The following is a 70673-nucleotide window of genomic DNA, read 5'->3' on the forward strand; positions in this document are numbered from 1 at the left end:
CAGTGCCTCAAGATAGGTACAGACACATCAAAATAATACAAAATAATGGAGAGTAACATTATGTCCTTGCTGATTTATTGCATTCCAATGGATGCTTTAAAGATGCTGCTGCATTTGTTTGGAATATCAATATGCAAAGGGATCTTGCACCTTAGAAACAAGCTGAGGAAATGAAGTTGGGTCCTGTTACTCTGCAGAAGCAACTGGCTTTATTCCCACTCACCTAGGAATGTATTTGGATCCCAATGTCAGCCTTTTTCATTAAGTGCATCTGGATCTCCACATTGCATCCTCATTTACACAGCTGCAGATATTTACCTGACTCACCTGAGCTGGAAATATGAAGTTGGGGCTGAACATTTAACCTACTCTAAAGGATTCAGAAGTGAGTTCTCCCAGAGTTTGCCCTGGAAGAGCCATGGATGGAGATTTCTCCCTAGAGAACTACTTAGACCAGTGCACAAACCAGGTAAAGAGAAAGTATCCTGAACATGGTTTTAGGGCAAATCCCTTCAACTTATTTCCCATTTTATCTATTTGCTTTCTCATTTACTTTCTTTCTTACTGTTGCTACTTGGTCCTTATACAGATTCCTCAGGAAAGAGATAAGGTGGCTTGGTATGCCCAGACCCCCCAAGAACTTGCCACACTTTATCATGATTCACACAGTCAAAGGCTTTAGAATAGACAATCAAAACAGAAATAGGTGTTTTTCTGAAACTCCCTGCCTTTCTCCATTATCCAGCGGACATTGGCAATTTGGTCTCTCATTCCTCTGCCTTTTCTAAACCTAGCAACTCTGGCAACTCTCTCCATGTATTGCTGGAGTCTTCCTTGCAGGATCTTGAGCATTACCTTACTGGCATGAGAAATAAGGGCCACTGTAAGATATTTGAGCAGTCTTTAGCATTTCCCTTTTTTGGTATGGTTCAAGATTGGGAAAGGCGTATGGCAGGGTTGTATACTCTGCCCCAACCTATTCAACTTGTATACAGAACACATCATGCAATGTGCAGGGCTTGACAAATGCAAGACTGGGGTGGAAATTGCTGGAAGAAACATTAACAACCTTAGATATGCAGATGACACCACTTTGATGGCCGAAAGCGAGGAGGAGCTGAGGAGCCTTCTAATCAAGGTGAAAGAAGAAAGGGCAAAAGAGAAGATCCAACCAGTCCATACTTCAAGAAATAAAGCCCGACCGCTCATTGGAGGGAAGGATAGTAGAGGCCAAGATGAAGTACTTTTGCCACATCATGAGAAGAAAGGAAAGCTTAAAGAAGACAATGATGCTGGGGAAAATGAGAGGAAAAAGGAAGAGGGGCAGACCAAGAGCAAGGTGGATGGATGGCATCCTTGAAGTGACTGGATTGACCTTGAAGGAGCTGGGCGTGGTGACGACCAACAGGGAGCTCTGGAGTGGGCTGGTCCATGAAGTCACGAAGAGTCGGAAACGACTGAACGAATGAACAATTACTTTATTTCTATCCCATGTTTCTATTGATATAGGAACTCAAGATAGGTATCGACATTTTTCCGTGGCCCCAAAAGGCATTTTAGGAACTATGAGTGGCATTTATAACACTAACAAAATTTGAACGATTTTCTGTTCCTGATTTGAAAGTGTTATTTCCTGCTTAGTTGTGCGAAATTTACTTTGAAAGTAATTGTTTTGCTCCAGAAACTTTGTTTTTGCTATTGCCACAAGCTATGTGAAATTGGTTGAGATTCAAAGAGAGATGCATTGAAAAACTAGAGCAATATGCGCTGCAGGATGTCCCACAAAAACAAAGTTTTTGCAGTTGAATAAACATTTTCCATGATTTTATGATAGAACCAATTAGGAAAGGACATTTATAACCCAGGAACAAAAATTGTGTTACGTAGGCCCCTTCTACACTACCATATAATCCAGATTATCAAAGGAGATAACCTGGATTTTATATGGCAGTGTAGATGTGGCCATAGTGAAATTATTTCCAAGCTTACTCGGAGGAACTGTAGAATAGTTGCATATTTATGTATTCAGGGTTATAAATTGTATTAATTTTAATGTTGTGAGCCACTTTAGTTTTCAATCAGAGAGGAAAAGCTTCTTATATATTATTATAGGTATATAAATTATTATTATTATTTGAAACACAAGATGAGTCCACAGCAGACACTTCGCTGGCTGTTGTATTGGATCACACGTCGGACCCTTCCCAAGTGTCTAGGACTGTGTGATGTATCGGCGAATAATGCGTGCAGATCCCAGTAAGGTGGCCTTCTGCAGTTGGAAGGTGGCAATCTTGTCAGCTCCGATTGTGTTTAAGTGCAGGCCAAGGTCTTTAGGCACTGCACCCAGTGTGCCGATCACCACTGGGACCACCTTGACTGTCTTGCGCCAGAGTCTTTGCAGTTCCATCTTTAAATCCTCATATTGTGTCAGCTTTTCCAGTTGTTTTTCATCAATCCTGCTGTCACCTGGGATTACAACATCGACAATCCATACTTTGTTTTTTAACACGATTGTGAGGTCAGGAGTATTATTGGGATACAGGGACATCTGGAAGGCTGCAGTTTGTTCTGTTTAGTCAGGAGAGTGGGTCTGAATTTAGATGCATGGTTTGTAGATATGATGAAGGGTTTGAAACTTCCTTTAGCCTTTCCCCAACCACAGAACTACAAGTGTCATTGGGTTGCAATTCCCATTATCCCCATTGGGATACAGCAATATCTGAAGACTGCAGTTTGTTCTGTTTAGTCAGAGAGAGAGGTTTGGATTTAGATACAAAGCTTGCGGTTTAGGGCCGGAGATTTAGCACAGCTGGTAAATCATCAGCAGTGATAAGATCTATCAACCAAAAGGTTTCAAGTTCAAAACCCCGGATTGGCATGAGCAGCCAACTGTCAGCCTTGCTCATTGTTTACCTAAGCAATTCGAAAACAGCTTTATCTGTGATTAGAGAAATTAGGTACCACTAAAAACAGGGGAGGTGTTCTATGACGCCATAAAGAAATAAGAACAGAAAATGCTGGGTGACCAAAAGGAAGGAGGAACTCCTGATGGCTCTTCGTCATAAGAGGATAGAGCAACAGCACCCCCTGGACTCAAGCCCAACCTTCTATGGCACCTCCTTCTGTGTATTGTCTATACAAAAAGCAGCACTGAATGTTTGCCATGTATATGTATTGTGATCCAACCAGTCCATACTTCAGGAAATAAAGCCTGAATGCTCATTGGAGGGAAGGATAGTAGAGGCCAAGATGAAGTCCTTTGGCCACATCATGAGAAGAAAGGAAAGCTTGGAGAAGACAATGATGCTGGGCAAAATGGAAGGAAAAAGGAAGAGGGGCCGACCAAGGGCAAGATGGATGGCATCCTTGAAGTGACTGGATTGACCTTGAAGGAGCTGGGGGTGGTGACGGCTGACAGGGAGCTCTGGCGTGGGCTGGTCCATGAGGTCACGAAGAGTTGGAAACGACTGAATAATGAACAACAACAACCACCCTGAGTCCCCTTCAGGGTGAGAAGAGCAGAATATAAATAAAGTCTTGTTGTTGTTGTTGTTATATTGTAGATATGATGTCTGAGGTCTCTATCTATTGTGTCAGAAGCAAATTTAGGGTACAGTTAAAATGTATTTGGCTCTGCAAGTCGTAGTGCCAGAACGCAGTCTGTTCAGCGCCTTCCACGTCGCCCAGTTTTCTGTGTGCCCGGGGGGAGTCTCTCATTTGGTATCAACCATTGATTGAGGTTCTGAGTTTGAGCCTGCCACTTGTGGACTCTTGCTTGCTGAGGTGTTCCTGTGAGTGCCTCTGTAGATCTTAGAAAGCTATTTCTTGATTTAAGGCATTGGCGTGCTGGCTGATATCAAAACAGAGGATGGGCCAGAGATGTCACTACCTTGGTCCTTTCACTATTGGTTACTCCTTCCCTGTGGATTCCACTTGGTGGCCCCATTTCTTGAGGTTGGCTCTGCACCTCGTGGTGCCAGAGCGCAGTCTGTTCAGTGCCTTCCAAGTTGCCCCGTCTTCTTCTGTGTGGCCAGGGGGGAGTCTCTCATTTGGTATCAGCCATTGATTGAAGTTCCGGGTTTAAGCCTGCCACTTTTGGACTCTTGCTTGCTGAGGTGTTCCAGCGAATGTCTCTGTAGCTCTTAGAAAGCTATTTCTTGATTTAAGGCATTGGTGTGCTGGCTGATAATTGAACAGGGGGTGGGCCAGAGATGTCACTGCCTTGGTTCTTTCATTATTGGCTACTACTTCCCGGTGGATGTCAGGTGGTGCAATGCCAGCTAAACATCATAATTTCTCCAGAGGTCCTCTGGAGAAATGTCTGAGGTTAAAATATCCTTTAGCCTTTTTCCAACTGCAGAGCCACAAGTACCACTGGGTTGCAATTCCCATTAACCCCAGTCCGCATGGTAGATAACCGAAAGTGATGGAAGCTGTTGTTCAATAAAATATTGAACCACAAACTGGGTAAAAATTAAAGAATACTGACGACTATATATGCATATACATATATATATAGAATCATAGAATCAAAGAGTTGGAAGAGACCTCATGGGCCATCCAGTCCAACCCCCTGCCAACCCCCTGCATATACATACAGCTAGATAGTTGGCCCTCTGTAACCACAGATTCTCCATCCATGGATTCAATGGCCCTTTGGAGGCAACCATAAGGCTAATGTGGCCCTCCATAAAAATGAGTTTGAAAGTTCAGCTCTAAGGATACAAAACTCAATAGTGCTCAGTACTTTGCAAGACCCAATGTCTTAACACTTCTTCTCACTTATATTTATTGCAGGATGACCTTCCATCCACCAGCCCACAACAATTCCCTCCCATGAGCCCCTTTGCAACGGACATGCCTATGTCTCCAACCTTGGACATATCATTGAGTTCCCAGGCCGACAAAATCAAAGATTTCCCTTCGGTGGACCTCAGTTTCCTACCGGACGATTTGGACCAGAATAGCAAGGAGGACAACATGCTGAGAGATCAACATGGCGCTCTGTCGGAGATGCAAGAGAATGGGTCGTTTTTGGACAACAGCAGTCCGTCTCGGCCGAGGGATGGAAACGCAGCTCAGCCATCATCTGATTCACTGGGGGGCTTCTTCCCTGTGACCCCAATGACTCCAATGACGCCAACCTCCGAAAGTTCAGGCATCGTTCCCCAATTACAGTGAGTCAACTCTTAAGGATGGGTCTTGCAAAACACTTCAAATGGGTCTCTGTCCTGGGAGAAAAGTGGGGTACACATCATCATAATTATCAATGTATTGTCGAAGGCTTTCATGGCTGGAATCACTAGCTCCAGCAGAGAAGAGCTCTTTGCCCCACCCCAGCCATTCCACAGATATATAAACCCATTGTCCTAATTCCAACAGACCTCACTACCTCTGAGGATGCTTGCCATAGATGCAGGCGAAACGTCAGGAGAGAATGCCTCTAGAACATGGCCCTATAGCCCGAAAAAACCCACAAGAACTCATCATAATTATCACTCAATATCACATAATTATCACTCAATGTCTAGCCTTGAGATTGTTTCAGCTGTTTTTAGCATTGCTATTTAAAGTTATGTCAGGAATAACTTTTCAGTAACTTTCATAGAATCATAGAATCAATAGAGTTGGAAGAGAACTCATGGGCCATCCAGTCCAGCCCCCTGCCAAGAAGCGGGAATATTGCATTCAAAGCACCCCTGACAGATGGCCATCCAGCCTCTGTTTAAAAGCTTCCAAAGAAGGAGCCTCTAACACACTCGGGGCAGAGAGTTCCACTGCTGAACGGCTCTCACAGCCAGGAAGTTCTTCCTCATGTTCAGGTGGAATCTCCTTTCTTTGTAAATAGGTTTTCATTGCTCTCCTCCCAAGAAGTAAGCGTCTCCTGATTTCCTGGCTGCAGTTTGCATCTGCAGTCACGGTGGTATATGGTTAGAAGATCCCTCTTATCCTCTGCTGAACATATCGTTTGTTGAATATTCTTAGTAGGTCTGTAGATTGCTGTAGATGTTGGTGGGCAGGAAAAGAGATTTAAAGATGTGCTCAAAGCCAACTTTAAAAACTCTGGCATAGACACTGAGAACTGGGAAGCCCTGGCCCTTGAATGCTCCAGCTGGAGGTCAGCTGTGACCAGCAGTGCTGTAGAATTTGAAGAGGCATGAATGGAGGGCGAAAGAGAGAAATGTGCCAAGAAGAAGGCGCATCTTGCCAACCCTGACCGGGACCTCCTTCCACCTGAAAACCAATGCCCTCACTGCGGGAGAAGATGCAGATCAAGAATAGGGCTCCCTAGTCACCTACGGACCCACCGCCAGGGCACTGATCTTGGAAGACAATCCTACTCAGACAACGAGGGATCGCCTAAGTAAGTAAGAAATATTGTTTGATTCATGGTTTTCCCATTTTTGCAGATGTATCAGTCTAAATGTGGAGTTCCACCTGCAATTGTATTTTGGGTTTCATCACTGTGTGTTGCCTTGGGTTGTGCTCCCTCCTTAAAACGTGTGTTTGATCTCCTAGGAATATAGTGGCCACTGTCAACCTGGCTTGCAAGCTGGACCTCAAGAATATAGCCCTTCATGCCAGAAATGCAGAATACAACCCCAAGGTAAGGAAAAAGGCAGGAACGCCTGGCAATTGTTCGCTTTTGGGTGCTTTGCAGGATGTGGTGCCAAAAAACAACAAGAGATAAAAGGAAGCAAAATGTTAAACTTAGCTCTTTCACATTATCTGCGTTGAACTGGATTATATGAGTCTACACTGCTATCTAATCCAGCTCAAAGCAGATACTCTGGAGTTTATATGGCAATGTAGAAGGAGAGAGTGGGAGAAAAGGAAGCAACTTCTTTACAAGGCAAATAATAGCTGTAATGAGTGTACAAGGTGCACCATGGGCACACTGAGTGATAGTCTGGATTTTTCTGAATTTTAGAGGTTTGCTGCTGTGATCATGAGAATCAGAGAACCGAGAACAACTGCTCTTATCTTTAGTTCTGGCAAAATGGTCTGCACGGGAGCCAAAAGGTAAGATTGCTTGGCATCTTTCAGAGAATCCTAGAGTTGGAAGAGACTTCATGGGCCATCCAGTCCAACCCCATTTTGCCAAGAAGCAGGAAAATCGCATTCAAAGCACCCCCAACAGATGGCCATCCAGCCTCTGTTTAAAAGCTTCCAAAGAAGGAGCCTCCACCACACTCCGGGGCAGAGAGTTCCACTGCTGAACAGCTCTCACAGTCAGGAAGTTCTTCCTTGTGTTCAGATGGAATTTCCATTCTTTGTAAATAGGTTTGCCAGGTTCAGGGCAATTCATGGCTTGCAGGTTTTGAGGCATAAATCTGATATGGAGGGTGTGTCTACACTGTGGAATTAATGCAGTTTGTCACCACTTCAACTGCTATGGCTCAATGCTATGGGATCCTAGGAGTTGTCATTTTACAAGGTCTTTTGCTATCTCCACTGCTGTGCTGGTACGGCTGTACCAGGAGCTCCAACTTCTTTTCCTTTCTATTGAGTGTTTGCATCTTTCCAAAGTTCCGTGCATTTTGCAATAAGGTGGCTTCCCTTGGTTTGCAATAATAGGGCCAATGACCCATCAATTATCATTATGTTCTTTAGCTCCATCCTTTTTTCTGGGTTAAGGAGGGAAAAGGGGGACCTCTAGTTCAGTTCACACAGAGAAGCCTTTCGTACAGGACGTGAATCAATTCCACCTGTAGAAAGCTTAGTCTTTTACAGCTTTGCTGGGGGGATCCAGTCCCACAGCTCTACAGAGAACTACAGCATAGCCTTTGTTGGGGAATTTAGTTCCACAACTCTACAGCCAGTTCTTTGTTGGAGAAATACAGCTCCACGATTTTACAGCCAGCCTTCGCTGGGAATTGAAAGCCTTCTTTCCTCTTGGAAATCTACTAAAGGACTCTGTTTGGTAAGGACCCCACGCGGCAGCCATAACGCAATTTGGACCGGGTGTAGGGGCCCATGCCAGCAGAGCTTGTCAGATTGCCCAGGGAGGGGTTAAGGATTTCCCTTGTAGAAGGAAGAAACAGTTTATGAAGAAAGCTGCCTGTCCCTTGTGGACAAGATTTAAGCAAGCCACCAGTTGATTCAAAGCCTTGAAGTATTTGTTTGATTTATTGAAGATTTAATCAACAATAAAAACTTTGTTGAACTTTCTAAGTCTTTAAAAGAACTTTGTGTGGGGAAATCCAAAAGGCCTCTCAGCCGAGGCACCCCCGGCGTCCCGTTGGGCATTCAGAAAACACGTCCTGTCTACAGACTCTTTCACAGGCCCAGCGCGTGACAGCACAAGTGCTGTTGCTTCACCAAACTACAACATCCAGGATCTCATAACATTCAGCCATGGCTGTTGAAGTAGTCTCAAACTGCATTAGTTTTACAGTGTAGACGTACCCTTACAGAAGAGGTGTGACAATGTCACATGAGATCCCTCTTTCTGATGCTGCAATTAGCAACCCTTGCTGATACCATTAAGCAAGAAATGGAAGGCATGCACTACAGTTGTTCAGAGCGTGTCATTCGAAAAATACATAGTCTTAACAAAAAAGAAATGTTCAAACACACACAAAAAAAACAATTAAAGCACACAATCTCCTTTCGCTATTTAAACATAGCTATCACCACCTTCTCCAAGCTAAGCTTCACAAGACCATCTTCATAGGGATTCGTGGTTTCCAGACAACAATCTGAACATGAGTTAACAACATGAGATGCAGCAGCTAAAAAGCCAATGCTATACCAATCTGCATCAACAGGAGGATAGTGTCTAAATTAAGGAAAGGAATAATCCCACTCTCTTCTGCCTTAGTCAGACCTCACGTGGAATAACCTTGTGACCAGTTCAGATGGAAGATGTCCAGAGGAGGGCGACCAAAATGGTCAAAGGCTTGTAAACCAAAAATCCTATGGGGAACAGGATATGTTTAGCTTGGAGAAGGAAAGGCTGAGAGAAGAAAGGGGCGATCACATTGAGAAGAAAGGGGCGATCCTGCTTTATGCTGCTCTGGAGACTAGGACACAATGGAGCAATGGATTCAAATTGCAGGAAAAGAAGAGATTTCACTTAAACATTAGAATAAACTCCCTGATGTTATGAGTTGTATGACAGTGGGATATACTATAGTCTGGAAATAGGGAGGGTTATAAATAAAGTATTATTATTTATTATATTTGATACACAAGAAGATTTGTACACAGCAAACAAGATCATTCTGCCGGCTGTTGTATTGGATCACACATCGGACACTGCCCAAGTTTCTAGGACTGTGTGATGTATCGATGAATAATGCGTGCAGATCCCAGTAGGGTGGCCTTTTGCAGCTGACAGGTTGTGATTTTGTCAGTACCGATTATATTTAAATGCAAGCCAAGATTTTTAGGCACTGCACCCAGTGTGCCGATCACTACTGGGACCACCTTGACTAGCTTGTGCCAGAGTCTTTGCATTATTATTATTATTATTATTATTATTATTATCTGAGAGCCCTGTTGAGTTTCCTTTTCTGGAAATTTTAAACAGAGGCTGGATGGCCATCTGTCCAGAAGGCTTGGCTTGTGTATACCTGTGTGTCAAAAGTGAGTCGGATGGGATTGGCCTTTGAGGTCTCTTCCAACTCTATTACATTATGTAATGAAATTTGAAAAAATGTTCTGTTCCTAGTTTGAAAGTGTTATTTCCTGTTTAATTTTGCAACACTTACTTTAAAATAATAATAATAATAATAATAATAATAATAATAATAATAATCCTTTATTTATATTCTGCCCTTCTCCCTGAGGGGAGCGGATAAACAGACACAGGTAAACATTCAATGCCTTGTTACAATGACATACAGTGAAACAGAAATACACAGACAAAGGCAAAGGCTTCTTTAATTTCCAGCTCTGGTAGCGGTGCTCATTGGCTCTGAGGGAGGTGCTTATTTCCATTTCTCTCACACCAGAAGCAAATTGCAGTTTCTCAAGTCGCTCCTGACACGACAAAAAAAAAAAAATCCATTTCCATTTCCAAGCTGAGGAGCCTGCATAGTCCATAGACACGTCCTGGTCATGTGGCCAGCATGACTGCATGGAGCGTCTTTTTGCCTTTCCCATTGAGATGGTACCTATTGATCTACTCACATTTGCATGTTTTTGAACTGCTAGGTTGGCAGGAACTAGGGCTAACTGCTCACCCTGTCCTGCAGATTCGAACTGCCAACCTTCAGGTCAGCAGTTCAGCAGCACAAGGGTTTAATCCATTGCACCACAGTGAGTTCTACTCCAAAAATTTTGTTTTTGTGGAGCAGATTAGGTTGAATGGGTGGAAACTCTAGCAAATATTCACTGAAAACTGTTAGAAAATTTGTGCAGTTTAGTAAACTTCTCTGTGTTTTTATTATAGAACCAATTAGCAAGTGACATTGATAACTCAGGATCAAAAATCATGTTACTTAGTGGTGTGGAAAAAAACTTTATGGATGGGATCAGGGACACAAACATGACCTGAAATGACCTCCTTGCTGCTCACCTTTCCAATTAACCTGCAGTGAAGAGCAGTCTCGGCTGGCTGCCCGGAAGTACGCTCGCGTAGTGCAGAAACTTGGCTTCCCAGCGAAATTCCTGGATTTCAAAATCCAAAACATGGTTGGCAGTTGCGATGTGAAGTTCTCTATCCGGCTGGAAGGCTTGGTTCTCACTCATCAGCAGTTCAGCAGGTATGTCCTCACCTGGATAGGGAGCAAATAAGGGATGTATCTACACCAGGTATATGCAAACTTGGGCCCTCCAGGTGTTTTGGAGTTCAACTCCCACAATTCCTAACAGCCGATAGTAGTTGAAGTCCAAAACACCTCGAGGATTGAAGTTTGCCCATGACTCAACTACATTGTAGAATTAATGCAGGTTACACCTCACATTTCAAATATTTCAAGGGGAAAGTTTTGTTGCTGTTGCTACTAGAGGATTACAACAGGCTTTTTCTAAGTAACAGGGAGGATCGGAATCTCTTCTGTTACAGCTGGCTCAAGTTAATTGGGTGTGTTATCTGATTTAGTATATAACAAGGCATTAGGTTTGCAAGCTTTGAGTTTTGCATTTGGCTTGTTTGGGCTGAACAAACCGCTGGTTGTTGCTGGGAGTGGTTATGCAGCATCTTGAAGCTGAATCCGTTTGGAATGCCAGAGAAACTGCTTGTTTATGGCAAGATAAGGACATTCTACTGATAACTAAGTAGAACAGTGGTTCTCAACCTGGGGTCCCCAGATGTTTTTGGCCTTCAACTCCCAGAAATCCTAACAGCTAGTAAACTGGCTGGGGTTTCTGGGAGTTGTAGGCCAAAAACATCTGGGGACCCCAGGTTGAGAACCACTGAAGTAGAGGGACTGTCTTATTTTGTTATGTGTTTGCATATTGTCGTGTAAAGAAGACTCACCAGAGATATTGTTTGTTGTATATTGGTGAGAAAAATTCTTCTGTTTCGCTTTATGCTTCTGATCTACAGTGAATGTTGTTGTTGTTGATTCGTTCAGTCGTCTCCGACTCCTCGTGACCTCATGGACCAGCCCACGCCAGAGCTCCCTGTCGGCCGTTACCACCCCCAGCTCCCTCAAGGTCAGTCCAGTCACTTCAAGGATGGCATCCTACAGTGAATAGAACTATATTTTTGTTTCTACTTAAAGCAACAGACTCGTGTGTATTTTTTGAGTTTTTATCACACTGAGAGTAAAAGGGGTTTGAGCCTTTCTGCGGGCTACTAACTCTATCTATTCTGACATTTGCAAACTTGTGAATGAGTTTTCATGTGTTTCAAACCTTCAAACTTTTTTTGCAAATGACATTTAAACTCAAAAATTGCAGCTATGAACCAGAACTGTTTCCAGGCCTCATCTACAGAATGGTCAAACCGAGGATCGTTCTGCTGATCTTTGTATCGGGAAAAGTTGTATTGACAGGTAAGCAATGCATGCATTGCAAACTTTAAAGGGTTCTGGGCCTCAGGGGGTAGGATCTGTATTTTTTTTAATATGGAATTATTAGTCTTGGGAGAAAAGTGGAATATAAATAATGAAATAAAATAATACTTAAATATTAATAGGTGGGTTATTTTAAAGTCGTGGGTGGTCAAATCTATGGATCCGGAGTGCTGACTACATTCTCAGTGGGAATCTAATGATTTCTTTTTTGGTCAATTGTTTTTCCCAGGCGCCAAGGACCGTTCCGAGATATATGAAGCCTTCGAAAACATCTACCCGATCTTGAAAGGTTTCAAGAAATCGTCTTAATTTCGAAATGGAAAAACAAACAATGCATAAAGAACATATAGGTTTGTATATGTTCAACCACATTTTGCATTCTGCACTAAAAATGGCTCTTTACGTGTGAAATATGGTATGTAACAAATACATACACATGTACATATCTGTATATTGATATAGATAGAAATCCCAGCTCTTGTTGAAAAATACTTGAGAAGCTTGAGTTCCTATTTTTGAAATAAATATCATTTAAAAAACAGTTTCTTGAAATGTTGCATTATTTATATAACTTATATTTATATCTATATATGAAGCCACAGGGAGGAGGGAGCAAGCTTGTTTTCTGCTTCCTTGGAGACTAGGACGCGGAACAATGGCTTCAAACTACAAGAGAGGAGATTCCATCTGAACATGAGGAAGAACTTCCTGACTGTGAGACCTGTTCAGCAGTGGAACTCTCTGCCCTGGAGTGTGGTGGAGGCTCCTTCTTTGGAAGCTTTTAAGCAGAGGCTGGATGGCCATCTGTCAGGGGTGATTTGAATGCAATATTCCTGCTTCTTGGCAGAATGGGGTTGGACTGGATGGCCCATGAGGTCTCTTCCAACTCTTTGATTCTATGATTCTATATGAATGTTATATTTATATAATTTTTACACACACACACACCTCTATATAACATTTATATTCCGCCCTTCTCGCCACAAAGGGACTCAGGGCAGAGCACAACATATATATGGCAAACATTCAATACCAAGATTATGACTGACAATACAAGAATGATTGACAACTGGGAAATAGAGGGAGAAAATGTGGAGGCCGTGACAGACTTTGTATTTCTAGGCGCAAAGATGAGTGCAGATGCAGACTGTGGCCAGGAAATCAGAAGACGCTTACTTCTTGGGAGGAGAGCAAGGTCCAGTCTCGATAAAATAGTAAAGAGTAGAGACATCAGACTGGCAACCAAGATCCATTGCCTAGTCAAAGCCATGGTCTTCCATGTAGTCACCTACGGATGTGAGAGCTGGACCTGAGGGAAGGCTGAGCGAAGGAAGAGAGATGCTTTTGAGCTGTGGTGCTGGAGGAAAGTGCTGAGAGTGCCTTGGACTGCGAGAAGATCCAACCAGTCCATCCTCCAGGAAATAAAGCCCGGCTGCTCACTGGAGGGAAGGAGACTAGAGACAAAGTGGAAGTCCTTTGGCCACATCATGAGGAGACGGCAAAGCCTAGAGAAGGGAATGATGCTGGGGAAAGAGGAAGGCAAAAGGAAGAGGGGCCGACCAAGGGCAAGATGGATGGATGGCATCCTTGAAGTGACTGGACTGACCTTGAAGGAGCTGGGGGTGGTGACGGCCGACAGGGAGCTCTGGTGTGGGCTGGTCCATGAGGTCACAAAGAGTCGGAAGTGACTGAACGAATGAACAACAACAACTATCTATATATGAATGTTATATATTTATACTATTTTTACATATTTTATACAGTTTATATAATTTGTATTTTTCCATTTCTATAAACTTTGTGTATTAACCTTAATTAATACTTATTTATTTAGGTTATCTAGCTATCTATAATTTATATCCAGATCTATTTATATCTATATGAATGTTATATATTTATATTTTTTTACATATTTATACAATTTCTGTAATTTGTATACTTTTATAACCTTAATTTATATTTATTTATTTAGGCTTTATCAATCTATAATTTATATCCATATCTACTTATATCTATATGAATGTTGTATATTTATATTATTTTTACATATTTATACAATTTCTATAATTTTTAATATTTTTTATTTCTATAATTTTTATATTTTTATGTAATTCCTATCTCTATCTCTTCAGATGGATATTTACCCCAAATTTATATAGGAATGTGTCTACACTGTAGACTTAACGCAGTTCTACCCCGCTCGAACTCTCATGGCTGCTTACGTTGCCATGGAAACAGAAAGTGAGTGCGACGCGGCCTACCCTAAATAGCTCCGCCCCTTTTGTACGTCACTGCGTGCGTTTAACCCCGCCCCCTTTTGATTAACCACGCCCCTTGATTACGTCACACCCTTCCTTCACTCGCCTCGCCTCCTTTCCTCTTTCCCGGCATGCTCCTTGTTGAAAACAAAGTCCTCACGTGACCTTTCGGGCGGCCAAGATGGCGTCTCCCGGCCCGGCCTACGAGGGGCTCTTCGTGGCCGTGGAGCGCTGCCCGCTCTGCAACACCGCCCGGCGCCGCCTCACCTGCGCCAACTGCGTCCGCGGCGGGGACTTCGTCTTCTTCGACGGGCGCGACGCCGAGCGGTAGGTAGGGAGGCAAGGCCAGGACCGCCCCGCTAGGGAGTCCCGCCCCTGGGAGTTGTAGTCCATCCTCTGTAGGCCTCACCTCAGGAAAACTCGGGGGAGTTACAGTCTAAGCTCTAGGGCTCACTAAGGAGGACTCATGGGAGTTGTAGTCCATCCTCATGCAGGCCTCACTTCAGGAAAACTTGTGGGAGTTACAGTCTAATCTGTAGGGCTCACTAAGGAGGACTCATGGGAGTTGTAGTCCATCCTCTGTAGGCCTCACCTAAAGAGGGCTCGTGGGAGTTGTAGTCCATCCTCATGTAGGCCTCACCTCAGGAAAACTCAGCTCTAGGGCTCACTAAGGAGGTTTCATGGGAGTTGTAGTCCATCCTCATGTAGGCCTCACTTCAGGAAAACTTGTTACAGTCTAATCTCTAGGGCTCACTAAGGAGGACTCATGGGAGTTGCAGTCCATCCTCTGTAGGCCTCACCTCAGGAAAACTCGTGGGACTTACAGTCAAAGCTCTAGGGCTCACTAAGGAGGACTCATGGGAGTTGTAGGCCTCACCTCAGGATAACTCGGGGGAGTTACAGTCTAAGCTCTAGGGCTCATGGGAGTTGTAGTCCATCCTCATGCAGGCCTCACCTCTGGAAAACTCGTGGGAGTTACAGTCTAAGCCAGGGATAAGCAAACTTGGGCCCTCCGGGTGTTTTGGAATTCAACTCCCACAATTCCTAACAGCCGGTAGGCTGTTAGGAATTGTGGGAGTTGAAAAACACCCTGAGGGCCCAAGTTTGCTTATCCCTGGTCTAAGCTCTAGGGGTCACTAAGGAGGACTCATGGGATTTGTAGTCCATCCTCTGTAGACCTCACTTAAGCAGGGCTCATGGGAGTTACAGTCTAATCCAGGCCTTGGACCCTCCCTCCAGGTGTTTTGGACTTCGACTCCCACATTTGGAATTGTGTGAGTCGGAATCCAAAACAGCTGGAGGGAAGTAGTTTGCTCATTCATGGGTTGGACTACAGCTTCCATGAGGCCTCCTTAGGTGAGCTCTGTACAGAGGTTAGACTGTAACTCCCCTGAGTCCTCCTTCTACAGAATATGGGCTAGTGAACTCTACAGAAGATAAGTCCTCCTTAGTGAGCCCTACTGATTATACCGGAACTCCCATAAGTCTTCCTTAGGTGAGGCCTACAGAGGACGGACTAAAATTTCCATGAGTCCTCCTTAGGTGAGCCCTAAAGATTAGACTGTAGCTCCCCTGAGTCCTCCTTAGTGAGACAGATTAGACCGTAACTCCCATGAACCCTCCATAGGTGAGCCCTACAGAAGATGGACTGCAACTCCATGAGTCCTCCTTAGTGAACCCTACTGATTAGACTGGTTTTTCCATGAGTCTTTCTTAGGTGAGGCCTACAGAGGATGGACTAAACTTCCATGAGTCCTCCACAGGGGAGCCTTAAAGATTAGACTGTAGCTCCCATAAGTCCTCCTTAGTGAGACCTACAGATTAGACCATAACTCCCATGAGTCATCCTCAGGTAAGCTCTATACAGAGGTTAGACTGTAATTCCCCTGAGTCCTCCTCCTTAGTGAACCCTACAGAAGATGGACTACAACTCCCCGAGTCCTCCTTAGTGAGCCCTACAGATTACACTAGAATTCCTTAGTAACTCCCATGAGTCCTCCTTAGTGAACCCTACAGATTTCGACTATAACTCCCTTGAGTCCTCCTAAAACTCACATGAGTCCTCTTTAGGTGAGTCCCAAAGATTAAACTGTAACTTCTATGAGTCATCTTTAGTGAGCCCTTCCATGAGTCCTCCTTAGTTCTCTGTAGGGCTCAGTAAGGAGGACTCAGGAGAGTATTTATTTATTTATTTATGTCCCGCTTTTCTCCCAGAACGGAACTCAAAGCGACGTACAGCACATAAAACCAGAAAACAGTTACATAACATAAAAAGTACAATCATAAGCCACCGGCTTATGGAGCTGAAGTCCAAAACACTTAGAGGGAGGGCCCAAATTTGTCTATGCTTGATTTAATCTCTGTAGGACTCACTAAGGACATATGGGAGTTGCAATCCATCCTCTGTCCTACCCTCAATAGTGGCAGGACTGCTTCTAGGTATCCTGCATTTGAATTGTAGCTCCCAACATCCTTCATCGGCTTCCCTGAGGAGAGCTTTTGGGAGCTATAGCTCACCTTTTGTAGAGTCGATGGTTACCTCAGTCATGGCAGGGCTACTTCTGTGTCTCTGGAGGTCAGACTGCAGCTCCCATTATATTCGCTCTTGGCTAGGCTAAGAGGAGCTCATGGGAGTTGTAGTCCTGTCAGTTATAGGAACAAGGGTATACTAAGTAATGACAGCTCCCATTATATTTCCTTATTGGCTCATGTCTGTTGTCGCCCAGACTCTGTAGGGTCTGGGGTCACCTCACTCATGGCAAGGCCCTTCCAGATAGCCATATAACCCAGAATATCAAGGCAGATAAATCACAATACACAATGTCTGCTTTGAACTGAGTCTTATATGAGTCTACGCTGCCTTATAATCCAGTTCAATGTGGATTTTATACAGCTGTGTGGAAAGGGGCTGATTCTCCTGAGGTTGAATTGTAGCTTCCATCATCTTTCATTATCGATTTCCCTGAAGAGAGCATATGAAAGTTGTAATCTCAACTTCTGTAAGGGGGGGGCTTCCCCAGAAGGTAGACTACAACTCCCATCATCCTTTACTATTGGCTCACTTCCATAGGTAAGTCATATTGAGTTTATGCACATGGAAGCTGTAGCATCTCCACAATATGAATTACCTAAAGAGAACTGTTTAAAACATAGGTTGTACATACCTTATCCTGAAATTCAAAATTGTCCACTTAGATGACAGATAGTGATTTCACTTTCTGATTATTCATTGTACACAAACTTGGTTTCCTGCGCAAAATTATTACAAATCTTTTGTATGGAATTACCATTAACCTATGTGTATAAAAAGGTATATGTGAAACCTTTGTGACTCTGGAGACCAGGGTTCAGATCTTCACGGAAAACCCACTACACTGAGTAACCTTTGGGATACTCAGAAGAACCTGCTTTAGAGAAACTATAAGTTAGAAATGACTTAAAGGCACGCAGCAGTAGCGGCGACGACGACAACAACAACAACAAGAAGTATAATAAACAGATTTCATGTTTAGATCTAAACCCCATCTCCAAGTCATCTCGTAATGTATGTGCAGATATTCCAACATTGGAAAATACTCTAGAATTCATCTTGTCCCAAACATTTCTTGATAAGAGATACTCAACCTGAACTATGAATTTGAAAGACTATGCATGCTCAAAGAAACGTCATTATTCACCTTTCAGAGCTTTCGGGGCATAAATGGACAAAGACCTGGGACTAAGCCTGGCTCTCTTCTCCTTCTGCCTTGTGGAGGAGCCAACTGTTAACAACAATAATCAGTGGTTACTAGCAGTGATATTCAATGTGGAACTTTGAATTCCACTTGGTACAAAGCAAGCCAGTGTAGTGGGTGCCTTCAGGCCATTCTTGTGGACTCTGCAGACATTTTGGTTGGCTTTTAAACTAGATAGTGGGGAACTGAGGGTCAATCCGGTGATTTTAGAGTCTTAAGTCATATTGCCAATAGTGAACATAGCCTGTGGTCAGGGGTCGTAGGAGTAGAGTGACAATTGGATAGCCAATCTTCTCTCCCTGTGATGGATCTTTGGTCTCATCTTGGCATAAGCAATTGCATTCTATTTGTTGTGGAAATCCCCCCTCCCCAAATTTAAAAGACAAAACATAGCAAAGTAGCTTACTCACTTACAACGTGAGGCAACAATGTGGCTGAAGGAATAATGAGCTTAAAAACAATGAGCAGCATAGTCTACCTTAACATTTCTCCAGCAGAGTTCCACTGCTGAGCATCTTTTAGTCTTTCTTTGCAGGGTTTGTTTTCAGCGACTGTCTTCCTTGCTCCCTTAGTAACCCAAAGTGCACCTGCCTCATTGCTTGACAGATGTCTTTCTGTTGATGTCTGTATAGTTATAAATAGCTTAGATGGTGTTTATTAATACTTGTGGCCAGTGTTTTGATCTGTGCAAATAAAAGGCTTGGAGAGAGAAATAAAATGTCACTGCAACATAATGCTCCTTGGAATGTTAATCCCTAATTGACTCGTAGTCCATAAATGTAAGAAAAAAACCAGTAGCTAAAGGACATCTTACCTTCATGGCCATTGACATTTGGCTAGGCTTCTTCCCAATTGGATTTTAAATTACAACACCCCTTGGAAATATGCTGACTAAAAAGTACTTTTCCAAAGTTTGCTTGGGGATGTGTTTCCCTTCTTGGAAAGCAGGAACTACAAAATTGGTTATATTTCTTTGAAACTGAGTTTTATTTTGGGAGGTATATGAAGTTATACTTGTGTTGTGGCATTGTGTGTTTTCCAGCTGAAAATAGCAATTGCAGGCATATAGCATGCTGTTGTGAGGGCCAAATGCACATTTTGCATATCAGTTGAAACTGGGAATTTACAGAGAAAGGGGGGAAATGACTTAATGCATGTTTCTTCTTTTTGTTGTTGCTTGTATCCATATATAAAATATATTATGTCTGTGTGTTCTTGCATACCAATAATGTGCAGAAGAGGGAAGCCTCTATCCTGTGTGTCTTTCAAGTGCCACATGAATATACATATAGAAGTATTGGGCCCATTTCACTACAGGTTTGGTTTGCATACTTAGGTTTGTCATTCACATATGCTGAAAACCCATGTGTGTTTCAGGAAATGTCTTTTGTATTCCTTTTGTATGTGTGTGTTTGACGTTTGGGTTGGTTAACCTTTAATTAGCTGCAATGATTCACTGTGTGGCAGGAAGTCCTGCCGTTAACAAAAGCAGCCGTGTCCTTTTGCCCTGAGCTTGTGCAATGTATTTTGAGAATTGCAAACTAATTATGGCAACGACAACATCACAGGAATGGGAGGAGTGTTTCTAAAAGGCAACAAGACTAAGTGGAGCATAAAGTCTTAAAAAAGTGTAGCATGGGAAAGCTCTGCAATTAATTACACCTCTGCCAGGAACGCCTTAGGAGGCCTGAGGCAAGCCCCGCTGTGAAGCTTTCTGCTATTTTATTTGCTTAATAAATTAATCAAAATATTTATATGACACTTTTCAGCCTCACAGCAGACCTCTTGACATATCTGAGAGTAAGCATAAATTGTAGTCAACCTTCCACATTTGTGCCTTAAAGTCATATGTTGAAGTAATATGACATGTAAAGATACAGAATGGGGGACGATGCTTGACTCGACAGCAATACATGTAGAATCATAGAGTTGGAAGAGACCTCATGGGCCATCCAGGCCAACCCCCTGCCAAGAAGCAGAAATATTGCATTCAAAGCACCCCTGACAGATGGCCATCCAGCCTCTGTTTAAAAACCTCCAAAGAAGGAGCCTCCACCACACTCCGGGGCAGAGAGTTCCACTGCTGAACGGCTCTCACAGTCAGGAAGTTCTTCCTCATGTTCAGATGTAGTTTGAAGCCATTGTTCCGCGTCCTAGTCTCCAGGGAACCAGAAAACAAGCTTGCTCCCTCCTCCCTGTGGCTTCCTCTCACATATTTATACATGGCTATCATATCTCCTCTCAGCCTTCTCTTCTTCAGGCTAAACATACCCAGCTCCTTAAGCCGCTCCTCATAGGGCTTGTTCTCCAGACCTTTTATCATTTTAGTCGCTCTCCTCTGGACACATTCCAGCTTGTCAATATCTCTCTTGAATTGTGGTGCCCAGAATTGGACACAATATTCCAGGTGTGGTCATTCAGCACCAGCACCCCACCACTGGATGGCCATTTATCGAGGGGGCTTTGAATGCGATTTTCCTGCTTCTTGGCAGAATGGGGTTGGACTGGATGGCTCACAAGGTCTCTTCCAACTCTATGATTCTGTAATACATTACAGCAAGCTACTGGTTCATAGAGTCTTCAGTTATTCTCATATGTTATTCAGTTATATGTCATATGATCTTATGATAAATAATGTCATTTCTAATTGGTCAAAGGGTATTTTTGTTGTATTATTGAAGGCTTTCAAGGCCGGAATTACTGGGTTGTTGTAGGCTTTTTTGGGCTAAATGGCCATGTTCTAGAGGCATTCTCTCCTGACGTTTCACCTGCATCTATGGCACGCATCCTCAGAGGTAGTGAGGTGGCCTCACTACCTCTGAGGATGCTTGCCATAGATGCAGGTGAAACATCAAGAGAGAATGCCTCTAGAACATGGCCATATATCTCGAAAAAACCTACTACAACCCAGTATTTTTATTTATTTTTCCATTTTGCTTTTGGCATCTTGGTGGGTTTATTTGGCAGCTCATCCAATAATCAGAACTTTGGGTCCTTTAGCTATAACGGGAGCTTTAAAAAGCAGTTTTGACAGGGCTCTCTTTTTGCTGTTACTGGAAACATATGGGGTCTGTTAGAATTTAGGAAAGAAAAATGTAGCCTTTCTCTTCCATTTTTACTCAGAAGTAAGTCTCACTGGGGATTATATATACTTTTGTGCAACTTTAGGCATATTTATTGGCAGTAAGCTTCCTTTGAGGGATCCGGCATGGTGTTTCAGTTTGAATGACCAGGGTCCCAATCCCCACTTAGCCACAGAAGCCCACTGGCTGACCTTAGGCAAGTCACGCTCAGCTGCAGAGGGATTCAGTAGCAATATCTAAATCTTGGTAAGAAAACCCTAAGGGTGAGAGCAAGTGTGGTATAATGATTTGAAGTTGACTTCAGATCCATGGAAAGACCAGGATTCTTGTCCCTACTCCGCTGTAAAAACCCACAGGGTGACCACAATTAGCATCAGGAGAAGGTAATGGTGATGAACTTCCTGCATAAATCTTGCCAACCCCCGCCCCCCACTCCCCATCCTTACGATATGTCAGAGTTGACTTGAGGGCATCGAAGAACAAGCTCTGTTAAAAATAGTAGGGCATGCTTCTGAATAAGTATTCATAGGTTGGATTCACAAAGCCTTATAAGAAATCAGTGTACTCATCCCTTCACATTTCCAGTTTTGACTTTTGCAGGTTTGACTATTCACAAGTTGGATTTAAAATGTTCTCTCTGTAACTGGGTTGTTGTAGGTTTTTCGGGCTATATGGCCATGGTCTAGAGACATTCCCTCCTGACGTTTCGCCTGCCTCTATGGCAAGCATCCTCAGAGGTAGTGAGGTCTGTTGGAACTAGGAAAAAGGGTTTATATATCTGTGGAATGACCAGGGTGGGACAAAGGACTCTTGTCTGCTGGAGCTAGGCAAGAATGTTTCAACTGACCACCTTGATTAGCATATAATGGCCTGACAGTGCCTGGAGCAAACTTTTGTTGAGAGGTGATTAGATGTCCTTGTTTGTTTCCTCTCTGTTGTTGTTCTGTTGTAATTTTAGAGTTTTTTAATACTGGTAGCCAGATTTTGTTCATTTTCATGGTTCCCTCCTTCTCTCTGTAAATTTCTAGGACTTCTAGTGTGACTGCAGAAAGTTGATCATGAAGTCACACTGGAGGACTAGAGATTTCCTGGAGGGAACATTTTATGGATAATGAATTCCACAAAAGTCAAGCCTAAAATTGTTGGGTGCCAACTGCGTTCTCAATAAATCCAGCCACGCAGATGACGTCAATTACTTTTTTCAGTTAATAGGTCCATTGATAAGCGAGAAATGTCAACCAGGTGTCGCCTCCTCTGGCAAACAGAAACTCTATTCTTGTGGCTTTCGTACAGGTTCTGACAGTTGTGTTGGGCCTTTGTGTAAATCAGGTGCTGTACCTGTTACGCCACATTTTTCAATCAGTTCTTTCAGCTTGGCACGTTTCTGCTTTTGGGAGAGAAAATGCGCAACACCTGTGAGTGTTCAGTCCTGAGATTTAATCATCCAACAGGTCTAGAAGATTGTCTTCAGTTCAGAAGACAAAGAAGCTGTTTTGCCAAAAGACCACTTTTAATATTGGCTTTGAATCACATGGGTGTATCATGGATGACTAGTAGATGCACACTTCAGGGTCACCTCTTGTGTAACCTTCTGGGATTACTCAAGTGTTTGACAGCTGAAACACAACCTGTTCCTGGATTGATTTAAAAAAACACGTTCTTTTTAGTTTGTACACACTAAAACCTGTTGTGTAAAAGGATTTGTGTGTTTTGACTCATGTTGCTAATAAGCTGCTCTGTTAAAAGGCATCTTTGTTTTGTTTTTGAGTGGATTCTCCTGCAACTTCTCCCATCAATATTTGCTGATGATCAATCTGAAAATGCTACCAAAATATAAGGCAGGGATTTCTCTTGTGGAGATGTATCATTGCATTGTTTTATTGTTTTATGTGGTTTACAAGGGCCCAAGTTGCCAGTGTTGGTAAATGGAGCAGATTGAGCTCTCTAGCTTCTGTGGTTGCCCAAGAAAGGAAATTGACACCAAAGTTTACAAAACACACAGTCAAGGGAGAAATATAACAAGTTGAGAATCCATTTTAAAACATTCATACAATATACCAGTTTTATGCTGGGGAAAGTAGAAGGAAAAAGGAAGAGGGGCCGACCAAGGGCAGGATGGATGGATGGCATCCTTGAAGTCACTGGGCTGACCTTGAAGGAGCTGGGGGTGGTGACGGCCAACAGGGAGCTGTAGCGTGGGCTGGTCCATGAGGTCACGAAGAGTCGGAGACGACTGAACGAATGAACAACAACCAGTTTTAAAGCATAGGAACTTCAGATTTAGTATGTCAGTATTGCTTTCAGACACTGACTGGAGAAGTAAATTACTTATTCGTGTCACCTGAAGATTAATGTATATACTCGAGTGTAAACCTAGTTTTCAGCCTCCTTTTTTAGGCTGAAAAATCTCCCCTCGGCTTATACTCGAGTCAAGGTTATTTATTATTTTATTCTGTTATTAGTATTATTTTTATTTCATGTATTATTTTACTCTATTATTATTACATTTACAGTATTTTGCCCTATTGTTATTATTACATTTAATACTATATGTATATTTATTGTTATTGCGTTTGTTATTTTACTCTATTATTACTGTTATTATTGCATTTCCATTATTTTACTCTATTATTATTGTTATTACATTTATTATTTTTCTCTCTTTATTACTGTTGGAAGGATACATGAGTACATTTACACATTACAATGATTTAATCAGAGTTGGACAGTCTTATCTCAAATGACGGTTTAATGTAAATATTCAAAAATATCAATTAATGTAATTTTTATTGCTATTTAATTTTATTTTGAAATTTACCCGTAGCAGCTGCATTTCCCACTCTCGGCTTATACTCGAGTCAATACGTTTTCCCAGTTTTTTTGGTGGTAAAATTAGGTGCCTCGGCTTATATTCGGGTCGGCTTATACTCGAGTATATGACTTAGATGAAGGGTTAGAGGACACGATCATCAAGTTTGCAGATGACACCAAATTGGGAGGGATAGCCAACACTCCAGAGGACAGGAGCAGAATTCAAAACGATCTTGACAGATTAGAGAGATGGGCCAAACTAACAAAATGAAGTTCAACAGGGACAAATGCAAGATACTCCACTTTGGCAGGAAAAATGAAATGCAAAGATACAGAATGGGGGACAATGCCTGGCTCGAGAGCAGGACGTGTGAAAAAGATCTTGGAGTCCTTGTGGACAACAAGTTAAACATGAGCCAACAATGTGATGTGGCGGCAAAAAAAGCCAATGGGATTTTGGCCTGCATCAAGAGGAGTCTAGTGTCTAGATCCAGGGAAGTCATGCTACCCATGCTCTATTCTGCTTTGGTTAGACCATACCTGGAATATTGTGTCCAATTCTGGGCACCACAATTCAAGAGAGATATTGACAAGCTGGAATGTGTCCAGAGGAGGGCGACTAAAATGATCAAGGGTCTGGGGAACAAGCCCTATGAGGAGCGGCTTAAGGAGCTGGGCATGTTTAGGCTGAAGAAGAGAAGGCTGAGAGGAGATATGATAGCCATGTATAAATATGTGAGAGGAAGCCACAGGGAGGAGAGAGCAAGCTTGTTTTCTTTTTCCCTGGAGACTAGGACATGGAACAATGGCTTCAAACTACAAGAGAGGAGATTCCATCTGAACATGAGGAAGAACTTCCTGACTGTGAGGGCCGTTCAGCAGTGGAACTCTCTGCCCCGGAGTGTGGTGGAGGCTTCTTTTTTGGAAGCTTTTAAACAGAGGCTGGATGGCCATCTGTCAGGGGTGATTTGAATGCAATATTCCTTCTTCTTGGCAGAATGGGGTTGGACTGGATGGCCCACGAGATCTCTTCCAACTCTTTGATTCTATGATTCTATACACGGTATATTTACTGATGACGATAAATAAGAATCTAGGGCTGTGATTTTTCTGTATGTCTCTGTACAGAAGTTGATTATAAACTGTATGACTTTAACTGTATTGGTGTTTAGATTGGCTGCAGTAATGCTGGAGCGGCCTAAGTCAGAGGAGTGCGTTGCCATGGAGACGATGCTGTAGAGAGAGAAGTGGGAGGAGCTTAGAGGGGAGAGTTTGAAAAACGACAGTTTATGTTCGGTTAGGGTTTGGAGCTCGGAATGAGCAGTTCCAGTTAGGAAGTCGATTCAGTCAGCCGTCGGAGATAGTTGTTTAGTGGAAGAGCAGTGAGAGGGAATAGCAGTAGGTTTTCCAGCAAAGGAAGGCGGGAGGGAGAAACCTAGATAGTTTCTTTAGTCAGGGAAGGCTAAAGAAAGCTAGTTAAGATCGCTAGTCGGGAGAAGACTAGAGATTAGTAGTTTGATCAAGGACAGATCAAATTAGAAAGCTATTCACCTCAGGAAACATTGCTCAGCAAAGTGCTACATTTCACTAACAGTTGCTATAAGTTGTATCATTTGAAAGAGTGAACTGTATTACAAACTAAGTGTTACTTAAAGTTCCAGAAGTCATTCAACAACTCGTAACCACACGCTTTGTACAAAATAAACTTGTTCTCTTTTGTTTGAAGACTGCCTCTTCTCCATCAATTCTGCGTCCAGTGGGCCATTTCTCACAATATTATAACTTACCTCACGATTGGTGGCAGCTACCCTAGTTTACAATATATTCTTTCCAATAAGTGAGGCCTGAGTTTAATTCCCTCCTTGATTATACGCGCTTCGTTACAGTCTCACACTCACTTCAGCTTCCTCTCCATTCTGAAATATATTCTTAGCTTCTTTAGTATGCAGTAGTTTTTGGCCTTGCATCTCCCACTAAATATATTGAATATTAATAATTTGAACTAAGATACTTATCAACTTTATATGAAAAATTCACCACACAGAATTTTTCTCAAGAATAATATTGTGCTCTGACGTAATTCAATCCATGTTACTGCCAATACAGGTAGTAAATATTTTCCTTCCTATTAAACACCTATAGTTCTCAAAAGATATGTGCAGAGATAAAAAAAAATTACAATTTTGAACCTGCCGACAGTGTCTTGATTATTAGATTCTCAAAGGTGAGAATAACTTGCTCATATTCATGATTCCACTTATTTCTTTTCCCCAGGTTTTCTGAAAAGAAGGAGAGATTGAAACACCTTAGGAACAAGCAGCATGAATTCCAGTCCCAGTAAGTGCTGATTCAGTAGGAGATCGTCTTTCTGACCCTGATACCCGACAAAGGTGCGATTCTGCTTGTCAGCTAATTCTCTCTTCCTTTCCCCCTCTCTTGTAGGTTATTAAAAGCTATGGAAGGGAAATGGATAACTGATCAGCTGGTGAGTCCTTTGGAAGTATTCCGGTTAATCTTAAAGGGAGCTGCATCCTTCAATGCTTTGAGGGAACAGTACTGTGTGTTGTAGTTCAGCCTTTGATGGTGCCTGCACCTCATCTCTCTGGGGATTCTGGGCCTATTGGTCATTCTGATGACACTGGGGATTCTGGGTCTGCAAGCCAGCAAGAGATTTTAAGCTCTGAAAATGAGTGGTCTGTGTACGAAGGCCACATTCCTGCAAGACAATTTGCTAGGGAAGCAAAGTCAGGTGCAGATCTGAACTCAGAGAATGAAAATAAAAGTCCAGGTGGACAGTCTAATGAGGAGTTAATAGGAGATTTACGTTCTGTCAACATATTTATTTATTTATTTACTATTCTTGTATACCGCTGTATCTCAAGCCCGAGGGCGACTCACAGCGGTTTCCAGACAGCAAACAGCAAAGACAATAAAAACAGCAATAATTAATATGCAAAACAATTAAATAACACATTTACATTACTAGCTAATAAACCATCATCAATACACAATTATCACAATCGCCTCATCATCCAAACGTGATCCAAATTCGTCGTCCATTGTTCCGTTCCTATGTTCAAATTACCAGAATTGCATTGAATTATTCAAACGCCTGCATGAAGGTCTTCAACTTTCAACTTTCTATGGAATGTCATGAGAGATGGTGCCAGCCTAACCTCTATAGGAAGGGCGTTCCACAGCCGAGGAACCACCACCGAGAAGGCCCTATCTCTCGTCCCCGCCAACTGTGCTTGAGAGGCTGGCGGGATCGAGAGCAGGGCCTTCCTGGAAGATCTCAAAGTCCGGGTGGGTTCATAGGCCGAGATGCGGTCAGATAGGGCTTCCCAAGAGAGAGCACGAAGGTCAAGATGCCTAATCTTTATCAGGTTCCCAGGGAAGAAGACATGAATTTCTCTCTATATTAGCTAGCCCAACAGATGGTCCTGTTAGTCCAAGCAACATAGGTGTTGATTAAAGATCTATGGTCAGGTCACAGGATTTCTGGCTCCATGTTCCCTTTTGGTCATGTCTCATGATTCAGAGTTTTGAGGACTTTTCCTCAATTTCATGTTTTGGATTTATTCTGCTTTTGTATTCCGAGTTTTTTTTATGCTACTCCTGTACTTTGATTTCTGTGGATCAAAGTACAGGAGTAGAATAAAAAAAAACTTGGTATACAAAAGCAGAAAAAAGCTTTGATTTCTGTGGATGGAGCCCTCGGTGGCGCAGTGGGTTAAACCCCTGTGCCGGCAGGACTGAAGACCGACAGGTCGCAGGTTCGAATCCGGGGAGAGGCAGATGAGCTCCCTCTATCAAGCTGAAATTGAGGAGCTCCAGCTCCTCATGCGGGAACATGAGAGAAGCCTCCCATAAGGATGATAAAACATCAAAACATCTGGGCGTCCCCTGGGCAACATCCTTGCAGATGGCCAATTCTCTCACACCAGAAGCGACTTTCTCAAGTCGCTCCTGACATGACAAAAAAATATTCTGTGGATTATTCCTGATATTTGGACTTTGGTTTTTCTATACTATTTTGGTGTATTGCTTCTCATATATATATTTCCATAAATTTGTAGAATATATATGTTCAGTTAGGAGCCCTTCTCCACCCCCCCCCCCCACCCCCCCGCAACAACTGCTGCTCTGGGCCAAAGTGAAGAAAGAGGCGGCCAGGAAGACAGTTCCATCTTGGTTCCTGCCTATGTCATCAGCTGGGAGCCCCTCCCTCCAGCACCAACTACAGCTTTGGGCCAGAGTGAAGGGGGGGGGCAGGAAGACGGTTCCACCTTGTCTCCTGTACTATGCTAATATTATAATATAATATAATATATCGTATATACATGTAATATTGTATATTATATGCCTGGCTCAAGAGCAGTACATTTGAAAAAGATCTTGGAGACCTCGTGGACAGCAAGTTAAACATGAGCCAACAATGTCATGTGGTGGTAAAAAAAGTCAATGGGATTTTGACCTGCATCAACAGGAGCATAGTGTATAGATCTAGGGAAGTCATGCTCCCCATGCTCTATTCCGCCTTGGTTAGACCACACCTGGAATATTGTGTCCAATTTTGGGCACCACAATTCAAGAGAGATGTTGACAAGCTGGAATGTGTCCAGAGGAGGGTGACTAAAATGATCAAGGGTCTGGAGAACAAGCCCTATGAGGAGCACCTTAAAGAGCTGGGCATGTTTAGCCTTCAGAAGAGGAGGCTGAGAGGAAACATGATAGCCATGTATAAATATGTGAGAGAAAGCCACAGGGAGGAGGGAGCAGGCTTTTTTTTGCTTCCCTGGAGACTAGAATGAGGAACAATGGCTTCAAACTACAGGAAAGGAGAACTTCCTAATGGTGAGAGCTGTTCAACAGTGGAACTCTCTGCCTTGGAGTGCGGTGGAGGCTCCCTCATTGGAGGCTTTTAAACAGAGGCTGGATGGCCATCAGTCAGGGGTGCTTTGAAAGTGATTTTCCTGCTTCTTGGCAGAATGGGGTTGGACTGGATGACCCAAGAGGTGTCTTCCAACTCAAGGATTCTGTTAGAGGATTTACTCAATTCACAGTAGAGGTGTCTATCATAGGATGCTCAGTGTGAAAGAACCAAATTGAAGTATAAAAGGAAGTTTTATACTGCAGGAGGAACATTTATTGGATCTCAGTAGTCTGGTCCTTTCTAAATGGCTCTAAAAGGTAAACAGGTGATGAGGGATACATGTTTTTCTTTTCCAAATTGCAGGGAGAACAGGGCTCAAGGGCTCAGTCTGGGCCAGTGTTTTATGTATTTTATTTACATCAGAAGATAGTCTGGTTCAGTTAATTGTAACTAAACCAGACGATGTTATCTGCCCCAAATGCTTTTGGGGGTTGGCGACTGGCAGAAGAAGGAAAAGACAAGAGATCTAATCTTTGTCTAATTCATCCCGTCACTGGTGGACACAACAGCAAAAAAATCAGAATTTGACGTTTTGCGTGTTCCTATATCCAAAATTGCCTGAAAATAAAGCAGAGAGTTTAGGGCAGGCATGGGCCAACTTGGATCCTCCAGGTGTTTTGGACTCCAACTCCCACAATTCCTAACAGCCGGTGGGAGTTGGAGTCCAAAACACCTGGAGGGCCCAAGTTGGCCCATGCCTGCTTTAGAAGCTGATTTGGAGCTTATTGGATCAATGTCTATTATGACTTCGTTTCATAAGGAAGCTATTCATATATGAGCTCAAATGTTCCCTTAACTATCACACTACACCCACCCCAAGCTAAATCAGGGACGTTGTGGTGACTTAATGCATGTCTTTTATGTGCCTTCGCAAACCTTTAGACCAGTGTTTCTCAGCCTTCCTAACACCACGACCCTTTAATACACTTCCTCATGTTGTGTTGATCCCCAACCATAAAATTATTTTCATTACTACTTCCTAACTGTAATTTTGTGACTGTTATGAATCGTAATGCAAATATCTGATATCCAAGATGTATTTTCATTCACTGGACCAAATTTGGCAGAAATACCTGATACTCCCAAATCTGAATACTGGTGGGGTTGGGGGGAATTGATTTGTCATTTGGGAGGGTTTTGTTTGTTTTTTTGTCGTGTCAGGAGCGACTTGAGAAACTGCAAGTCGCTTCTGGTGTGAAAGAATTGGCCGTCTGCAAGGACGTTGCCCAAGGGACACCTGGATGTTTTGATGTTTTACCATCCTTGTGACAGGCTTCTCTCATGTTCCCACATGGGGAGCTGGAGCTGACAGAGGGAGCTCATCTGCGCTCTCTACGGATTCAAACCTCCGACCTATTGATCTCCAGTTCTGCCGGCACAAGGGTTTAACCCATTGTGCCACTGGAGACTCCAATGTAGACTCAGCTACAAGGGAAATGGCCCATTGCTTTAAACAGAGGCTGGATGGCCATCTGTCAGGGGTGATTTGAATGCAATATTCCTGCTTCTTGGCAGAATGGGGTTGGACTGGATGGCCCATGAGGTCTCTTCCAACTCTTTGATTCTATGATTCTATGCTTTGCCACCTGCTTTGGAGCAGGAACAGTTCTCTGATGTTACAAATGCAAACTAAGAGAGTGGGCCGGGGCATTTTCTACTACTGTTTTGTTCCATGTCTTTCAGAGATGGAAAATAATGTCTTGCAAGATGAGAATTGAGCAACTCAAGCAAACTATCTGCAAAGAAAACGAAGAGATGGCAAAAAGTAAGTAAAAGATTCGGCCGATTTTAGCTGGGGTTCCCCTGTAACTACCCCAGCCTATTATTATTATTATTACCTCACTTTTCTCTCTGAAACGAGACCCAAAGCAGTTCACAAACATAAAAATAATACGATGTAATGCCTACAAAATATAAATATTAAGATAGAATGAAACATGCAATTATCAAAATGAGTTAAAATCACATTAAAACAAATAAATAGAATATTTTTCATATAACTGAAACGATATAGCTTCCCCTGGAAAACTTTTTTGCCTTAAAACCTTTTCGCTTTAAAAGCCTAGCTCAGTACATTTGGAAAGTGTGTTGTATCATATTTATTATTCTTTATTCTTTATTTTGTATCAAAAGCATTTCAGAAATTAGTATAAAAACTGATAAAAATAGAAGGAGCACAAATGGCTAAATATCTTTTCACCAAAAATGGACAACACAGACCACATTGTCTGTAGCCTCAAACAATTCTTCCTCTGGGTTGTAGTTTTTCAGGCTGTATGGTATAATAAGCGCAAGTAGTAAGATTTTTAATTAATTTATATAGACGGGGAAATCTATAAAATGATCCTCAGCCAAAATTATAACACTCACACCATCAGCTACCCACTGATTATATAAGAATATCAGGGGAGTTTAGATCAGAGAAGTAGGTGAGACACTTAATATTTTACAAAGGTAGGAACTGGGAAACACTAGAGCTGAGAGACTTAAAAATGATTCTTCAAAAGATTGCTGCTGCCACCATTTCAATAATAATCAGGCTGAGGTAATATTAAGAGTTTGTTCAGTAACACACACTGTGCCACTATAGTTTCTTAGAGGCTGCTGTGAAGCTGACTTTAGGAATACTTTGACCACAAAGGTATTCACACTGAGGGTGGTATAAGTTGAATAAAAGAACTAGAAAGTTTATTGAACAGACTTGAAATAATTCAGGTACAAATGCTTAGTGGTTTCAGTAAAATACTGGCAGAAAAAGCTTGTGGTTGCATTAGAGTCAATATCTTAAAACTTCTGGGTTACAAGTCTTCAAAGTTCCACCACAGAAAATTACTTCAGGAAATTAATCTCTGAAAGTAACTCCCAAAAATACCCTGAACTAGACTTCCTTAGGAATTGAACAGACCACTAACTGGGTACTGCTCCACAAAACTGCATTCTAGCTATCTACTCAATAGCTACTCTGAATACTTCACAAAAGACTGACCCAAACTTCTTCTTTAAACCTAAACTCACTCTCAGTAACACCAAGCCTTAACTGCTCTCTTTAACGTCCAAACTCAAAGTGACCGATGTTAGACATTCCTACGCTTATGGGGTCATCTTTGATAAAATGCCAATGAATCAGGAGCTGCTAGTTTCTAGTAGAAAAAGGTGAGATATATGTTTAGTACTCAAGTAGTGGATTTAAGGGAATATTTTGTTCAGTTACCAATTTTGTAACTTTGTAATTTTTAAATTTTGTAATTTTGAGTAGGCATCAGATTCATTAGAATCACAGAGGTAGAACAGATCACAAGGGCCAGTCTAAATCTCTGCCATACTTTAATACACAAGCTAAGCACTCCCGAAAGATGGCCATCCAGCCTCTGTTCCAGATTGGAGTCTCTGCACATGAGGTTAACCAGTCCTGCTTGGCACGCAGTATGAATTGAGAAAGCACCCCTATGGATGTTCCAAGGATGCCCTAGATAAATGTTTTCTTGGCTAAAATAATATTAATAGTAATAGTTGCAGTTTGAAGGGGCTGCAGTGGCACAGCTGAGTTGCTGAACTTGCTCACCAAAAGGTCAGCAATTCAAATCCTTAGAGTGGGGTGAGCACCCGCTGTTAACCCCTGCTTCTGCCAACCTAGCAGTTCTAAAACATGCAAATGTGAGTAGATCAATAGGTACCGCTCCGGTGGGAAGATAACGATGCTCCATACAGTCATGCTGGCCACATGACTTTGGAGGTGTCTACGGACAACGCCAGCTCTTCAGCTTAGAAATGGAGATGAGCTTAGGCGATCCCTCGTTGGCTGAGCAGAATAGTCTTCCAGGATCAGAATTCTTGTGAGTCTGTAGGTGGCTGTGGAGCCCTATTCTTGATCTGCATCTTCTCCTGCAGTGAGGGCATTGGTTTCCAGGTGGAAGGCGGTCCCGGTCGGGGTTGGCTTGACGCACCTTCCTCTTGGCACGTTTCTCTCTTTTGCCCTCCATTCGTGCCTCTTCAAATTCTGCAGCACTGCTGGTCACAGCTGACCTCCAGCTGGAGCGCTCAAGGGCCAGGTCTTCCCAGTTCTCAGTGTCTATGCCAGAGTTTTTAAGGTTGGCTTTGAGCCCATCTTTAAATCTCTTTTCCTGTCCACCAACATTCTGTTTTCCGTTCGACTAGACCTAATGTCAAGGGAAATCTTGACCATTTTAAAGTTGCATTTATTTCACTATCACAAGGGTGGGGTCCTCTGTCCCTAATTCTAGCGAATGTGGAGGGCTGACTAAATAAACAAGCAAACAAAATAACATCCTAGATTCCGAGTGGCTCCTCAAAATTAAGGATGAGAACCAGAAGCTCTACCGCCGGGCGCAGCGCCACCAGGAGAAGAAGGAGAAGATCCAGCGGCACAACCGCAAACTGGGGGAGCTAGTCGAGAAGAGAAACTACGACTTGAGAAGCCAGCATGAGCATCTCGCCAGCCTCCGGCGGTCCCACGTCCTGGAACTGACCTCCGTCATCTTCCCCATCGAGGAGGTGAAGATTGGCATGAGGTAAGGAGGAAGCATCACAAATAAATACAGCCAGAAACCTACTTGGGGTGCTTGATTTCCCTCTCCTCAGTTTGACATCTGACAAGCTTTCCTTCTCCTCAATTTGAGATCTGACAAGCTTTCCCTCTCCTCAGTTTGGCATGGCTACCATGTCCCCTTTGCTCAGCCTTCTCTTCAAGCTAAACAGCTTCCTAATTCGCTTTTCGTAGGACTTGCTTTCCAAACCTTTGACCATTTAGGACATATTTTAGCTTGTCTTTTTTTTAAAAGATATTTTTATTATGTTATACACACAGATCAGTAAGCCAAATTCCAAGTGTTACACATATAAAACCTGAATAATTCAACAAATATGAAAGACATTATGCTAATTTACACTGGTGTATATTACATTATCTCCACCTTCCCTCCCTCTCCCTCCCTTTTCAACCACAGTATATTTCTAGCTAATCTTGCAGATCCAGCCACTGGTAGAGTCTTTGTATTTTTTCTTTGATATGATCGTTGGCTCCTCCATTTTTCACCCAGTTGAAGTAGACCTTCCATCTATTTGTAATGATCTTTTCTTTGTCCATTCTTGGTGTTTGCTTAGACATAATTCCCGTAATGTCTAACAGCACTTGTTCATACATATAATCATTCCAATTCGTTAACGTCCATTTCGATTTGTCTTTCCATCCTCTAGCAATCACCGCATGGGCTGCTCTTATTGTTACCTTAAATAACTCCTGGCAATTAGTTATTATACTCGGATGATCCAACACTCCCCAAAGTAGCAAATCATTATTAATTTGAATTCTTATCTGGAATATCTCCTGAATTTTTCCTTGTATCATTTGCCGGATTTTTTTTAATTTCAGAACACTCCCACCACATGTGTGAATAAGTACCTTTTTCTTTATTACAATGCCAACACTTCAAATTCTTTCCTTTTGACATATAAGCCAATTATTCAGGAGTTCTGTACCATCTTAATATCATCTTTTTTTCTAATTCATTATATTTTTCTATTTTTATTTTATTCATGTTCCTAATTATTTCCTCTATTTCTTTTGTCTGTAATGATTTAACTCCATTCCATTTGTTACTTATTGCTCTAACCATAAACTCTTTATTTTCTACCATTAAATTATATATTTTTGCCACTTTTCTTTTAATTGTCTTTTCTCTTGCATTTCGCAATTTATCTACCTTTAGTTCTTCAGTGGGCTTTGCACCCTCTTTTTTTACTTTTTCCCAAATCCCTCTTAATTTTAACCAATTTTCTTTCCCCCCCCCCCTTTTCCAAAAACTGTGACCAATTAATTATCTCTCCATCTTGTTTCCACATATCTTTTACCCTCTTATTGTAGCTTGTCAATATCCTTGAATGGTGGTGCCCAGAACTGGACACACAGTATTACTCCAGGCGAGGACTTGATTGGGCTTGGATTTAGGAGGACCTTTGATGACAGTCCTTTGCCTTTCTTCCAGGGACCCTGCAGACGTCTCCTCTGAAAGCGATAATGCCATGACATCCAGCACTGTGAGCAAGTTGGCGGAAGCCCGGCGGACCACTTACCTGTCCGGGCGATGGGTGTGCGACGATCACAATGGAGACACCAGCATCAGCATCACAGGGCCTTGGATCACTCTCCCCAGCAACGGGGATTATTCAGCTTACTACAATTGGGTGGAAGAGAAGAAAACCACTCAAGGTCCAGGTGAGTAAAGGGGCTGGCTGGGCTGTGTGAATTGTGTTGTCGAAGGTTTTCATGGCCGAAATCACTGGGTTGCTGTGAATTTTTCGGGCTGTATGGCTATGTTCCAGAAACATTCTCTCCTGATGTTTCACCTGCATCTGTGGCTGGCATCTTCAGAGGTCTGTTGGATGTGAGGCAAGTGGAGTGTATACATATCTGTGGAATGTCCAAGGTGGGAGAAAGAACCTTTGTCTGTTTAAAGCAAATGTGCAAGTTGCAATTAGCAAGCTTGAATAGTATTCAGTAGCCATGAAGCTGCAAAGTTGGTTGGTTGGTCGTGTCAGGACTCCTGGTGTGAGAGAATTGGCTGTCTGCAAGGACGTTGCCCAGGGGACGCCTGGATGATTTGATGTTTTGTTTTTTTATCATCCTTGTGGGAGGCTTCTCTCATGTCCCCGCATGAGGAGCTGGAGCTGATAGAGGGAGCTCATCCGCCTCTCCCTGGATTCGAACCTGCGGCCTGTCGGTCTTCAGTCCTGCCGGCACAGGGGTTTAACCCACTGCGCCACCGGGGGCTTCTAGCTGCAAAGTCAATCAGTGATGGTATCTGCATAGAGGCGGCCTGGGCTTTGTTGCTTGAAGGCATCCTCTGTTTGGAAGGTGTTATCTGGCCCTTGATTGCTTGTTGTCTGGAGTTATTTTTCTGAACGATGTTCTTTATTTACTTTCTTGATTCTGGTGTTTTTTTTTAATACTGGTAACCAGATTTTATTCCTTTTCATGGTTTCCTCCGTTCTGTTGAAATTGTCCACATGCTGATGGATTTCAGTGGCTTCTCTGTGTAGTCTGACATGGTGGTTGTCGGAGTGGTCCAGCATTTCTGTGTTCAAAAATAATATTTTCTGTCCAGGTTGCTTCATCAAGTGCTCTGCTATGGCTGACTTCTCTGGTTGAATTAGTCTGCAGTGCCTTTCATGTTCTTTGATTGATGTCTGGTCAATGTTGGGTTTGGTGGTCCCTATGTACTTATCTACAGCTGCATGGTATACGATAGACACCTGCAGTCGTGAGAGGATCCCTCTTATCCTTTGCTGAGCGTAGCATTTGTTGAATTTTCTTGGTGGTTCTGTTGATTGTTTGTAAGTTGTTTCTTCATCAGCTTCCCTATGTGGCTCATGGTTCCTTGATGTATGATTAGAACACTTTTACTCTATGTAAGTGGTTCTCGACCTGTCTTTCCCCAAGGGTTTTGGCCTATAACTCACAGAAATCCCAACCAGTTTACCAACTGTTAGGATTTCTGGGCATCCTGCCCCTGCCTGCCTATTTAAAACCAAGGTAGCACCACATTAATAATAATAATAATAATAATAATAATAATAATAATAATAATAATTATTATTATTATTATTATCCTTCCCTCTTCCTTCCTATTTAGGACCAAGGCATTTTGTTGTTGTTGTTGTTGTTGTTGTTGTTATATTCATCCTCCCCTCTGCCTGCCTATTTAGACCTAAGGCAGTCCCCTAAAATTACTTACTTACTTAGGCGATCCCTCGTTGGACGAGTAAGATGGTCTTCCATGATGGGCTTCTTTGTGAATTCGTAGGTGGCTGTGGAGACCTATTCTTGACCCGCATCTTCTCCCACAGTGAAGGCATTGGTTTTCAGGTGGAAGGCGGTCCCAGTCGGCTTGACGCACCTTCCTCCTGGCACGTTTCTCTCTTTCACCTTCCACTCGTGCCTCCTCGAATTCTGCAGCACTGCTGGTCACAGCTGACCTCCAGCTGGAGCGCTCAAGGGTCAGGGCTTCCCTGTTCTCAGTGTCTATGCCAGAGTTTTTAAGGTTGGCTTTGAGCCCATCTTTAAATCTCTTTTCCTGTCTTCCAATAATAATAATAATAATAATAATAATAATAATTATTATTATTATTATTATTATTATTATTATTTCTTTCCCCACCTTCTGGAAGGCCAAAACATCTGGGGACCCACATGTTGAGAACCAGTGCTCTAGGATCTTTGTCTTTACTCTCGTGACTGCAAGACCAAAAACATCTGTTAAGAATTGTGGGAGTTGAAGTCCAGAACATCTGGAGGGCTGGAGTTTGACCAGGCCTGGTTTAAAGCCCATTGTCCAAAGAAATCACAGGACCAGAACAGTGGGATTCAGTGGTTGCCTGTGGTCCACATTCTGCGCAACTCTGCTCTATGGCATTGTGGAGAGAGTTGTGTTGTTTTTCCCTTTCTGGCTTGTCCTCTCAACCTGTGGGTCCCCAGGTGTTTTGGCCTACAACCCCCAGAAATCCCAGCCAGTTTACCAGCTGTTAGGATTTCTGGGAGTTGACGGCCAAAACATCTGGGGACCCACAGGTTGAGTTGAGAACCACTAGGTCATGAGGGCAGCTTATGCTTTTTATCTTTCTCTCTTCCATTCTAGAAATGGAGCATAACAACCCCGCCTACACCATCAGTGCTGCTTTGTGCTATGCAACTCAGCTGGTCAACATTTTGTCACACATACTTGATGTGAACCTTCCCAAGAAGCTGTACAACAGGTACGTCTTCTCAGGTGGACCCAGTTGTTTGTGCCCATGACCTCACCCAGAATAATTCTTGGTACATTTCTGGGCAACACAAATCAAGAAGCATATTGACGCGATGGAACGTGTCCAAAGAAGGGCCACCAAAAGGTCTGGAAACCATTATTCTCTTTGAAGAGCGGCTGAGGAAGCTAGAGATGTTTACCTTGGGAGAAGATAAGATTGAGAGAAGGAGACGTGATAGCTGTGTTTAAATATTTGATCACATCTCCCTCTATGAACTGGCGCAAACTTTAAGATCTTCCGGGAAGGCCCTCCTCTCGCTCTCACCTCCGTCACAAGCACGGTTAGTGGGGAAGAGAGAGAGGGCCTTCTCAGTGATGCCCCCCCCCCCCCCACCTCTGGAACACCCTTCCTGGAGAAATAAGACGGGCCCCATTCCTCCCCTCTTTTCATAAGAGCCTGGTGGTTTAATCAAACCTTTGAGAACGACTAGTTCTAGCTTTGCCCCAGATATTGTTGAAATTGGCCATATCTTTTTCTACCAATTCCCAGGTCACTTTCTTCGATGAGGCCCTGGAAATGTACAGCCATAGACTCTACCTAATTTCCCGGGCCCTCTAAAATCGCACTAGCCCAGCCCAACCTTTTAAACTGCCTTGAACAGGCAGGATTATTTTAAATATATGTGCTATTGTGGTTTTTAATGCTTATTTTGTCTTGTTAATTTTATGTTTATCCTGGTTTTTTTGTATGCATTGATTATGTTACTTGGAAATCGCTCTGAGTCCCCTTGGGGAGATAGAGCGGTATATAAATAAAGTTTTGTTGTTGTTCTAAAAGTATTATATGTATCTAAAATGCATTACATTACATTATATTATATTATGCCTTCAATGTTTATTGAGATTATTGTCATGGTTGGTCCTGAAAAGGTCAGTTCGTTGTTTTGCTTGCTTGTTTGCATGCTGCAAGTCGCTTCTGGCTGCTTTTGGAGTGAGAGAATCAGGTGTCTACGAAGATGTTGCCCAGGGGACGCCCAGATGTCTTGCAATCCTGCGAGGAGGCTTCTTTCATGTCCCCCTACACCACTGTTTAGCCGGTATTGCACCATCTGACATCCGCCAGGAAGTAGCAGATAATAGTGAAAGGACCAAGGCAGAGACATCTCCAGCTCATCCTTTGTTTGGGTATCAGCCAGCACGTCAACGACTTAACTCAAGAAATAGTTTTCTAAGATGTACACACACACCCACTGGAACACCTCAGCAAGCGAGAGTCCAAAAGTGGCAGGCTCAACCCCAGAACCTCAATCCATGGCTTATACCAAATGAGAGACTCCCCCCTGGGCACACAGAAGACTGGGTGACTTGGAAGGTGCTGAACAGAATGCGCCTTCCAAGTCAACAACCTTCAGCCAACCTTCAGAAATGGGGCCACAAAGTGGAATCCACGACATGCGAGTGTGGAGAAGAGCAAACCACTGACCACCTGCTGCAATGCAACCTGAGCCCTGCCACATGCACCATGGAGGACCTTCTTGCAGCAACACCAGAAGCACTCCAAGTGGCCAGATACTGGTCAAAGGACATTTAATTAACTACCAAACTCACAAATGATATATTTTGTCTGTCTGTCTGTTTGTCTGTTTGTTTGTTTGTTCGTTTTGTTCTGTTAGAAATGTAATGCAATTGTCTGGTTGCCCTGACACGATAAATATTATATTATATTATATTATATTATATTATATTATATTATATTATATTATATTATATTATTAGCTTAGCACAGGAGACAAGGTGGAACTGTCTTCTGGCCCCCTCTCTCTTCACTCTGGCCTAGAGCAGCAGTTGGTGCAGGGGGGAGGGGTCCCCAACTGATGACGTATAACATATGATGACAGGAGCGCACCCTGACCTGGGCTTCGAACTGTGTCAACCTTTCGATTGGCAAGATTTACTGCCACTGGTGGTTAACCTGCTGTGCTAAAGCTTGGCTGGGCCCCACAATTCAAGAGAGATATTGACAAGCTGGAATGTGTCCAGAGGAGGGCGACTCAAATGATCAAGGGTCTGGAGAACAAGCCCTATGAGGAGCGGCTTAAGGAGCTGGGCATGTTTTGCCTGAAGAAGAGAAGGCTGAGAGGATACATGATAGCCATGTATAAATATGTGAGAGGAAGCCACAGGGAGGAGGGAGCAAGCTTGTTTTCTGCTTCCCTGGATACTTGGGTGCAATGGAACAATGTCTTCAATCTACAAGAAAGGAGATTCCACCTGAACATGAGGAATAACTTCCTGACTGTGAGAGCCGTTCAGCAGTGGAACTCTCTGCCCTGGAGTGTGGTGGAGGCTCCTTCTTTGGAAACTTTTAAACAGAGGCTGGATGGCCATCTGTCGGGGGTGATTTGAATGCAATATTCCTGCTTCTTGGCAGAATGGGGTTGGATTGGAAGGCCCATGAGGTCTCTTCCAACTCTATGATTCTGTGCTTTTCATTTACCTCAACATATGTGTGTGACTTTACCTCTTTTGCAGTGAGTTCTGTGGGGAGAATCTCAGCCGGAAGAAGTTCACCTGGGCAGTGAAGAAGCTGAATGCCAATATCCTTTACCTTTGCTTTTCTCAGGTAAGGGCCGATGGTTCCTTTTCTTATATTACACCAAGAGCCTCTGTGAACTGTTCTGCTCAGGGAAGAGGTGGACAATAGCACTGCAACACGCTCACTTGTCTTTGCAAGTCTTCCTTGATTGATATTTACCTTTCCCCCCTCATTTTTCCTAGCATGTAAACCTGGACTTCCTCCACCCTCTGCATACGCTCAGGAACCTGATGTACCTCGTCAGCCCTGAGACAGAACACTTGGGAAGGTAAGACGCAAGCTTTGCCCCCTGAAACCTCTCCCTTCTGAAAGACACGCCTTGCACTGAAAACTGCCTGATGCTTAGTCTGATTAATAGTCCAAGGAGCTAGAGCAAGGTTTCTCAACCTTCCTAATGCCGCGACCCCTTAATCCAGTTCCTCATGTTGTGGTGACCGCCAACCATAACATTATTTTAGTAGCTACTTCACAACTATAATTTTGTTCCTGTTATGAATCGTAATGTAAATATCTGATATGCAGGATGTATTTTCACTCATTGGACCAAATTTGGCACAGATACCCAATAAGCCCAAATTTGAATACTGTTGGGGTTGGGAAGGGATTGATATTGTCATTTGGGAGTTGTGGTTGCTGGGATTTATAGTTCACCTAACATCAAAGAGCATTCTGAACTCCACCAGTGATGGAATTGAATCAAACTTGGCACAGAGAATTCCCATGACCAACAGAAAATACTGGAAGGGTTTGGTGGGCACTGACCTTGAGTTTTGGAGTTGTAGTTCACCTACATCCAGAAAGCACTGTGGACTCAAACAATGATAGATCTGGACCAAACTTGGCACAAATTTTCCATATGCCCAAATATGAACACAGATGGAGTTTGAGGGGAAATAGACCTTGACATTTGGGAGTTGTCGTTGCTGGGATTTATAGTTCACCTACAATCAGAGAGCATTCTGGACTCCACCAGTGATGGAATCAAACCAAACTTGGCACACAGAATTCCTATGACCAACAGAAAATACTGGAAGGGTTTGGTGGGCATTGACCTTGGGTTTGGGAGTTGTAATTCACCTACATCCAGAGAATACTGTGGACTCAAACAATGATGGATCTGGACCCAACTTGGCACAAATATTCAATATGCCCAATTGTGTGAGATGTGTTCCACACTGGGCATGCATACTCAGCAGCAGAGTAGCATAGCGCAAGGGCAGATGTCTTCACTGTGTCTGGTTGTGATCCCCAGGTTGTGCCAGTCAGCTTTCGTATGATATTGTTTCTAGCGCCCACTTTTTGCTTGATGTTCAGGCAGTGCTTCTTGTAGGTCAGAGCACGGTCCAGAGTGACTCCCAGGTATTTGTGTGCGCTGCAATGCTCCAGTGGGATTCCTTCCCAGGTAATCCACAGAGCTCGGGATGCTTGTGTGTTCTTAAGGTGAAAGGCACCTTAAGAACAGACTTGGGAACCACTCTGAGTCCCCTCGGGGAGATGAAGCGGTATATAAATAAAGTTTTTATTTTTTAATTATTATTATAATTACCCTTCAGTCCACCTCCAGTGCAACCCACCGCCTTGGCTCTTCCAACTGGCATTCTATGAAGTGTTGCTGCTTCTTTACTTCCCACTCCGCATCCTTTTAAAAGACCCTTTCTAAACGCCCGCAGGTCCGGTCCCTTCGAGGTGAGTGCCGACCTGGAGGACTCCATGGAGTTTGTCGACCCCAGCGGAGCCGGCGAGACAGACGAGAGCGGCGACGAGCACGTCAGTGATGAGGAGACGGACCTGGGGACGGACTGGGAGAACCTCCCCAGCCCGCGCTTCTGCGACATCCCTTCCCAGACGGCGGAGATGCTGCAGAGCCAGGGCACCCAGGCTTCCCAGCCAAACGCCGCCAGCAGCAGTGCCGGGGGCATGATTTCCTCTGCGGCAGCCTCCGTGACCTCCTGGTTCAAAGCGTACACCGGACACCGCTAAGGAACGACCGTATCTCCGCCGGGGAGGAGGACGACAACCCTCCCTGTCGACCCACCATCACTGTTAGTAGACCTTACCTATTCAGTTAAGTAGTGCCTCAAACAACACAAAGGTCGGACTGCTGGCTGCCTACTCCTAAATCTCCCAAACTTGACGATTCCTCCAGACCTACGTCGGAAACGGGATGTCCGAGTCCCGTCCGTTTTGCCAAGGAGAGAAGGAGAAGAGTCCTGTCTGTCCATTCTTGTTTTGTTTCTTTATGTTTTCCCCACTGAAAAAAAAGGGAGGCCAACTTTGGGGCGTGTGACCTGGCCCTCACTTTTGAGGTATGGAGAGGAACCCATGAGGCAGATTGACTTGACGGCCAGGCCGAGGCAACTATCCCGTCCATCTTCTGTGGGGATCTTGGGTTTTCTTCCTTTTTTAAACAGGTGCGTGTGTACGGTTGTGTGTCTCGCAATGGACAGGAGCAGTGTCACAGCACAAATGCACATTTCAAGACCCTTCTCGAAAGTTGTACGAATGACGGCCTTTTTTAAATGGTTTCTTATCTCCTTGACCGCTACTTTAATACAGCAAAACGTCACCAGAACCAATCGCTATTTTTTTTGTTGGTAAGATTATGCCTGTTTGTGTGTATGCCGTGTTCATCCGGTGGGAGGCTTGTCTGAATGTTTCTGCCGTGGAGATCCCCACTGTCTGCAAAGCCACCACATACCAAAGAGCCGCCAATAGAAAGATCTCCTACTCCTGTCATTGTTCCTTCACAAAAAAAAACAACACTCACACACACTCATGTGGCAAGTCACAACGTGGCTTTTGGAGCAACCTGTCGATTTCTACAAGCGAGGTGTTTACAGTTGTTTCAAAAGAGGGGAGAAGTGTGTGTCCCCAGGTGGCACCGATAGAGAGGACTCAGAACTGGGCGAAGTTTCATTGTTCTCAGTCCACAGGAAGTGGGTCGGGACATCTTTAATGAACACCCCTCGTAGCTCTGTCCAAACTTTGACTCATATTTTAGACCCAAATAAAGTAAGACTAGCAGTGGATTCAAATTGCAGGTAAAAGAGATGCCACTTAATTATTAGGAAGAATTCATCAACAGTGGAATGGACTGCCTGGGAGGTTGTTAAGCAGAAGCTGAATGGCCATCTGCCAGGAGGGCTTGGATTGGGTGTTCCTATTTGGCAGAAGGAGATTGCACTGGATGGCCTTTGGGGTTTCTTCCCACTCTTCTGCTGTGGGCAGGGAGCTGGTCATGGGATGGAGCCTGGAATATTGTGTCCAATTCTGGGCACCACAATTCAAGAGAGATATTGACAAGCTGGAATGTGTCCAGAGGAGGGCGACTAAAATGATCAAGGGTCTGGAGAACAAGCCCTATGAGGAGCGGCTTAAGGAGCTGAGCATGTTTAGCCTGAAGAAGAGAAGGATGAGAGGAGATATGATAGCCATGTATAAATATGTGAGAGGAAGCCACAGGGAGGAGGGAGCAAGCTTGTTTACTGCTTCCATGGAGATTTATTTGTCGTGTCAGGGCAGCCAGTCAATTATATTACATTTCTAACAGAACAAAGCAAACAAACAGACAAAATACAAAATTTGTGAATTTGGTAGTTGATTAAATGTCCTTTGACCAGTATCTGGCCACTTGGAGTGCTTCTGGTGTTTCTGCAAGAAGGTCCTCTATTGTGCATGTGGCAGGGCTCAGGTTGCATTGCAGCAGGTGGTCAGTGATTTGCTCCTCTCCACATTCGCATGTCGAGGACTCCACTCTGTAGCCCCATTTCTGAAGGTTGGCTTTGCATCTCGTGGTGCCAGAGCGCAGTCTGTTCAGCGCCTTCCAAGTCGCCCAGTCCTCTGTGTGCCCAGGGGGGAGTCTCTCATCTGGCATCAGCCACTGGTTGAGGTTCTGGGTTTGAGCCTGCCACTTTTGGACTCTCGCTTGCTGAGGTGTTCTAGTGAGTGTCTCTGTAGATCTTAGAAAACTATGTCCATGGAGATTAGGACAAGGAACAATGGCTTCAAACTACAAGAGAGGAGATTCCATCTGAACATGAGGAAGAACTTCCTGACTGTGAGAGCCGTTCAGCAGTGGAACTCTCTGCCCAGGAGTGTGGTGGAGGCTCCTTGTTTGGAAGCTTTTAAACAGAGGCTGGATGGCCATCTGTCAGGGGAGATTTGAATGCAATATTCCTGCTTCTTGGTAGAATGGGGTTGGACTGGATGGCCCATGAGGTCTCTTCCAACTCTTTGGTTCTATGATTCTATACCTCCCCTTCCCCACCCATGATATGGGAAGAGCAATGTCTGTATGCAGGGCAGCCAGCTTCTCTGCGTTTGCCCAACAAAGAAGAATCCCCAGTTCAGTTTGGCACAAGTGACACCAGGGCTTCAAAGAGCAGTAGGGAGAGGCAAATGACAGGCAAGGAGATTCCACATGAACACTAGGAAGAATTCCCGACTAGGTGTTCAGCAGTGGAACTCTCTGCCTCCTTTGGAGAAGCTCTTTGGCAGCTGGATAGTCATCTGTTGGGGGTATTTTGATTGTACTTTTGCAAGGGTTGGACTGGATGGCCCTTGGGGTTTCTTCCAAGTTTATAATTCTATGTGAGTTCCCATTTCTGTTTCACGCACCCTTTCCTTTTCCACTGGTGGCTTCCAAACGTCGATGCCCACCTATCAGTGCCAGTCTGAAATAAGGAGAGGCATTGCAGTATATGTGTGTCCCCATTTCTGTATTACGCATTTGTCCTTTTACCCAGACATGGGCAAACTTGGGCCCTCCCAGTGTTTTGGACTTCAACTCCCACAATTCCTAACAGCCTACCGGCTGTTAGGAATTGTGGGAGTTGGAGTCCAAAACACTGGGAGGGCCCAAGTTTCCCCATGCCTGCTTTACGCCCTTGGCCTCAAACTTCTGAAGCCCACCTACCAGAGTCTTAAAGACCCCTTCCTCCTTGCTTACCCTTTGCCTAAACTCTGTCTAGATATCTGATGGGACATGTAGTGCAGATACATGAAGAAGCCATTTTTGACATCTACATTGATACTCCAAAAGGGAAGGGGAAAGAGGGCTTTTGGGAGTCCTCAGAACTTCCCAGCCAGCTTCCTGTGATTGCAACCCAAAAACTATATGCAGGGGTATTCTATGTTGGCACTACACAATTCCCATTCAATTGCAGAAGAGATAGCATTGTGCCTGGAATAGTTATGTCGGGGTTTCCACAGGAGTCTTAAGCAACTATATTTGACATGTATTGTCGAAGGATTTCATGGCCGGAATCACTGGGTTGTTGTAGGTTTTTCCGGGCTATATGGCCATGTTCTGGAGGCATTCTCTTCTGACGTTTCACCTGCATCTATGGCAAGCATCCTCAGAGGTAGTGAGGTCTGTTGGAACTAGGAACATGGGTTTATATATCTCTGGAAAGACCAGGGTGGGACAAAGGACTCTTGTCTGCTGGAGCTAGGTGTGAATGTTTCAACTGACCACCTTGATTAGCATTTGATAGCCTGGCAGTGCCTGGAGCAATCTTTTGTTGAGAGGTGATTAGATGTCCCTGATTGTTTTCCCTCTGCTGTTTTGCTGTTTTAATTTTAGAATGATATGTTTGCTGTAGCAGATGTGAGCAAGGCTTCTGTTTCTGTGACTAAACCAAAGACACTGCCGAGTTCTTTCATGTCCTGACTTACCCCCCATTTGATTTGGTGCAGTTTCTCTCCCCCGAGAAGGATGGGCTGGTCCAGCTCACGTCAAAACAGTCAAGTCAGAAGACGAAGGGAGCTTTAAACCATTTGCAATAGCCCAGGTCTCTTCCCATGTCCTGAGAATGTTGTAGGAGAAAGATTTTGGGGAGGAAATAGGCACTTTATGAATTGCCAATGAGATGGGGCTGCTTCCAGAGCTGAGAGAAGCTCATTTTTGTAGTTTTTGGAAGGATGGTTTTCAGAATCCCCCAACCAGTTGCAAAAACAAAAAAAAAAAGAGGGAACTTTCCCAAGCTCTGACCATTGTGTGTTGCAGATCAGAGCTGCTTGAAGGGTTAACCCAGTGCCCTTGTCTGTGTAAATATTTCTGTGTGTTCCCTTTTCCTCCCACTTCTGTTTATGATATAACTCTCATAACACAATAATGAGAAAACCAATTTCCAAGGTTTTAATTTCCGTTCAGCCCCCTCCCTTCTCTACCTGCCATGGTTTCCTCTTTGAAACGAAGCCACGCTTCTGCTGGTACGTGCCATTGATCCATATCAGGCCAAACTTTCTCCAGAGGCTGGCACTGCATCTTTCACGGGAGGAAAGGAAAATGCCTTTTCTAAGGGCTTGCTTCTTGAATAAAGGTTTGCACACAGTGATGGGAAGAAGACAGTTTCCAAAAGTTTGGTGCAATTGAGAAACCAACGTTGGTTTGCTTTGGGAAAACCAATTTCCAAGGTTTTAATTTCCGCTCAGCCACCATCCTTCTCTACCTGCCATGATTTCCTCTTTGAAATGAAGCCACGCTTCATTTCGGGTACGTGCCACTGATCCATATCAGGCCAAACTTCCTCCAGAGGCTGGCACTACATCTTTTCTACAAGCCTTTGGGAAGATCTTCTTTTGGGAAGATCTTCTTTTGGGAAGGTTCTGCAAAATTTTAGCACTTGAAACCCCTTGGCTTGGAATCTTGGGATTTATGGTTTGGCTGACACTTCCAAGTACCACTTCCAAAATGACAAAATTTTAGGAGTCAGTTCACATGGAATCAAAATGCAGTAATTGTGTCATGGCTCTGTTTGAAACCTCAAAAGGAAAATTGTGCATCCATTGGGAACCATGGCCCTATGATGCCCAAAGTGGAGTGTTTTCAGGGAGGTTGTGCCCTTTAGAAATTAGCCCCAAGAAAAAATAATTTGAGACTGCAGATCTTTCCCTCTCCTGGCCTTGCGGTGCCACTTTTCAGAGCAGTTGGCTTCTAACAAAACACAGGGATGTTGGGTTTGTTTTTTTAAAGAAAACAATTGTATTACTGCAATAAATCTTTAACAAGTGTTTTTTTCCAAAGTTGGCTGGTTTGTTTTGCTTTTGCTTGTGTTAGTTGAATATGTCCTCAGTGTGGGAACCCTTGCATTGTCCGCAGCGTGGTGCCTTCCAGGTGGTTTGGGCTGTGGCTCATATAAGCCATCTCAACAGGGCTTTTACAAGGGGCATTCATTAAAGATTTTCCCCTGACCCACTTCTCTTTATCACAGGGCGCTGCAACTGCACATGTGTGATGATATAAGTCTCTCTAGGTTACTTGCCAATTTACAACTCAGAACTGAGAATGGTCTTGATGTGACAGGTGCTGGAGTGCTGTGAGGTTTGAGAATGGACCCAGCGGAATACAGAGCAGTCCTCAAGTTCCTTTCCTTGAAAGGAACCAAAGGAGACGTTTGAGGAGACAAAAGAGGTTTCTAGGGATGATTCGCCATCATATAATGGAGAAAAGAACTGGCATCATCAATTCAAATGTGTATCGTCGAAGGCTTTCATGGCTGGAATCACTGGGTTGTTGTAGGTTTTTCAGGCTATATGGCCATGTTCTAGAAGCATTCCCTCCTGACATTTCGCCTGCAGGCATCCTCAGAGGTTGTGAGGTCACAACCTCACAAACTTCACAACCTCTGAAGATGCTTGCCATACATGCAGGCAAAACGTCAGTAGAGAATGCTTCTAGAACATGGCCATATAGCCCAAAAAACCTACAACTCAATTCAAATGTGGTCATACTTCGGTGCAAACAGCTCCAATTCCAGGGCGACCCCACCCTGCAACTGATGAACACACCATTCAGCAAGTGGAAGTCACTATTTTGGAAAATCACCACGTAACCATTCGCCATGTAGCCCAAAATGTCTAGAGTGTGGGGTCCATGAAAAAAAAATCACCCAAGACCATCTTCACATGCACAAGATATCCACCCGCTGGGTCCCCCAGCTGCTCACACCTTTCCAGAAGCAGGAACGAGTCAAATGCTCTCAGGCTCTCTTGACAATTATGTACCAAACCAGGACTTTTTCAACAGACTGATCACACAGGGTGAAAGCTGGGTCCATCACTCTGATCCTGAGACTAAAGTCCAGTCAATGCAATGGAAGCATCATGACTCACCACCACCCCCAAAGAAGGCATGTGCCCAACTCTTGGTAGGTTAGGTCATGCATGTCATAGTATTTTGGGACCAGCATAGAGTAGTATTGATAGGTTTCCAAGCAAAGGGGACCATGATCACTGGGGCAGACTAGGCTTCACTGCTGCAGAAACTAGGAGGCCATCCAAACCAAGAGACAATGTGGCATGTTCACCAAAGGTGTCCACCTTCTGCAAGACAATGCACCAGTTCACAACTAACCTGTTCCCCAAATGGAAGAAGCATGCTCCGGTGGCTTTGAAATCTGACTGCATCCCCCAATTCACCTGACCTCGCACCATCAGGCTTCTTCCTCTTTCCAATAATGAAGTTATTTTTGAAGGGCAATAATTTTTCAGGTAACGAGACTCTAATTTCCGAAGTCACAACGTGGCTTTTGGAGCAATCTGTCAATTTCTATAAGCAAGTGTTTACAGTTGGTTAAAAAGATGGGAGAAGTGTGTATCCCGAGGTGGCACCAATGGAGAGAAGGACTCAGAACTGGACCAAGTTTCATAGTTCTCAGTCCACGAGAAGTGGGTCAGGGGACATCTTTAATGAACGCCCCTCGTATGAGAAGGTATCATGGGAGATGTAGTGCCAAATGGGCAATGGTTTCTAGCTTAATTAGGCTGTGTGTAGTGTGTTCCAATCTTGTGTTCATCCCAAAGAGAACCTTGTTTTCCCTGGGTTAACAGAGGCTTCAAAATGTCACATTGAAAATTGAAAAAGCAAGATGCCAGTTGTGATCCTTTGGTGGCCCAAAGGATTCTTTGGTCTATCAAAGATCTAGTTTCTCTTCAGGATGACAATATTGCACTCATTCTTTTTAGTTGAAGTTTAGTCAACTGGTATCACCATGTCAACAGCGAAATCTCCAGATCCCCAAAACAGCCATTTCCATTTTGTTGGAGAGGAAGAATCAACAATGCAACATACAGCTATTTTCCCGCAGCCTGAGACACACAAAATACTGTATTTTCTGATGGTCTTTGGCAACCCCTCTGACTTCTCACAACCCCCCAGGAGTCCCAAACACCAGGTTGAGAAACGTTGTCCTAGAGGTTAATTACAACTCCCAATGCGGATCACTATCTGGTACATAAGAATCAAAGAATCCATTGGTGTGATTTAGCTTGATTCATATGTTCCAGCAAGCATGTTTTCTTGTAGCTGTTTGTGGCATAGCAGGTTAAATCGCTGAACTGCTGAACTTGCTGACCGAAAGGTTAGTGGTTTGAATCCAGGGAGCAGTGTGAGCTTCTGCTGTTAGCCCCAGCTTCTGCCAACCTAGCAGTTCAAAAACATGCAAATGTAAGCAGATCAACAGGTACAGCTCTGGTAGGAAGGTAACGGCAAACCATGCAGTCATGCCAGCCACATGACCTTGGAGGTGTCTATGGACAATGTCGACTTTTCGGCTTAGAAATGGAGATGCCATCATCCCCTAGAGATGGACACGACTGAGTACCATCCCTCAGAAACAGACAAGACTGGACTTAATGTCAGGGGAAACCTTTACCTAGCTACAATCCTCACATTTCCAAACAACCTGTTTGGTCCCTTTACCCTTATTCAAGTCAGTCTGTGGTGCAAATCTCTTGGGAAGACAAGCGGACAAATATCAGCGTGCTGGAAGAAGCAAAGACCACCAGCACTGAAGCGATGGTCCTCCGCCATCAACTGGACCGGCCACGTTGTCTGGATGCTTGACCACCGTCTCCCAAAGCAGTTGCTCTACTCCGAACTCAAGAATGGAAAATGGAATATTGGCAGGCAGGAAAAGAGGTTTAAAGATGGGCTCAAAGCCAACCTTAAAAACTCTGGCATTGACACTGAGAACTGGGAAGCCCTGGCCTGTGAGCGCTCTAGTTGGAGGTCAGCTGTGACCAGCAGTGCTGCAGAATTTGAAGAGGCACTAATAGAGGGCAAAAGGGAGAAAGGTGCCAAGGTGAAGGCGCGTCAAGCCAACTCCAACCTGGAAACCGATGCCCTCACTGCGGGAGAACATGCAGATCAAGAATAGGGCTCCATAGTCACCTATGGACCCACCCTGGAGGATTATCCTACTTGGACAACGAGGGATCGCCTAAGTAAGTAAGTAAGTGATTGGGAAGCCGAGATTCTGCATTTGATGGCTGAGAGCCTCCATCAAGGAGACTGGCTGTAACTTGACTCGACACCTCACTTCCACTGTGTCATCTATGCCATCGTAGAAACTGCAACATGGCAAAACCAAGGTGCAGTGATATGCAATACTGCTATTGCTTCTGTAAGCACGGAATGAATATAGCTGTCGACTACCAGCCAAAACTGTCTACCTGCTTATGTAAGGGAACTTAAGCATGCCAGAGAGCAAATCCGTATCACCTGGGGGACATCCAGAAGGTTGTCAGGAAGAGAAACATTTCTCAACCTGAAATAGAAATAACTAGAGGCAGATATCGAGTCCTTATTACTGCAAACAAAGCCCTTCCCGGAGCATTTTCTCAAAAGCACTGTGTTCTAAATCGAAGTAACAGATGCTCCTCTGCATTGCTGTTTTACTTTCAAACACCAAAACTTGGGGTTTTACTATTTTAAAAGACTACTTTGTTGAAAGCAAAGAAGCATCCACACTTGTATAGAGAGCAATCATAGACAGAGGGATCCCTGCTGTCTTGGTTTTCATAGCTTTCCTAGATCTTTGTATCTCAAGTTGCTTTGCTTCCTGACTGCACGGAGAGCCATTGTCCTCCCAACCCTGCTATACGCCTGCGAAACGTGGACTGTCTACAGACGTCATACATGGTTTTTTAAATACATCGTAACTGTATTCTCAATTTGCTTCTGAAACAATAAATAAATATTAATTGAAAAATTATCGGAAAATGTGGTGCAGGATGTCCCCCAAGAACCAAGTTTTACCATGTTTACATGATAGAACCAATCATCAAAAGATATTTGTATCTCAGGAACAAAGATCGTGTTACATAGTGTTATTGGTAATCTTTATAAGCCCACCTATAAAACAAAACACTCACTCTATGGTAATCTGGGAAATGGAGAATACTCCTTTTTCGAGACTATCACTCCCAAAATTGAGGTGAGCTGCAGTTCTGAACATTGTAGTCCAAGAAAGGAACCTCTTCCAATCCTGATGCTCTACACCTTGCTCCAAATCAAGCAGAAGGAGATTATGAGTCCCTTTCATACATTCTGGGCATCTGCAATACAGTAGAGTCTCACTTATCCAACATAAACGGGCCAGCAGAATGTTGGATAAGCAGAAATACTGGATAATAAGGAGGGATTAAGGAAAAACTTGATAAACGCCAAATTACCTTATGATTTCTCAATATATGCACCAAAATTTCATGTTTTGCAACAAATCAACAAGAAAAGCAGTTCAATACACAGTAACGTTATGTTGTAATTATTGTATTTATTAATTTAGCACCAAAACATTGCAATGTATTGAAACAGCTGTGGATCCGGGTGGGAGGCAGTCTGCGTTGGATAATACAGAACGTTGGATGAGCGAAGGTTGGATAAGCGAGACTCTACTGTACTTGGCAAAAAGGAAGTGGAGTAGAGGGAGGGGAATGATTTAAGGAAAGGCAGACTGAGAATGCACATTTTATTTAAGTAAAAAAAACAAAATAAACAGAAAACCAGGCAAGGTGGGCACAGTAGACCAGAGCTCTTCTTAAAACTCTTTCCCTACACAATATTCCTCTTTTGATCAGTTCCCACCCTATGATATCACAAATATTTGTTCTAAGTCTAGTTTTAAGTTGTCCAGTTAAACCATCTTTTTTTCCGAAGATTTGTTCTTTTTTTCATCTATTTAGAGTTTCCTTTCAGAAACAATTTTTAATATATATATTTTATATATATATATATTTTATATATATTTATATATACGTATGTATACTTTATACAGGATATACACAGACTGAGAACGAGACACTTTAAAAGACGGGACTTGTAGCCGCAACACTCTCCAATAGCTGCGTTGTAGCAAAATTAACGCTTGTTCGACACTCTCGGGGACAAAAAAAGAGATTTGAGAGCTTTTATTTCTGTACAGAGATGGCCTTAACACACGACGTGTCCTCTAAAAAGGTCAAAAGGCTTTTGTGATTCAAAAAATATGTGCAGTTTCGTAGCCCTGTGGAAAGGGGAAAAAAAGGAAACAACCACCCACAAACTATATACAGTGTAAACATCACACAAGGCGTGGAGTCCTCCTCCTCCTCGTCCTACCACCAAAGCTCGTGGCTCTCGCAAGGATGCCCTAACAGTCCTCCTCCGACTCCCTGGATTTCTTGTGAAGCGTGCGGTTAAAGCTGTGGCAGGCGGGGACCCAGTGATTGTCGTGGAGACCCAACTTGCACCCGGGGACGCTCTTCTGGGACCGGTGGCAGCACATCCAGTACCCGGGGCCGTAGGGGAGCGCTTGGCAATAGGGCTTGGGGTGCCACCGGCAGAGAGAGACGTCCCCCCGAGAGTACGTCTTCTTGCACTGCTTGCAGGGGTCTTCCCTGTAGCGGGGGTCTCGGACCCAGCGGGAATCCGCCGGCCGGATGTTGTAGTACTCGATGATGAACTTGAAGTAGACGCAAGTGCATTTGAGGGCCACCAGGCTCCGGGTGGGCAGCAAGGCAAAGATCTTGACGATGATGTGGTGGGGCAGGAAGACCAGGTACTGCTGGGGCTCCAGAAGCTGCTGGATCTTGAAGCGGGTCTCCAAGAAGTCGTGCGACCGCTGCCTCTTCAGAGCGGAAGAACCGAGCGTCTGCAGAGCGCTCTCCTCTGAAGGGAGTTCGGGGAATTCGCCGGAAATGCAACGAGCGGAAGAGAGTTCCTGGCCTTGAGCACCATCCGCTTCATGTTCTTCCGAAGGGCGCTCTGGAGAGATTCCACACTCAGAAAGCAGCAAAAATAATCTCCCCGGCACGGCGTCTTCACCAAAGCTGGAGTCGGAAGGTTGGCTCTTCCTGCAACCTTTCTCCGTCCTAGCGACTGATATGCAAATACTCACAGATTCTGTCACACGGATGTTTGAATTCGAAACTGGCTCTTGAGATGTGCTGCTAAGAACGGTGTTCTTGCTACACGAGGAATGTGGGCACGCCTGAGCAAGGGCTGGATATGTTGGAAGGTGAGAGGGCCTGGGGATCATTGGAGTTTCTGAGTTTCCTTGGTCAAGATGGACGTCTTTCCTCACTTCTGGAGCACCAACAAATGGAGATGGCTGGCCAGCTTCGCTGTCTTCTGCTGAAGAGCTGTGCTGCAATTTCCATTGCTCCCCTACCCCCTCGTCGTTGTGCTCCTCCTGCCCAACAGAAGACACCTTCTCGGCACCATTTTCAGGTGCTGTTCCGCTGACCAAAAGCACCCGCCCCACATTCCGCCGGAAACTGTTGTTCCGGGACAGGCTCCCTGTCTCTCGCTCGCTCTGGCGCCTCAGGCACTCCGATTCAAGCTTTGCGACCATTTCCAAAACACGCACCGGCTCGGCTTGTGGCCCGCCGTCACTGCCGCCGCCACCTCCGCCATTTCCTCGGCAGGGTGCCTTTTCAGACGGCGACTCATCAGCTCCGACGGCAGAGAAAGATCCGGGGGTAGAAGGGGCAGTGGCTTTGGGCTGCCCTGGGAATCTGATCACGGCAGAGGCACTGGGGCAATTTTTGGCGCAGCCGCCCAGCAAAAGGCTGGCTCTCTGTTCCAGGAAAGCGACCATCTCGACAACCGACAGGGGCCGGCCCGGGAAGCCCCCCTCCCCGACTTCATTCACATTATGTACGGAGCAGTGCTCAATGCTGCAGGCAAATGGCTCAGGCTGGTGGCACCTCCCGCTGGTTTCTCTCATCTTTTCCAGGTGGACCTTGGCCCTTTTGATATCGAGGGACTTTTTCCTCCGCTTCGTCGCCCTCCTGTCGATGTCCCAGCTGCTTTTGTTCTTCATGGAGGACACCCTGTGGTCACTGCACGGCTGGGCGGCAAAGAAGGCAATCTTCTCCTTGGTGTTCCCCGGTTTCACGACCGCCCAGATATCGAGGGGTGCTTCGCCGTCGTCGCCCTGATGAATGGTGGCAGGCTGGGCGGCTCTCCTCTCCTTGACGCTGGGCCCCTCTGCATGGCTTTGGCTGTTGTTCCTGACGCAGAGGATGTTGGGGGAGATGCCGCGCAGGGGCTTCCGGAGAGAAGGGCTGGGGAAAAGGCTCGGCGAAGCGCTGGCAGGCTCCTCTTCACTGGCCCCCCTTTGCTGGCTCATGGGTGGGTTTCGTGGGGAGTCCAGGCTTAAGTCAAGAGACCGCTCCTTCTTCTGCAACTTGAGATATGGCTTTAAGTGCATGCCAGATATTCTAAGGAAAGGGGGAGACAGAAAAATCACATGCCTGTTAAAGAAAGTTACCTAATATTGGATGTCCCCCATTGGCATGCTCACAAAGAAGCTAGTAAAATTTGGGATGGGATAGTCCAGTGGTTCTCAATCTTCTCAATGCCGCGGGCCCTTAATACAGTTCCCCATGTTGTGGTGACCCCCCAACCATAACATTATTGTCATTGCTACTTCATAACTGTAATTTTACTTCCGTTATGAATCATAATGTAAATATCGGATATGCAGGATATATTTTCATTCACTGGACCAATACCAGATACACAAATACCTGATACGCACAAATTTGAATATGGGTGGAGTTGGGGGGATTGATTTTGTCATTTGGGAGTTGTAGTTGCTGGGATTTATAGTTCACTTACAATCAAAGGGCATTCTGAACTCCACCAACGATGGAATTGAACCAAACTTGGCACACAGAACACCCATGACCAACAGAAAATACTGGGAGGCTTTGGTGGGCATTGACCTTGAGTTTGGAAATTGTAGTTCACCTATATCCAGAGAGAACTGTGAAACAATGATGGATCTGGACCAAACTTGGCACAAATACTCAATATGCACCAATGTGAACACTGGTGGAGTTTGGGAAACATAGATCTTGACATTTGGGAGTTGTAGTTACTGGGATTTATAGTTCTCCTGCAATCGAAGAGCATTCTGAACCCCACCAACTAAATAATTGGGCCAAACTTCCCACACAGAACCCCCATGACCATAAGAAAATACAGTGTTTTCTGATGATCTGTGGCGACCCGTCTGATACCCCTAACCCCCCCCCCCCCCGGTCCCAAACTTCCATCGTTGTTTGAGTCCATAGTGATCTCTGGATGTAGGTGAACTACAACTCCAAAACCAAAGGAGACTGCCCACCAAACCCTTCTAGTATTTTCTGTTGGTCATGGGAGCCCTGTGTGCTAAGTTTGGCCCAATTCCATCATTGGTGGAGTTCAGAATGCTCTTTGATTGTAGGTAAATTATAAATCCCAGCAACGACAATTGCCAAATGACAAAATCATTTTTTTTAAGTGGAGGACATAAATTGGACTGTTAGGTGTCTTGTGTCCAAATTTGGTGTCAATTCCCCCAGTGGATTTTGAGTTCTGATGGTAGCACGAACTAACATTACATTTTTATTTATATAGATTGTTTAATGTCTGCGTTTTCGGATTGTGTTTTTGGTTTTATGCTGCTGTAATTTGTGCTTGGGCTTGGCCTCCTGTAAGCCGCTCCGAGTCCCCATTGGGGAGATGGTGGCGGGGTATAAATAAAGATTATTATTATTGTTATTATTATTTCTAATCAAATTGTAGGAAAATGTCAGGAATTGTTAGAACAAACTTCCTGACATTAAGAGCTATATAACAGTGGAATATGCTGCCTGAGAATATGATGGAATCTCCTTCTCTAGAGATTTTGAAACAGAGGCTGGGTGGCAATCTGTCAGAAGTGCTTTGATTGTGCTTTCCTGCACAGCAGAATGAGGTTGGACTGCATGGCCCTTGGGGTCTCTTTCAACTTTTATGATCCCATGTTTTGGAATGATGTGGATGGGCAGAGAGCCTTGGTCTACCGTACCGTTTGACTGGGTGGAATGTGGAGGATGTGGAATTCAGCAGTTCCCGGTGGAGTCCAGCTCGGCAGGAACTCTTCATCATAACTCCCTGCTCCTCCACCTGCGGCAGGCTGTCACAGCCAGTCCATCTCAGCCCTCCGCTGGGGCTCCTGCACCCGCTTGTCTCGCCCCACACTGTGGCCAACTGGGTCTTTGGCACCTACAAAATGCTGCAGGAAAAAGAATAAAAATGAGAGATGTGGTTAGGTCATGTCAGGAATGTAGGAAACCACATTCTACTAAGTCAGACATGGGCAAACTTTGGCCCTCCAGGTGTTTTGGACTTTAACTCCCACAATTCCTAACAGCCGGTAGGCTGTTAGGAATTGTGGGAGTTGAAGTCCAAAACACCTGGAGGGCCCAAGTTTGCCCATGTCTGTACTAAGTCAAACCACTGATCTATTTAAATACAGTTTGAGTGTGTCTTATGAAAATACTTGGGATCAGAAATGTTTTGGATTTCAGGTATTTTTGAGACTTTTGGAATATCTCTATTTCCAGATATGTACTGAATGCGGTATCTTGGAAATAGGATCCAAGTCTAAATACAACATTAATTTATTTTTCATATGCACTTTATGGGAGCCCCAGTGGTGCAGCAAGTTAAACCGTTGAGCTGCTAAACTTGCTGACCGAAAGGCCAGTGGTTCAAATCTATGGAGCAGGGTGAGCTCCCGCTGTTAACCCCAGCTTCTGCCAACCTAGCAGTTTGAAAACATGCAAATGTGAATAGATCAATAAGTATCGTTTGGCGGAAAGGTAATGGTGCTGGCCACATGACCTTGGAGGTGTCTACGGATGACGCTAGCTCTTCAACTTAGAAATGGTGATGAACATCACACACACACACACACCAATAGTCAGACATGATTAGACTTAATGTCAGGGGAAACCTTTACCTTATACACTTTATACCCTAAACCACTGGAGAAATTACACTGTTTAGCCAGTATTGCACCACCTGACATCCACCAGGAAGTAGAAGGCAATAATGAAAGGACCAAGGCATTGACATCTCTGGCCCATCCCCTGTTCTGATATCAGCCAGCACGCCAAAATTTTAAATCAAGAAATACTTTCTAAGATCTACAGAGATATTCACAGGAACACCTCAGCAAGCGAGAGTCCAAAAGCGGCAGGCAAAAACAAGGAACATCAACCAATGGTTGATACCAAATGAGAGACTTCTTCCTGGGCACACAGAAGACTGGGCGACTTGGAAGGCACTGAACAGACTGCACTCTGGCATCACAAGATGCAAAGTCAACCTTAAAAAATGGGGCTACAAGGTGGAGTCCACGATGTGCGAGTGTGGCAAAGAACAAACCACAAACCATATATTACAATGCAACCTGAGCCCTGCCACATGCACAATGGAGGGTCTTCTTACAGCAATACCAGAGGCACTCCAAGTGGCCAGCTACTGGTCAAAGGACATTTAATAGAATGCCAAGTTTTAAAACTTTGTGTTTTTAAAATACATTACAACCGTACCCTTGGTTCGCTCCTGATACAATAAATAAATAAATCTAGAACTTTTGTGCTTTGAAACTAATTTATCTAAGTTACTGAAACTATTGAAACATTTCTGCCAACAAAAGCTTGAAAATACAAATTGAGACAATTCTGATAATTACTGTAAGTTTTTATTATGTAAATCCATTCAGATTTTTAAAATAATTGTCAATGCTGCCTCCAACGGTGTATTTAGGAAGGCGCTCCAGGTCTTGCTGCACTACGACAATTTCACTGCAACGCTTTACTTTTGGCACCAAGTTTTGCACAATTCTGCACATTTTCCAAGTTCCTTCCAGGAAAATGGCCAAACTGGGAGGGAAAGGAGCAACTTTCCAAGGAGAAAGAAAATATGGACCCCAGCCCACTTTAGTGCATCAATATAACAGCTTTTGCCTCATCAGGGGGTGAAAAATAAGCAAAAATGGCATTCCTGAACAACAAATAGGTAATGTTTCTGCAAACCAGGTTAAATATTGTGACTAAAATAATAAACACAATAAAATACAAACAAGTGGACTTACACAGACACACACAGAGAGAGGCTTAAGAAATTAGTTTCCAGAAAAACACTGCACAGTGATAACAGATATCACACAGGCCATGATAGTAGTATCTGAGAACAACAACACGTGGGGTTCCTCTACATAGAGGCAGCGCTGAGATCCTGCCACCGAAAAGCAACAGACAATGCCACATCTGTTCCACAGAGATAAAGCATATGAATTCATTGCTTATCTTCCACCCGCCGGCAAAACACAGGGGCATTTTCCATGCAGCTGGTTAATGTTCAGTAGCACGAAGCTTGCCAGTGGTGCTATTCCACAGATATGAGTTATCTTGGCACCTGTTTTGTGGTTTCTGCCTGCATCGCCATGTTAAGATCAGAGCTCCACCAATGTGATCCCTGTCAGACTGCATTGCCCATAAGTCCTAGCACATAGGCCAAGGGTTAGAGCATGATGGGAGATGTACCTCAATAGTATCTGAACTTGAGGGTTTCTAGTCCTGCTTTGCACAACCTCATGCTTACAGAAAACTTCCAGAATCGCACAACTTATCTGACCACTAAGCGGCTCACTATCAAAGCTCCAGCACAGCCTGTGGGTCAGTCTTGCTCAATTTTCCATGCAAAACAGGCAAGGCAACTGCAAAGACATAAGATGGCTTACCAACAATACACATGAAAGAGGTCTAGGAGTCTTAGTAGGCCACATGAGTAAACAGTGTGATGCAGCAACTAAAAACACCAATGCAATTCTAGGCTGCATCAACAGGAGTCTAGTGTCGAGATGGAGGGAAGTCATGGTCCCACCCTCTTCTCCTTTGGCCAGAGCTCACCTGGAATAATCCTGGGCACCAATATTCAAGAAGGACATGGATGAGCTTGAATATTTCTAAAGGATGGGAAATAAAATGGGAAAATGTCTGGAAGCCATTAATTCCTTGGAGGAGCAGCTTAGGAAAGCTTGGGATGTTTAGCTTGGAGAAAAGAAGGCTGAGATGAGACATGAGGGCCATGTTTACATATGTGAAAAGAGGTCACAGTGAGGAGAGGGTTAGCTTGCTTTCTGTTGCTCTGGAGATTGGAACGCAATGGAGCAATGGATTCAAATAGCAGGAAAAAGGGAGATTCCACCTAAACATTAAAGGAACTTATAAAAAAAGAGAGATTCCACCTAGACATTAAAGGAACCTATAAAACCCTATATGGCTCTGGTCCAGCGTACCTGTCCGAACGTATCTCCTTCTACGTCCCACCTTGGAGCTTAAGATCTTCTGGGGAGCCCATGCTCTTGGCCCCGCCTTTGTCTCAAACACGTTTGGCGGGGACAAGGGACAGGGCCTTTTCGGTGGTAGCCCCCCGCCTGTGGAATTCGCTTCCCGGGGAAATTAGGTCATTGTCATCTCTCCTCACCTTTAGAAAGAAGGTAAAAATGTGGTTGTGGGACCAGGCCTTCGGGCGATCAGGTTAAAGGATGGGTAGCCATCTGCCTGGAGGGCTTGGATGGTGTATTCCTATAAGATAAGATAGGGCTGGACTGGATGGGCCTTGAGGTCTCTTCCATCTCTATAAACCACGTCAGGTGCACCTATTTTGAATGGTAAGCCCTCCACATTTGCAGGTTTGATTTTTGTGTCTTTGATTATTCATGGCTTTGATGAAAATGTTCTCTCTAAATCCTCCAATGCGATTCTATGGTCAACATTGATATGATGTTGACCACAGAATCACGCTGGTGGACCTAGAGGGTTCCACCATCTTGCAAGCGTTAGTTCTTCCTGTGTGGTTCTGGCAGAAGTTGGCTGCAGAGTTTTGCTGGAGGAGGACTTAGACCAGGGGGTCTTCAAACTAAGGCCCTGGGGCCAGATGTGGCCCTTCAAGGTCCTTGATCTGGAAACTGCCCTAAACTTTAAACTTAGGGCTGCTCAAAGTCTGAAATGACTTGAAGACGCACAACAAAAATCCTAATTAACTTGACTGTCTCATGAGCCAAAAGTAGGCCCACACTTTGCATTGAAATCTGGGTATTTTTTTTTTGTTCATTCGTTTGGTTGTTTCCAACTCTTTGTGACCTCATGGACCAGCTCACACCAGAGCTCCCTGTCAACCGTGGCCACCTCCAGCTCCTTCAAGGTCAAGCCAGTCACTTCAAGGATACCATCCACCCATCTTGCCCTTGGTCGACCCCTCTTCCTTTTCCCTTCCATTTACCCCAGCATAATTATCTTCTCCAAGCTTTCCTGTCTTCTCATTATGTGGCTACCACGGTTCAAAAGCATCTATCTTCCTTCGCTCAGCCTTCCTTATGGTCCAGCTTTCACATCCATAGGCTACTACAGGGAATACCACTGCTTTAACTATGGTAAATTTATATAAATGTAACTATGGTAAATTTATATTGATTGAAATTGTTCTTCATTTTAAATATTGCATTGTTCTTTCATATTATTTTGCACTACAAATACGATATGTGCAAAGTGCATAGGAATTCATTAATGTTTTTTCCCGAACTATAGTCTGCTGCCCTCCCTATGAAATGGTCATCTGTTTTAAAAGTTTGGGGGTCACTTATTACTACAGAGCTGCATTTTTTATTTTTCATTTTTGAAGAGATCCAGCAAATGTGGAGGGTTGATTGCATTCATTTATTATTTATTTACATTATTTCTATCCCGTCCATTTCAGCCCGAAGAGGACTCATCCAATCATGTTTTAAGCCTGACTTACAAAGGCATAAGGGGGACTTTGAATGATGGCTTTTACAAACTCGAATTCTAATCTATTTTTAAAAGCTAGAAAAGGAAACAGTGTCCTGCAATTTGGTGAGATAGAACATGCCATTCCTTCGTAAAATGCTGGAGGAGTGGTGGTCAGTAGATACACTCCTTCCTCTGGCTCACATGTTTGCTTAAAACATGAGATATTCATGTGAAAACCCAAAGAGCCCATGCAATCCTTTCTGGGGAACACCCATGGCTCTGGGCAGCTTAACAGCTCCGCACACACTGGGTGGCTATCCTTACAAGAAATTAAGGCGGGCTTTTGCTGATATCCGGATGCTGCAGACACAAATCCCTCGGCTTTAGAAAAGGGAAATAAAAGAAAGAGATGTGGCAGAATGAAAAGAAGGAGATCAGACGGGAAGTTGCACAAAATGGTGCAGCACAAACCGTGCCAAAGGGAGAGCCTTTGAAACATCCCAAATGTTGCTTCTCTCCCTAAATGTACTTAATGGCACCACCGTCAAGATGCAGGTCAGTTAATGGCGGGAAACCTCATTTTTGGTATATCTGCTCCTTTCCAAACGTATGGCGACCCTAAGGTGTTCCAAACATGGGTTTTCCTTAAAAAGATTTGTTGCATCAGTATCTTCTATTCCAGAACCAGTAACCATGGATATCACCATCCATGGATGCTCAAGTCCCATGATATACAGTGGGGTAGTAAAATGTTGATATATTGCAAGACATAGGAGGATATGTCCACATATCAGCAGCATAGTGCTCAGCACATGGCAAAAGGGAGGGTTGGTTGAACCTGTGAATATAGAACTTATGGAGTTTCAACTGTTCCTGATTGTCCCACAAAGGAAAGTGGTTTTTGTTCTGAAAGAGGCTTTAAACCAGTTCCTGGGCAGCATCCTTTCAAAGTGCAAGAGAGGTCATTCCAGTTTATTTATTTATCATTTCAGGAGCGAACCAAACAGTTGTATTGTATTAAAAAACAAACAAATAAAACAAAACACAAAATTTGCAAACTTGGCATTCTATTAAATGTCCTTTGACTAGTAGCTGGCCACTTGGGGTGTCTCTGGTGTCGCTATAAGAAGGTCCTCCATTGTGCATGTAGCAGGGCTCAGGTTGCACTGCAATAGGTGGTCTGCGGTTTACTCTTCTCTACACTCACATGTCGTGGACACTACTTTGTAGCCCCATTTCTTAAAGTTGGCTCTATATCTTGTGGTGCCAGAGCGAAGTCTGGTCAGCGCCTTCCAAGTCGCTCAGTTTTCTGTGTGCTCAGGAGGGAGTGTCTCATTTGGTATCAGCCATCGATCGAGGTGCTGGGTTTTAGTCTGCCACTTTTGGAGTCTCACTTGCGGAAGTGTTTTAGCGAGTGTCTCTGTAGATCTTAGAAAACTATTTCTTGATTTAAGTCGTTGGTGTGCTGGCTGATAACAAAACAGGGGATGGGCTGGAGATGTCACTGCCTTGGTCCTTTCACTAGTGGTTGCTACTTCCCAACGGATGTCAAGTGGTGCAATACCAGCTAAACAATGTAATTTCTCCAGTTGGATGTTGGAGAAACAGTCCATGTGAAAGGGATCTTGGAGTCTTAGTAAACCACAAGCAGACATGAGTCAACAATGTGATGTGGCAGCTAAAAAATCAAATGCGATTCTGGGCTACATCGATAAGAGCCTAGTGACTAGATTGTGGGAAACCACAGTCCTACTCTATTCTGCTTTGGTCAGATCCCACCTGGAATAATAACCCTGTTTCCAGTTCTGGCCAAAGCAATTCACGAAGTATATAGACAAGATGGAATGTGTCCAGAGAAAGGTCATTAACATGGAGACCATAAATCTCTGAGAGGAGAGACATAGGGAGCTGTTTATGTTTAGCTTGGAAAAGAGAAGTTTGAGAGGGGATATGATGGCCATTCTTGAAAATCTGAAAGGAGGTCATATTGAGGAGGCAGGCTTGTTTTCTGCTGGTCTGGACACCAGGACACAGAGCAATGGATACAAAGTGCAAGATTTCCTGATACTAAGAGCTTTCAAACAGTGGAATATGCTGCCTTGGAGTCCAGTGAAGTCTCCTCTGGAGGTTTTAAAGCAGAGGCTGGATGGATGTCTGTTGGGAGGGCTTGAAATGTGTAGTTTTGCATGGCCCTGGGGTCTCTTCCAACTATGAATCCATTTTAGAATGATTCTGTGGGATAGTCCAGCATGCTTAGGAACCAGAAGAACTGCCTTTAACGTATTTATTTTGTGCACCTCTTGTGTCTAAATCAGGCATGGGCAAACTTTGGCCCTCCAGGTGTTTTGGACTTCAACTCCCACAATTCCTAACAGCCTACTGGCTGTTAGGAATTGTGGGAGTAGAAGTCCAAAACACCTGAAGGGCCAAAGTTTGCCCATGCTTGGTCTAAATCATTTTATATAGCTGCATCAAAAATCCATAACAGTGATTGCATAAAAATCTCAGCTGTCACCAGTTCTGCTTAGAGGAAACATTAAATGTGCATAGCACGCTTCTGCAGGCTGGTCTCCGTCAGATATGTTAAGGCTTCAAGGCCTGTCAATTGCCAATGAAAGCTGGGGATTAAGGGAGTTACAGCCCTAGACAACAGAAGAACCAGAATTGGGGAAGGGCAATCTACAGTATTTGGGAGATGTTAAACTATACGTCTTACCTGCTCCTATGGCACTTTTGCAAGGAGAGAAGTAGCATTACAAGGAGGGGATGGAGTTAGACTGGAAAAGTGGGACACCTGTTCCTCGCACAGTGATAGCCAAAGCACGGAAATGGATGGAGGAAGAGAGCAAAAATCCTCAGTGGAATAAAATGCAAGGGGAAATGACTTTGAAGGAGCTGGGGATGGTGACGGCCAACAGGGAGCTCTGGTGTGGGCTGGTCCATGAGGTCGCGAAGAGTCGGAAGCGACTGAACAAACGAACAACAGCAATAACAACAACGACATTCTCTCCTGACGTTTTGCCTGCATCTATAGCAGGCATCCTCAGGTTGTGAGCAATATGGCTGCTGCACGCTGGATGCTTGAAGCTTAAGAACAGTCTTGTAAGGCAACCCCACATAGGAATGTGTTGCAGTAGTCTATTCAGGATGTAACCAGAGCGTGGACTACCATGGCCAAGTCTGACTTTACGATTAAGGTACAACACAGTTCATGAAGTCCATATGTATTCCTGGGCATTCAGTTTTTAAACACAAAATATGCTCCCTGAAACCGGACACACCATGAAAAGAATTGGAGGAAGAGAAGAGGATGAAGAAGAGGTAGAAAAAGAAAAGGAGGAGGAATTAAAACAAAACAAAACAAAAAAGGAATAAGGAGGATGAAGAAGAAAAATGTGGAGGAAGAAGGACGAGGAGGAGAAGGAGGAGGGGAGGAAGAAAATGTTTTTGTTGTTGTTCCAAAGGACCCAGGAAGTGGGAGAGATACAAGGGGATAATGAATACAGTCAAGCAAGTATCTGGACAAGTTAAACAAGAAAAGTAAGAATGTACTTTCCACAGCCTAAGGATAACCCTTGGGTGAATTTACTGGAGAGGTGGCCTTTCCAGAGAAAGAACCACCAATTCTTAATAATAGTAATAATAATAATAATAATAATTATTATTATTATTATTATTATTATTATTATTATGTTTTATTGTATTTTATTGTGTTGTTTTAATTCTTAATGATGTTGCACTCGGTTGTATTTGTATACTTTGTAATTGCATATATGCTGTAAACCGACCTGAGTCCCTCGGTTGAGGTGAGAAGGCCGGTATAGAAACCTTCCAAATAAATAAAATAAAATAAAATAAAATAAATAATACTTTATTTATACCCCGCTACCATCTCCCCAAGGGACCCGGTGCGGCTTACATGAGGCCGAGCCCAAAATACAACAATACAACAATACAACAATACAAGCAATAACAACAACAATACATGCAATTTAAAACAATAAAACAATAATATAAGCATTATCAAATAGGACAACACACTTTAAAATCTATGGGTAGGCCAAATGTAATTAAAATTAGAAATAATGCCGGACATGGGCGAAAAAAGTGATGGGGTCTCATGCTCTCGGTCCCGCCTTCGTCACAGGTATGTTTGGCGGGGACGCGAGACAGGGCCTTCTCAGCAGTGGCCCCCTGGCTATGGAACACCCTCCCTAGAGAGATTAGATCTGCTCCTTCCCTTTTAACGTTTCGGAAGCAAGTCAAAACGTGGCTGTTTGAGCAAGCACAGAGTAACAGATATGGATAAATGATATAGGAATTCGATGATTGATGATGGAATTGGGACAATGCTTTACAATGAGACGCCAATGATGTTATTTTTATTGCTGTTGTGGTTTATGTAAGTGTAATGTTTTTAATTGTGTTGTGATACTATGTATACTGTTTTGTTGGAAACCGCCTTGAGTCGCCGATATGGCTGAGAAAGGCGGTATACAAACACAGTAAATAAATAAATTGTGGAAACATACAAGCAGACCTAAAACAATATAAAGTGCGTTGGAGGACAAAGTGCTATGGGATCATTATTCTGGGAAGGCACAATGGAACAACCACGTCTTCAAGCTCCTCTTAAAGACTGCCAAGGTTGGGACATGCCTGATGTCCTCAGGAAGTGAGTTCCAGAGCTTTCTCCCAGAACTTTTACTCCTCGGAGTAAAAGCAGTTGCAGACAGAAAGCAGGCAAAAAGCTACAATGCCAACATCACAACATTAAAACACAGTGGAATTTTGTGCCAACTTACAAACATACCAAGAAAGAAACTCAGCAACCTATCCATTAACCAACTGCCCACCTCTTTGTCTGCAGTTTGAAACTGGAGCTAGGTCTTTGGATCTGGACAGCGCTAGATTCAACCAGAGCAATTGGACAGTTGTGTTTGCCTTGGACTTATGCAGACACAAGGAAGTATGGTAGGCTGGTTACAAGGGCTCTCCAATCGCCATTGACTGAAGAAACACCTGTGAGCCCATGCATCCCTCCTCCCATTTGCTCCTTTCAAGCTGTTTTTCCTCCGTATACCTCTTTTCTCGGCGCTACAGCTGATCTCAATACGAATGACCCATTTTACGGCTACAGTCATTTTTTATGCATGTAATTAGGTTGGAAGGTGGGGGGAAGAGAAAATGTGGTAAATCAAAAATGTCCAACCAGAAAATTCAATTAAAGCTGCTATCTGTTCTGGTAATCAAAGCAGCCCAGAGCTGATGGGCCATTCGGAAAGCCATCATCTCCTTTCCAAGATTCAAAACAAAGGAGGATCAAAGCTTAAGAGTTGCCAAGAGATTCCTGTGCTAAAGGCACGACTCAAGTGCCGCTCTAGAAAGATCACACACAGGCTTTGGGCTGAAAAACAAACAGAAAATCAATTCCAAGATTTCTCATTTTCCATCAAAAAGAGGAGGAAGTGACAGAATCGCTTAAGGAATGCGAGGGCGTTCGTGCCCCATTTTTCACCTATTCTCTCGTGTTCGCCTTAATAAATGGGTGTTGAAGGAAGTCATAAAACCTTTGGCATTCTTGGAGAAAGACTCTGAAGTTCATTTTGAAAGAAAGTTTTAAAAAGATGATGTACAGGTGGTACTTGACACCAGAAAGGCAGAGCCGTATAAAGGCAGTTCTAGTAAACGCTGGAAATGTGAGCACAATCATGTGGTGATCTTGCAAAAAGGTCCAGAAAAAGTGGACTGAAATACATATGATACTGGAAGAAACTGTTAATGATGAAGCAGAATTTCATTTGTTGGGAATGTTGGACGATCAACTAGAAAGAACACATGGAAGATCACTACGCTATATGATAACTGCAACAAGAATAATTTATGCTCAGAGATGGAAGGAACCCATTAACTCAAAGTAAGAAGAACAGCTGACGAAGATCTACGAATTAGCTGAGATGGACAAACTGTTGGTGCTGATACAGGTGAAATCCATGCCCAACTTCAAGAAAGATTCGGACTTGCTTATTCCTTTTTCACAACAGCGATGGGGGCAAATTTAATGAATAGATTTATGAATTAGAAGAATATTATTAAAAGTAAAAGTATGGTTACATAGTACTATTTAAAGGGAGTCAAATAAGAAGGAGAGTGTGACATTCGTAAAACTGTTTATGTAGTTTATGTCACCTCACTACCTCTGAGTATGCTTGCCATAGATGCAGGCGAAATGTCAGGAGAAATGCCTCTAGAACATGGCCCTATAGCCCGAAAAAACCCACAAGAACCTAGTTTATGTAGTTGCGTGTTTAATTTGTGTATGTTGATATAGGTACATGCTAGGTTAGGGTGTGTTTTAGATCTAGTTTTGTAGTCAAAAAGCTGCTTAGTTTTAGTGATATATTAGCTTATGTACCTGGCGTTGCCTGGATATGCATTTTCTAATTCTGTTTATTCCAAATACTCATAGTAGCATTATAACGTTATTCATTGTCCCATTATAAAATATGTGGGACCCCTTATAAAATCACATTGGTGTATCGTATTTGGTCCAGATTTGGTGGCGCAATGGGTTAAAACTTGTTGACCAAAAGGCTGCAGGTTCAAATCCGGGGAGAGGTGTGAGCTCCCGCTGTTAGCTCCAGCTTATGCCAACCTAGCATCCAAATGTGAGTAGATCAATAGGTCCCACTCTGGCAGGAAGGTAACAGTGCTCCATGCAGTCATGTCCTTGGAGGTGTCTATGGACAACGGCGGCTCTTCAGCTTAGAAATGGAGATGAGAACCAACCCCCAGAGTTGGACATGACTGGACTTCATGTCATTGGAAAACTTTTACCTTTAGCTACATTGTGAATGGGATTCACATGGATTTCCAGATGTGCTGGACTACAACTCACATCACTCTCTATCAGCCACCCCCCCCCAAAAAAAACGAGTATTTTAAGTTGGATCAAAATGAGTGTGTCTACCAAGTTTAATCCAGATCCATCAAGCCATGTAAGAACCTTTGTGGTGACAACCAATTAAGATATTTATATAGATATTATGAAAAAACTTTTTTGTATTTCTTTCTTCTTTGGCATTCAGAAAGATTGTAAGTAGTTGCAAACACTGATAACACATATAAAATGTGTCACTTCTGGAAGTCAAGATGGACAGGGCAAACAGGAAATCTATGGATATGGGCAGCAGTAGGATGGTACAAAGAAGTAGAAAAAGAATTACAAATGGCAGAGATAGTCTTATAAAGGGGATAGTAAGTGCCCTTGGATGCCCTGACTTTTACTCAGAAGTTGGGGGGCTGCCACACATGTGATGTTGCATCTACCCGTGGCTCAACACATGGCAACTCAGGAGAAAGCCACGTGAAGCAACTGCGGCAGTCATCAAGTGACAAGCAAACGCAGCTCAAACGGCACCAAAATGACATGTGAGAAAAAATGGAGTATTCATCAGGCTGAATAATTCCCAGTGACAAGTAAAATGCTGCACATCTGATGTACCGTCTCACACCCACACTTCTTGAAAAACAGAATTGGAGGGGAGCTGGGATCCTAGTCAGTCAGTTGTGGCAGAGCGTGGTTTTTTTTTCAGAGCGATTTGCAGGTGGAAAGCCTCTTCCATTGCTAGAGAAAGCTGTCCTGCCATCAGACCAAGATGGGTCAACGTTATTTTCTTCCCCTCTTGCTCTACCACGGGTCAGTCATCACTGGCCATTTTATTATGGCAACTACTCCATTGCCTAGGTCAACATAGCTACACCAGCCTACAAGGACTACAACCTTATTTTCCTCCATTGTTGGGAAGGCAACACAACCCATGGGAATGCAGCCAGGGCCCCTAGTTTTTGTATCATTCTAATTCGCACACAGCAGAAAAGAGAATTTTCACACTATCCCAGCTGAAACTATAAACTTCCTTCTCTCAAAAAGGTTTAACAATAAATGTGAGATTTGGGCCATGCCTTTTTGTTGTTTTGGATATGAGACCTTCAGAAAAACTGTATCTGCATGATTTAGAACAATGGTTCCCAAACATGGATATTTACATTCTGTGGAGCCCAACTCTATCCCAGATTTGCTTAATCAAGATATCATAGACTCCAAGATTTGGAAGGCACACCCAAAGGTCATCCAGTTCAACCCTATTCTATCATAGAGGACATCTGTAGGGAGACCGAGGTGCTTGTTGATAAAGCTATACCCTGCTATATGCCTGCGAAACGTGGACTGTCTACAGATGTCACACTCAACTCCTGGAATGATTCCATCAGTGTTGCCTCCAAAAAAATCCTGCGGAGAAATGTCAGCCTTCTGGAAGAAGCAGAGACCACCAGCACTGAAGTGATGTTTCTATACCATCAACTCCACTGGCCTGGCCACGCTGTCTGAATGCCCAATCACCATTTCCCAAAGCAGTTACTATACTCCCAACTTAAGAACGCAAAACGTAATGTTGGTGGACAGGAAAAGAAATTGAAAGATGGGTTTAAAGCTAATCTTTAAAATGTGGCATTGAGAAGAAGAACTGGGATGCCCTGTCCTTGAGCGTTCTAACTGGAGGTCAGCTGTGACCAGCAGTGCTGCGGAATTCAAAGAGGCACGAATGGAGGGTGAGAGGGAGAAATGTGCCAAGAGGAGGGCACAAGAAGCCAAGTCTGACAGAGACCGCCTTCCACCTAGAAACCAATGCCCTCACGGTGGGAAAACTTACTTCACATAGGCAATCCCTTTGAGGATGAGGTCCTCCAAGATCGGTGCACTGGCGGTGGAGGAGGCACAAGTGGAGGGTGAAAGAGAGAAACATGCCAGGAGGAAGGCGCATCAAGCCAACCCCGACCGGGACCGCCTTCCACCTGGAAACCAATGCCCTCGCTGTGGGAGAAGATGCGGGTCAAGAATAGGGCCCCACAGCCACCTACGAATCCACAAGAAAACCCATCATGGAAGACCATCTTACTCGTCCAACAAGGGATCGTCTAAGTAAGTAAGTAAAGTAAGTACTGGTGGTGGGTTCGTAGGTCACTGTGGAAGAACATGTGGATCAAGAATAGGGCTCCACAGTCACCTACAGACCCAATGCCAAGACACAACACTTGGGGGGCCATCATACAAGGGATCTCTACGTGGGGTTGCCTTTGAAGACGGCTCGGAAGCTCCAATTAGTCCAACGGTCGGCAGCCATGTTACTAACAGGAGCAGAGCGCAGGGAGCATACAACTCCTCTGCTGCACCAGCTCCACTGGCTGCCGATTTGCTACCGGGCTCAATTCAAAGTGCTGGCGTTGGCCTTTAAAGCCCTAAACGGTTCTGGCCCAACCTACCTATCCGAACGTATCTCGGCCTATCAGCCCACCAGGACCCTAAGATCTTCTGGGGAGGCCCTGCTCTCTATCCCGCCTGCTTCACAGGTGCGGCTGGCGGGGACGAGAGACAGGGCCTTTTCTGTGGTGGCCCCTCGACTATGGAACGCCCTTCCCATGGAGGTAAGATCAGCACCCTCGCTGATGGTGTTCCGAAGAAGATTAAAAACCTGGATGTTCGGACAGGCATTTGGTTAATTCGGGGCAATGAATGTGATGATTAAAGGATTGGTAATATGGACGACGAAACTGGATCACGATTTTAGTCAGGAGATGCATTGGATTGTTATTGATGTACCAATATT

At 43.9% G+C, this 70673-nt stretch overlaps 3 protein-coding genes across 4 annotated transcripts in view; 2 read left to right on the forward strand and 1 right to left on the reverse strand.

Moving 5' to 3' along the window:
- The first annotated feature begins 386 nt into the window (after nucleotides 1-386).
- On the forward strand, nucleotides 387-12298 carry TBPL2 (TATA-box binding protein like 2). Its single transcript, XM_067463230.1, has 8 exons — nucleotides 387-480; nucleotides 4316-4319; nucleotides 4798-5177; nucleotides 6520-6607; nucleotides 6932-7023; nucleotides 10545-10712; nucleotides 11854-11948; nucleotides 12199-12298. Exons 1-8 carry the CDS (start codon nucleotides 419-421, stop codon nucleotides 12276-12278), a joined length of 969 nt encoding a protein of 322 aa, XP_067319331.1. The 5' UTR covers nucleotides 387-418; the 3' UTR covers nucleotides 12279-12298.
- A 2070-nt stretch (nucleotides 12299-14368) lies between these two features.
- Nucleotides 14369-42718, forward strand: ATG14 (autophagy related 14). The gene is made up of 10 exons (XM_060753543.2): nucleotides 14369-14554; nucleotides 26130-26192; nucleotides 26298-26340; nucleotides 30475-30556; nucleotides 33083-33320; nucleotides 34794-35023; nucleotides 37443-37560; nucleotides 40083-40173; nucleotides 40329-40414; nucleotides 41817-42718. Exons 1-10 carry the CDS (start codon nucleotides 14409-14411, stop codon nucleotides 42124-42126), a joined length of 1407 nt encoding a protein of 468 aa, XP_060609526.2. The 5' UTR covers nucleotides 14369-14408; the 3' UTR covers nucleotides 42127-42718.
- A 9167-nt stretch (nucleotides 42719-51885) lies between these two features.
- The window catches only part of FBXO34 (F-box protein 34), a 94582-nt gene continuing 75794 nt past the window's right edge, over nucleotides 51886-70673 (reverse strand). For both annotated transcript variants that reach the window (XM_060753519.2, XM_060753529.2), the window contains 2 exons: nucleotides 56250-56456; nucleotides 51886-54633 (listed from right to left, as the gene is read on the reverse strand). In XM_060753519.2, the coding sequence (XP_060609502.2) occupies nucleotides 52560-54633; nucleotides 56250-56329 (2154 nt within the window). In that variant the 5' untranslated portion in view covers nucleotides 56330-56456 and the 3' untranslated portion in view covers nucleotides 51886-52559. The remainder of the gene's footprint in view (nucleotides 54634-56249; nucleotides 56457-70673) is intronic.

This window comes from Anolis sagrei, chromosome 1 (genome assembly GCF_037176765.1).
Source record: "Anolis sagrei isolate rAnoSag1 chromosome 1, rAnoSag1.mat, whole genome shotgun sequence".
NCBI classification, from domain to species: domain Eukaryota; kingdom Metazoa; phylum Chordata; class Lepidosauria; order Squamata; family Dactyloidae; genus Anolis; species Anolis sagrei.

Excerpts from the sequence above, each read along its gene's own strand:
- TBPL2 (XM_067463230.1), top strand. The coding sequence starts at position 419 with ATGGATGGAGATTTCTCCCTAGAGAACTACTTAGACCAGTGCACAAAC. Across the intron at positions 6,608-6,931 it reads ATGCAGAATACAACCCCAAG|AGGTTTGCTGCTGTGATCAT; the intron begins GTAAGGAAAAAG and ends TCTGAATTTTAG. Across the intron at positions 11,949-12,198 it reads GGGAAAAGTTGTATTGACAG|GCGCCAAGGACCGTTCCGAG; the intron begins GTAAGCAATGCA and ends TGTTTTTCCCAG.
- ATG14 (XM_060753543.2), top strand. The coding sequence starts at position 14,409 with ATGGCGTCTCCCGGCCCGGCCTACGAGGGGCTCTTCGTGGCCGTGGAG. Across the intron at positions 30,557-33,082 it reads AAACGAAGAGATGGCAAAAA|ATTCCGAGTGGCTCCTCAAA; the intron begins GTAAGTAAAAGA and ends ATAACATCCTAG. Across the intron at positions 40,174-40,328 it reads TTTACCTTTGCTTTTCTCAG|CATGTAAACCTGGACTTCCT; the intron begins GTAAGGGCCGAT and ends CATTTTTCCTAG.